Genomic DNA, 72,089 nt, shown 5'->3' with positions numbered 1-72,089 from the left:
AGGCCTGCCTTACCACCACCAAGCTTGAGGCAAGAAGTAAAGAGGCGGGACCCTCCACATCCCTGCCTAATATCCCCTGTCTACAGGAAGTACGTAGTGACAGGAAGTTGGTGGGCTCCCGGGAAATGTAGTTCTTTTATAGAGTAACAGATTTTCAGTTATACGCCTCAAGGAGCTTATATTCTCCTTGGGAGAATACAAGATTCCAATGTGTAATGAAATTTCACTTCTCTTTTTACTAGATTATAATCATATTCCCAAGACATATTTACCTCCATGGTTTAGACCAGTGGTTCTCAACCTTTCTAATGCTGTGACCCCGCATGTTGTTCCTCATGTTGTGGTGACCCCAAACCAAAAAATGATTTTAGTGGCTACTTCAAAACTGTAATTTTGCTACAGTTATGATTCGGAATGTAAATCCCTGATATGCATTATGTATTCTCATTGCTACAAATCAAACATAATTTAAACATAGTGATTAATCACAAAAACAATATTTAATTATATGTGGAGAAATATTAATCCAGCAGGAGGCAGCCTGAGTACTGGGGTGGGAGGTAAGTCCTGCCTGGGGAGGGGGTCCACAGATGCTGCCTTCTTCTTCCTGTCATCTCCTTCCAGCTCAAGCTGAGGCTTCATTTTGCTGGGGTTACTCGGCTCCGTTATCCGCTCCAGGAGTTATCTACTCCAGGACTCATTCTTAACCCCTTCGGAGCCAGTGCCTGGGTGCTCTCTCTGGGTCTCTGTTTGAGTCTGGTCTCTAGGCAACAGGGTAAATCCATCACCCCTCATAGGGGGAGGGCTGCTGATAAGTAACTAATATTAGTACAATGTGCAGACAGCAGGGTCCCCGTTCTTTCCGAGATCTTGTTGTAAAGTAGCGGGTGATTTCTCAGTGGCTAAAGCCATCGGAAATATGTATTTTCCGATGACTTTAGGAGACCCCTGTGTTTTGGTCGTTCGACTCCCATTGGGGTTGCAACCCACAGGTTGAGAACCACTGGTTTAGACGGACACTTCAGGCCTTTTTTCCATATTGGAATCCTTTAATTCTTCCTTTTCCTTCTCTTTCGTCCCCCCACTCCTGCCTGATTGATTCCACTTGGTCACCACCCCTCCCTCCTATCCCCATCTTCTCCACTCATCACCTCTACTGGGCTTGAGACCCTCCTCACCTCTTGCTTGCTGTTATTATAATTGACAATTCTATCCTCAGCCTCCATCCTGCTCTTCCTGTTGCCAAGTCTCCCCTCCCCAATCCTTCCTCCACACAGCTGCCACATTGGTATTCTAAACCAGATCTGATTATTCTAGTTCCTTATGGAACCATCTCCTCTGGCTCCTTGTTAGGGCCACGACAGGATAGGAGATCCTTGGCCTGGCATTGACAGCTGTTCATGAGCTGATTCCCAAGAACCTTTCTAGTGACACGATTTAGTACTCCTTTCCCCACTTTGGTTCCCATCAAACTGGCCTCCTTACCCCCCCCCCCATGACTTCCCAACCATCACCATCCTGAGGTTGCTCTGGTGGGTCCCCATGTCTGGAATTCAATTTAATTTAACATTTATTAAGCTCCTTCTATATTCAGGGCACTGTGCTGGGGAACCAAAGATGAGCCAAGATTTTCTGCCCTCCAGGAATATAGATGAAGAGAAGGGAGAAGGTTATAACCCAGGCTCTACATCCAGGCAGGTGGCAGGAAGACATGCTTTGGGGCTCTTCTATTTAAGTCTCCAGCTCCACCTTCTCTCCTAAAGCTGGGGCCCAGGGTCTTGGAGGGAAGCAGCCCCTCTTTCAGGGAAGAAGGGGGCTAAAGGAGAATAAACAGAATTTTGAGTATCCAGATATACTTGGTATTTGGTAATTTTCAGTTGTGTCTAACTTTTTATGACCCCATTTGGGGTTTTCTTGGCAAAGATACTAGAGTGGTTTGACATTTCCTTCTCCAGCTCAATTTACAGATGAGAAAACAGAGGCAAACAGGGTTAAATGACTTCCTCAGGGTCACAAAGCTAGCAAGTATCCAGGGTTGGATTTGAACTCACATCTTCCAGATGCCAAGCCTTGCACTCTATCCACTGGACCACCTAATGACCCACCCCTCCACAATAGGCCCAAATACCCTAAATAAGCATTTCTCAAGTTGAGTTCCTTCAAGGCCTCGCTGAGAGAGGAGATGGTTGGAGGGCTGCTGCCTAGAATGTTCCCAACTAGAAATCCTCACCTCTTCCTTTCAGGGCATTTATTCCTCTTCCAGCTTGTGTCCTTTCTGGTGTGTGATGAAATGTCCAAGAGTGTAAGATGGTAGGGAAAGAGGATTGGGTCTGGAGGCCTAGACAAGCTTCATGCAAACAGGAAGAAAGGAAGGAAACCTACACGCATTCATTGCCCATTATGTGCCAGGCACCGTGCAAATAGGATCTCATTGGTAAAGGGGAGGTGGGTGCCATTATGATTCCCATTTTATAGTTGAGAAAACAGAGGCAAACAAAGGTTAAATGACTTGTCTATGCTCCTACGGCTTGTGTCTTGGCTCAGCTCGGCCCACCACTCTACCCACTGCTTGCCTAAGTCTAGACAATGAGCTGCATTTCTGGTGGAAGAAATGGCAGAAGGGAAAGGAGAGAAGCCCCCCAAGCCCAAGGGAAAGTCTGTAGGTCAAATATTTAAGTGTTTTCTACATATTTTTAAAAAAATCCTCATCTTTAGCTCAGTGGATTGAGAGTCAGGCCTAGAGACGGGAGGTCCTAGGTTCAAATCTGCCTTCAGACACTTCCCAGCTGTGTGACCCTGGGCAAGTCACTTGACCCCCATTGCCTAGCCCTTACCACTCTTCTGCCTTGGAGCCAATACACAGTATTGACTCCAAGATGGAAGGTAAAGGTTAAAAAAAATCCTCATCTTCTGCCTTAGTATTAATTCTAAGCCAGAAGAATGTCTTAAAATAAAATTACTTTATCTACCCAGTTCTAAGAACTTCCCTGACACAAGTGGCAAGGCAAGGGCTGGGCAATTTGGATTAAGTGACTTGCCCAGGGTCACACGACTATGGGCTTTGTGCCCCCAACACTGTACTAAATACTGGAGATACAAAGAAGGGTAAAAGTCTGGATCCTACCCATAAGGAGCTTCCATCCTACTGAAGAAGAAAACGCATGAGATACAAGGTTCATAGAGGGGAGGGGACAGGTCATCTCAAAGGGAAGGCGAAGACCCTGGGGGAGAAGGAGGCCCAGCAGGGATTTGAATGGAGTCTATCCAGGGAAGGGTGAGCTGACCAGGCATGAAGGAGAGCCAGTGACAAGGTCTGGAATCAGGAATGGCAAGTAGACCAGCTTAACTGAATCATAGCATGTGGGATGGGTAGTAAAGCACAATAAAACTAGGGGGATGGGAAGGAGCCAGGTAAAGGGCTTTGAAAAAGAGAGGACTTTTCATCTTGGACGATTTGGGTCCTGGAGGTAATAGAGAATTTACCCCTGGAGTTTACTGAATAGGGGAGAGATAGGGTTCCCTTACACTTTAGGAGGGGGAAAGAGAGACAGAGAAAGAGAGACAGGGATAGAGAGAAAGGGGTAAGAGTAGGAGAAAGAGAGAGAGAGAGTGGTGGAAAGAGAAAGAGACAGAGAGACAGGGATAGAGAGAAAGGGGTTAGAGTAGGAGAGAGAGAGAGAGAGAGAGAGAGAGAGAGAGAGAGAGAGAGAGAGAGAGAGAGAGAGAGGGAGGGGGGAAAGAGAGAGACAAAGGAAGGGAGAGAGGGAGAGAGAGAGGGAAAGAGGGGGAGCAAAGGGGGAAAGAGAGGGAAAGAGGGAGAGAGAAGGAGGGAGAAGGAAAAGGAGAGAGGGAGAGGGAGAGAGAGAAAGGGAGAGAATAGAGAGGGAGAGGGGGCAAGAGAGAGACAAAGGAAGGGAGAGAGGGAGAGAGAGAGGGAAAGAGGGGGAGAGAAGGGGGAAAGAGGGAAAGAGGGAGAGAGAAGGGGGATAGAGAGAAGGAGAGGGAAAAGGAGATAGGGAAAAGGAGAGAGGGAAAAGGAGAGAGAGAGAGAGAGAGAGAGAGAGAGAGAGAGAGAGAGAGAGAGAGAGAGAGAGAGAGAGAGAGAGAGAGAGAGAGAGAGAGAGAGAGAAACACTAACCAGATGCTATTGCAACTGTCCAGGAGATAGGTGAAAAGAGCCTGCCCCAAGCTGGCAGCTGTATGATGGAGAGAGGTGGACATAAATTAGACCCCATGAAGGTAAAAATGATAAGAGAACAATAGATTAGATAGTATGAGATGGAGATTTTGCGTGACTGGGAGGATAGTGATGCTCTTGTCATTAAGAAAGTTGGTGAAAGAGGAGTGTTTTGGGGGAAGATTGATTTCTGTTTTGGCTGTATCACCAGAGGCTGGTTCATTGTCTAGTCTATGAGAAGGAAGAGTGTGTCCTGCTGATGCAGGTCTCACCTGTATTTCAGGGACCATTTTTACCACTTGAAGAGGAATCTTTCTATGGGTTACCAAGCTGGAGGGGAGAACGCTTACACAAGGCTCTGGTGGGAGCCTCCACATTTTCTCTTTCTTGACTGTTTGTGATGAAGGAAAGACAAGTCTTTGTAAGCCTCTGGGTGGGGAGAAGCCTTGGTCTCCTGACCTGTTACATGGCCCCTGCTCCCCGCCCCCAATGGCCATGGCGTAACCATGCCTGGGTGCTTTGCTTCTTGGTCTTTTCTACCTCTGAGTGAAGGAATATCGTCTGTGGCTATGGCAATGTGAGCTTCACAAGATCTGAAGAATGTCCAAGGACTCCAATGACGTAAGTCCAGGCAGGAGTTTACTCCTAGCTAAGGCACCAGGAGAACCCTAAGGAGTGAGGAGTGGAAGCCCAACTGTATACTTATCCAGTGGTTATCTACAATTAGAAATAAATTTGGTGGGAAAATTGCTTTGTAGAAACTACTTTAGGGTCCAGCCCCCCATCTTCGCTGGGGATTGAAGTGGCACAAAGGAAAGCACGCCCGCAGATATTGGGGGACATGTTTCTATTTCTCTTGAAACACCTCAGGAAATATCCCTTTGTAAAAACGAATTGATATGAAAAAATGAAGTGACAGAAGAGTTCCAATAACTGTTGAACTACATTTGAGAGAGCACACTGGGATGTATGGCTTGAGCTGACAGCATTAGAGATCTCCAGGCTCTCTGGGTAGCCCTAGAAGGCTGAGGATCTGTAGCCTTTGTGGAATTCGGGGTAGACCTGACGAGTGTGAGAGGGACTTGGGAGAAGGATTCTCAGAGCCTATCAAGGTTGCACACATATTGAGTTTGAGATATCTGTGGGACATCCAGTCCCAGATTTCTAAAAGGCAGCTAGCTTGATGTGAAACTAGACTTCAGGAGAGAGGTGAAGGCTTGATATAAAGATCTGGGAATCATCTGCAGAGAGGTGATAATTAAAACTATGTCAGCTGATGATATCCTCACCAAGTGAGAGAGTGTAGAACAGGAATTCAGGTGTGTGCGTTTTGAATCTTTGGCTGTCTAGTGAAGCCTATACATCCTTTCTTAGAAAAATATTTAAACATTTTTAAACAAATTAAATTGGATTACAAAGGAAAACAATTATATTAAAATATTTGTAGATAAGAAGAATGTGATCATGTTTGAACTAATGTGTATACATCCTTTCTTAGAAAAATATTTAAACATTTTTAAACAAATTGAATTGGATTGTAAAGGAAAACAATTATATTAAAATATTTGTAGATAAGAAGAATGTGATCATGTTTGAATTAATGCCTATACATCCTTTTTTAGAAAAATATTTAAACATTTTTAAACAAATTGAATTGGATTGTAAAGGAAAACAATTATATTAAAATATTTGTAGATAAGAAGAATGTGATCATGTTTGAATTAATGCCTATACGTCCTTTTTTAGAAAAATATTTAAACATTTTTAAACAAATTGAATTGGATTGTAAAGGAAAACAATTATATTAAAATATCTGTAGATAAGAAGAATGTGATCATGTTTGAACTAATGAACTCATTGAACTGTTTACTACAGCAGTCTTGGAGAATATAAACTATATTTCAAGAGATCTGTAATACCTCTAAGGTGATTTAAAATCATTTGTAATTTTTCTTGGTGACAAAGCCACTAGTACTACAAATATTACTGTGGTTTGTTGTCTACTTTCATAATTGGAAGAAATGCTCAATTTCAATTATAGTTTATCAAAAATAAAGATGTAAATTTTTTTCATACAAGTTCACAGATCTTTCAGAATCTATCAAGGCGTTCTTGGATCCCACGTTATAGATTCCTGGTGTAAAAGGTGAAGAGAAAAGGGCCCAAGAGAGTGTTGGAGGCTCACTCACTTCCAATATGCATCACCTGGATAAAGATCCACCAAAGAAGCCTGAGAAGAAATGATCAGATATGTAGGAGGAGAACCAGGAGAGATCTGAGTTATGAAATCTAGAGAACAGAGTGTCCAGGAGAAGAAGGTGACAAAGAGTGTTAAAGGCTTCAGAGAGGTTAAAAAGTATACAAAAGGGCATTCGATGTGACATTTAGGAGATTATTGGTAAAAGTTTTGGAGAGACTTGGTATTGACTGCATTCCCAAATAGATGTGATTTTAAAAGGGACTGGAAGCTCTCTCCTTATTCCTTATAGTGAGAAGGGCTTTTTGGCCCAATTAATCATCTCTTAGGCACAGCCACTAGTGATGAGAACTTGAGATGAATGGCTTGGATCTCCTGGTTTAGTATGTCCTTTCCCAAGGGACCTGAGTATGTGGAGCCCAAGAGTGCAGGTCTGGGATCAGATCTTCAGGCATCAGATGGGGAATTCTGTTGCATACATTTCTAGGCATTCTGTAGACCCTCATGTAGTACAGAGACTAGAAGCAATTTTTTAACTGAATCCCTGACTTTTACCCAGTCTTTTCTGGGGAAATTCTGGGGAAGCCTGCCTTCTCAATAAGAGGAGATTTCCCCTTCTCGTATCCATTGGCTCATTCCCTCCTCTCTCAACTCTGGTTCCACTATCTACGCTAATTTATTAGTGGGAATAAATACAATTTGAAGTTTAAGGGATTTACCAGAAAGGAAGAAAGTAAAAAAGTAGCCAGTGAATATACACATGAATTAGGTATGAAACAGATCATTTATTCCCACATAGAAAAGGAAATGTTAAGCAGAAAAGAATTCTAGTATGGATTACAGAATGATTAGAACAGAATTTAGTAGCTTACTGATAATTACTAGTGTAGTTGGCTTGAAACCTTGATAAACCTCACTGAAATATAACATTGGGGTCAATTAGGCTCAGTGGAGCCAGGCATAGAGAGATGGGAGGTCAGAGGTTCAAATCTGGCCTCAGACACTTCCTACCTGTGTGACCCTGGGCAAGTCACTTAAACCCCATTGCCTGGCCCTTACTCTTCTTCTGCCTTGGAACCAATGAATAATATTGGTTGTTATGACAGAACGTAAGTTTTTTTTTTTTTAAAGCATAACATTGTTTGGCAAGTTTGCTAATTATCCATTTCACATTTCACCTTTGCACTCACTGGACATCCCCTGATCACAGAAGTGACCTTTTATTGTTATTGTTTTTATTCTGAACTTAAACGGCAAATAACAATTACTTCCTTATATAAAGTAGAACAGAAAAAGAGAATTGTACATCTCTATTTTGTACAGTTTCCTATTCTCTTAAAGTATATAATGAATTTAATCTTTATCTATCAAAGCTATCTTGCTTATCTGTGCTTTTCCTCTAGTCTTTTTTCTCTAAATTAAAAAAAAAAAGGCTTCAGTGTCACATTTTCTTTTTCTTCTTCTCTTTCTACCTTTCCCATTCTACTTTTCTGCTTAAAAAAAGCAAATCTCATGATAAATATACTTAATCAAGACAAATAGATTTCCACATTGACTTATGTAGCTAATTTTGTTTTTCTTTCTGATGGTCTCCCTCCTAGAGGTGGTCTGTCTGCCTAAAGCACATGCTTTTCTTCCTGCTCCTCCACCCCTATATTATTACCACCATTGATACCACCTTTTCTGGCAGGAGATTTGGACAGTGCAATTTTCCCAGACTTTTTGATGTTGATGAGGTTAGTGAAGGGAGAAAATTCACAGGAGAGGCAAAGGAACCCAGAGGTCTCAGGATAATCCCAGCTAGGGGATAATTCCATATAAGGAGCAGCAGTAAACATTACTAGATTAAATATATATAACACTTGGAATAATTTGAATCACATTTTAGATTCTGATTCAGTTGTTTTACTCAAAATCTGCTCTCTTTCAAGACGGTTACAGAGCTGGAATTGGAATTGAAAAGATGGTCTCACATTTAGCCTCTGATTATGACCAAATCTCTATTTTTCCCATCTACAAATTGAAGGAGCTGGACTAGAGATCTCTTCCATCTCTAAGTCAATCTTTGATCCTATCAAGCTGTATGACCTGTCCAATCCTCAGTTTCCTCATCCGTACAAGTGAGATAATAATATTTCTGGAATCTTCAACTTCTCACAGGGTTACTGTGTAGTTAAAAATTGGTTAATATATATAAAGTGCTTGCCAAGCTTAAAAGTGCAGTCCAAGTGGGCAGTTATTATTAATTCAGAACCCCATTGACATGACTATTGAAATGCAAATGCTTCTTTCTTGTTCAATTTTTGAATATAAGTTTTAAAAACAATTATGTTGAATCTCATCAGAGTATGTGCCGAAATGAAAGATGAATAATGACACTTCCTTTAGAAATGTGAGAATGTCTTGTATTACCCAATCAATTATAATGGCTCCTCTGGACCCATTATGGCGTCTTGGTACTCATTTCTGTTATTAGAACAGTGAGTGGGAAGATGGGCATAATCACTTGTCACAGGAAATTATTTACCACTCCTATATGGGCAAAAGAAACACAGTCACTGATTTTACAGGGTACAGGACACCACAATCAGGGACTGGAGTAGAGTAGCCAAGCCCTGACCACTACATTCTCTTTGGAAGCTATTTTGCAAACCGAGACTGTGGAGGGTGTTGTAACAAATATATGTAGTCAAGCAAAATAAAGTTTTACTTTGGCCTCATTAAAAAAAGAAGTCAACTGTTGGAGCAGAAATGCAAATAAAAACACATGATTTATCACTTGTTTATTTGGGTATGTATTTGGGGGTTTTGGTTCTACATGATTATTTGCTTACAAAGGGAGAGAAACACAACATAGAAATATATTTGGTGTGATAATACATGTATAAACCAGAAAAAATATATTTAATTTAATTTTAAAAAAGAAGTCTTAATCTGTACTCCAAATCCCTCAATATTCTCTCTGGAGGTGAATAGAATGTTTTATTTTTCTCTTTGTTTTGATCAAGGCTCCTAAGATTTTCAAAGTTGTTCATTTTTATAATATCATTGTTATTGTATAAATTGTTCTCTTGGCTCTATTCATTTCACTCTGTATCAGTTCATACAAGTCTTCCCAGGTTTCTCTGAAATGATCAATCACTTCATCATTTCTTACAGAACAATGATATTCCATCACGTTCATTTGTTTGTTCAGTCATTCCTTAATAGATGAACACCCTCTCTCTGCCCTCAGTTTCTAATTCTTTGCCATTACAAGAGCTACTATAAATATTTCTGTTCCTATGGATCCTTTTCCTCTTTCTCTAATTTCTTTGGGGGCATAGACCTAGTAGTGGCATGACTAAGATATGCATAATATTATAGCTTTTTGAGTATAACTTTCAATTAGCTAGACCAATTTATAGTCCCACCAACCAATGTTTCTGTTTTGTCACAACCCCTCCAGCATTGGTCATTTTTTTTTTGTCAACCTGATGTTTGTAAAATGGAACATCAGGGTTGCTTTAATGCACATTTCCCTAATTATTTGTGTTTAGATTTTTTTTCCCCATATAGCTTGGATTTCTTCCTCTGAAAACTACCTATTCTTATTCTTTGACCATGTTTCAATTGGAGAATGGCTCTTATTCTTATATATCTATCTCCGTTCATAGGGGGCATGTTTGTATGAATAACTGAATAAAAATAATTCACAACAGACACTACTATATCCTGGGCCATAGACTGAATGGAAGGAAGGAAAACAGACTAAATTGCCTTTAGGAAAATTTATAATGCTTTTAATGAACCCAAGATTGTCTTTGAACCCTTGAAGGAAGTATTCACATCATCCATCTATGAGATCACCAAGGTTACAAAGTATCATTTAGGAAATCAAATTCTGTATAAATAAATTAAAATCTATAAAATTAATGGTAATAAAGCTTGGGTGTGAGATTATCCTCTCTGGGCAAGAAGTCAAAGTAGTTATCTCTAGTTTATCTCATGATTCTTTCCTGTATTTTTGAGCAATGTGATTGGATTTCCTAGTTTCAAAGTATGGCATTTTAGAGCCTTTTGGGTTTGATTTTTTTTTTATATTTTACAATTGGTCATATGGAGACAATGTATGGTTTAGATTTGTTTTTTTGTCAGTGTTGAAGTTCTGTTCATCAGTACAAATCACAACTGGTCTTAGTATATACATCCTCAGGAGGTATCTGAGGGCAATACAGAGTAAGTGACATGCTAGGTAGTACAATGGCTAGAACTCTGGGCCTGGAGTTAGGAAGATCCAAGTTCAAATCTGACCTCAGACACTTATTTGCTGTGTGATTCTGGGGAAGTCACTTCACTTTGGTGTGCCTCAGTTTCCTCCCCTGTAAAATGGGCATAATAATAGCATTTACTTGCCAGGGTTGTTGTGAAGATCCAATGAGATGTTTGTAAGTTGTAGTGACTGACATAGAGTAGGTTCTAGATAAATGTTAGCAATTTATTATTATTATCTTGGGGCAGCCAGGTGGCTTAGTGAAGAGAGTACCAGACCTGGTAGGAAGACAGATTTTTGTGAGTTCAAATCTGACCTCGGACACTTACTAGTTGGGCAAATCACTTAACCCTGTTTGCCCCAGTTTCCTTATTTGTCAAGTGAGATGAAGAAGAAAATGGCAAATGGCTCTAGTGTTTTTGGCAAGAAAAACTTGAATGGAGTCACCAAGAGTCAGAAACAACTCAATAACAACAATTATTATCTGTCCAGCATCACAATTTATAAGGGTCAAAGATGAGGTTATAATTCAGATATTCCCAAGTATAAGCCCAACATTCTATACATTACCCATAGAATCATAGAATTTGGAAGGGGCATCTAGTCCAACTTATACCCCCCAAGGAATTCCCACTGCCATATGCCTGACAATTGACCATTTGGTCTTAGCTTGAGGACCTCCAGTGAGGGAGACACCATGACTTCTGGAGTCAGCTCCTGGTGCCTTTGGGCAGCTCTGAGTGGGCTAAGCTCTTGCTGACATCCATCGCGAATTTGTCTCTATAAATTCTTCTTCCCCCTTCGACGTCTGCCCTCTGCTGCCAAATAGAACAAGTCTAATTCCTCTTCTACAGACTGGCTCTTCGAATATATAAAATGAGCTATCACATCCCTCCCCACTCTTCTATTCCAGGCTAAATTTGCCCAGCGACTTCATTTGGCATGGACTCAAGGACCTTTTCCAGCTTGGCTACCCTCTTCTGGAAGCTCTCCCAACTTGTCAATGTCCTTTCTAAAATTCAGTGCCCAGAAGTGAGCAAAATACTCCAGATAGGGGCTGAAGGGGGCAGAGGACTGTGAGACAATCACTCCCCTCTGGAACCGCTAGGTCACTCTTAATGAAGACTTAGACCATATTTGGTTCCTGGCATTTAGACCCACTGCTGACTCCCATGAAGCTACCAGTCCATGGACCTGCCACCATCTTTCCCAGATGAGCTGCTCTCTAGACATACTGAATCATTTCGAGTCTCACTGACACACCAGAGCTGACTCCTCTCATCTTCTGGGGTAGCATCCTTCTTGTCAATAGTGGCACATATTCAGCAGCTTTTCAAATCTCTTCCAACACTTGAAAGAAGTACCCAATAATAGAACTCAAAATAAGCAAGAAGGGAACAGAGATTCATTGCTGACTGAATTTCACTTTCTTCCAATTTTCCCAAAAAACTGTAATAAGGAAACATTTTAAGCCTGCATATTTATAGATAAGTATAATCACATAGAAGTTTGTGGAGCTTTTTTAAATGATAAAAAGAACGACTGAATGTAGGAGCTGCTCAAGTGAGCTTCCAAAATTTCTTCATTGCTACTTCTTGGTGGTTTAGAAAGAGGCCTGCAAGGTTGAAAAATCCTAACTGGAAAATTGGCCAATTCAGAGGAACTCATTGGTAGGAATTCCCTGAGGCCTAATGTGTGTAGTCTCAGGAGAAGTCACATATTTCTGAGATTTCCACTGGCTCCAAAAGAGCTCAGGTGCCTGAAATTGTCACCATAATATGATTAGACTCATTCATTTGGTTTATGATCCTGTGTCCAGAAGGTCCCGGGTAGAATTATAGACTTTCAGAGCTAGAAGGGGCTGCAGAAGTTGACTACTGTCTGAGTTGTTTTTTTAAACCCTCACCTTCCATCTTAGAATTGATACTGTGAATTGGTTCCAAGGCAGAAGAGCGGTAAGGGCTAGGCAATGGGTGTGTGTGTGTGTGTGTGTGTGTGTTAAGTGACTTACCCAGGGTCACCCAGCTAAGAAGTGTCTGAGTCCAGATTTGAACCCTCCCATCTCTGGGTCCAACTCTCAATCCACTGAGTCACCTAGCTGTCCTGGATGAATTGTTACTTGGCTCTTCTGCAGAACCTTATTGCTTCATGTAATATGGATTTATTTGGAGAACATTATGATGCTCGAATATTTCTCCTCTTTCTTCTCTATGTATTTAGATAGTATATAGTGTATAGCAATCTGCAATAGGAAAGTAGATTTAATTTCTTCAATTTGATTTTATTCTTTCCCTTACTTGTTTCTTTATCCCTATATGATTCTATAACCGGGGCCATTTGAACCAGCATTTATGGGTTTAAAAAAAATCAATATGTTTTAAGCTTCAAAATATTCCACTGGCAAATTGGGTTGGGAAACACCAATCTAGTCTAACGTTTTCATTTTACAGATGAGCAAACTGAGACTTGGAGAAATTAAAAGATTCACCTCAAGTCATCTGGTCGATTAATGGCAGAACCAAGTGGGAAATCCAGGTTTTTATTTTCTGATCTCCTTCAATACTGATATGGCCTGTTTGGGAGGGATAATTGTTAACACTGAAAGGCAGCACGGGATAGTACAGGACTATCAAATTCAAATAAGGAAGAGAGAACTCAGAGTTGTATGGAAGGATCCCATTGGGCCATATGTTATCTTAAAAAACCATATGTGTTGATCCATATTTCATTTGTAATTAATACATCAACACCCTCCGATAGGAGAAGAACTACATTTTAATATGGTTCAGACCTCATTCAGGAGTGTTGTGGGCAGCATGTGAACCACAGGCTCCATGTTTGACACAGTACATAGAATATTCCTGACTTTCCAGCATATTGTTCGGTTGTTTCAGTCATGTGTGACTCTTTGTGATCCCATCTCCATCTGGAGTTCTCTTGGCAAAGATACTGGAGTGCTTTGCTATTTCCTTCTTCAACTCATTTTACAAATGAGGAACTCATGAGGCAAAAGGCGAAGTGACTAGCCCAGGGTCAGCCAGCTAGTAAGTGGCTGAGGCCAGATTTGAACTCAGGTTAGAGTTTATCCACTATGCCTCCCATTTCACCATAGGTAAGTCATTTAACCTCTGAGACTCTTGGATTCCCCATCTATAAAGTGGGATAATGTTAGCTGCTATATAAATGTCAATGACAGTTATTTTCCCATACTAAAATTATTTTATGAATAGATTCATTAATAAATTTATTTCTTAATTAAGAATTAGTTTATCAGAGGAAATAGTTGCTACCCAACAATTAATTGGATTCTGAAGGAATGGAGCCAAGATTTAGAGGTAGGGTGAAGTCAAGAAAAGTCTGACAGATGGAGTCCTGTCCAGAAAAAAAAGGAATGGATTGCGTTACTCCATTGTGGATCCTTGGGCAGCTACCAGAAGAAGGGAAGTTTCTTGGGGCCAGAGACTTATCTTTATTTGTTCAAATGACTAGCACGATGCCTACAGAAGGGGGAAAGGAATTAATAATCCTTTTTTTTTTTTAAACAAATGGAGGCTTGTATGGAGGGCGTCATGGGCACACTTGAGTGTGTGGGCAAGGAGAGGTGCAGTGAGGATTGCTGTGGATCAGGGAAGGGTGCCAAAGACACCTTTGCCAACTTTTTCTTTTTCTTGGAACTGGCCTTGGGAGCAGGCTCTCCCTTTCCCCAGGTCAGCATGTCTGTGTCAGTCCTTTCTCATCTGTTCCCTTATCCATGATGGGAATCTCTTCTGATCAATGAGAAGATTCCACTGGGGGACTGGTATAGAGGTGAAAATTCTGGCTGGAATGGAAACCCAAACCAGAGTGGGCTGGCTTCCATGAGCTGGCCCAGAATCACCCAGGGTGGCAGGAGCAGAGGACCTACAGTCATGACTCATCTCTGACATTCGATGATTGGACAGATTAGAGACAAGCCAAACTGGAAGGTATTAAAAAAAAAAGAAGATCCTTGTAACTTCCTCAACTGGAAGACTGTCCAACCCTGGAATGACTTTTTGGCTTCTGGAGGGTGGGACAGCCTTTGGAGGCAGATTTCCCAATCTAACCTGTGTCGTGATCCTGGGGAAGGACTGTGTCAACAACCATCAGGACTGTTTCAGGATGGATTTATGAAGGTGATTTGTGGGACTAGTTTCAAGGAAATGATCTGTGCTTTCTGCATGAGGCTGGAGGTGAGCTGGAACAGAAAGAAGAGTATGGAATTAGATAAACCAAAGAATTGGCCTTGACACAGTGAATCTGCCTGATCCAATAATGAGGGGAAGGGAGGGAAGGAGAATTGGCAAAACAGGGCAGAGTTAATGTCAGATTGATGTCGTGGCGCCATCATGCACGTGTGCCAGGCCTGGAGTCAAGAAGACCCCTCTTGATGAGTTCAAATCTGGCCTCAGACACTTACTAGCTTGGGGGATCCTGGGCAAGTCACTTAAATCTTATCTGTAAAATGAGCTGGAGAAGAAACTGGAAAACCTCTTCAGTATCTTTGTCAAGAAAACCCCAAATGGGGTCATACAGAATTGGACATGGCTGAAAAAGACTCAACACAATATGGATTTGCCATTAGGGGACCTAGATTCAAATCCTAACTTGACCTGTATGACTGTGGGCAAGTCAATCATCTTTCTGAGGCTTAGTTTCCTCAACCTTAAAGTGTTGTGATTGGACTTCATATCCTGAAAGATCCCTTCTGTCTCTAATCCTATGATTCTTCCTTTTTAAAATCTATATTCTTTAAAAAACATCTTATTTTCCATTATTTGTTCTAAGGCAGAAGAGTGATAAGGGCTAGGCAATAGGGGTTAAGTGACTTGCCCAGAGTCACCCAGCTAGGAAGTGTCTGAGACCAAATTTGAACCCAGGACCTCCCATCTCTAGGTCTGGCTTTCAATCCCCTGAGTCACCTAGCTGCCCCCTAAATCTATAGTCTTAGGGTAAGGACTATTTCACTTTCGTATTCCATTTTACAAATGTTTATTTTACCAGGTACAAAGTACTGTGCTATCTACCTTCTGACTAAGAAGTAATGACTCAGGATGCAGAATAAGACTCCTGTTTTTGGCCATGGTCAGCGTGGGAGTTTGTTGGGTTTGCCAATACATATTTATTTCTCCTTTTCTTTTTTCAATAGAAAGGGAGATGGGTAGGAGAGAAAAGAAAGGATTGCTTATTTAAAAAAGAAAATAGGAGGTGGAGCCAAGATGGCAGAGAAGGAACACAGACCCATCTGATCCCTACCAAATTACTTTCCAAAAACCTGTGATATAACACCTTAGAATGAATTCTAGAGCAGCATAACCCAAAAAAGATGAGATAAAGTAATTTTTTAACCCAAAACAACTTAGCTGACATGAGGGATCCAGTACACTGGAGGGGAGGTGGAGAAGGAAGCTGTGGGCCAGAGCAGGTCCCACCATGGCAATGGGCTCTGGGAGAGGGCAAATGGCAAATGGGCTCTGAAGGGGCAACAAAGGTTTTGGAGCTCTCAGCCAAAGATGGTAGGGGATGGGGCGGGGTTGGACAGCTGTTTAGAAAGAGATTATGGGGTGCCTTTGCTGGTCCTGGGTGCAAGATTCTTGTTGCATTGCCCATATGCAGATTCAGGAAACAATCCTGGGGGGCACTACTGGGGGAGAAGGGATCACTAGCATATACCAGAACTTGTGACCACAGGAGAGCAGAGTATGCTAGTCACAGTTCCCAAGTGGAAAAGAGTGCTTGGGGTTATTCACGGACCAGAGCACAGGCTGGGAGAATATTAAACATGGCTCTCCTTACTTCAGACCACCTTGGAAGAACTGAAAGCAGATTGATACCCAATGTCAGCTTGGAAGACAGCTGCACAAAGAACCTAGCACTTGGAACCCAACTTTAACAATGTTATAAATTAAAAGAAAAGAAAAAGACTAGAACATGAGCAAACAACAACAACAACAAAAAGAAACTCAACATAGAAAACTATTTTGGTGATAGAGAAAACCAAAACACAAACTCAAAAAAAGACAACAAAAACAATACTGTTGCATTCAAAGCTTCTAAGAAAAATATTAATTACTCTCAAGTCCAAAAAGAATAAATAGAGGAGTTCAGAAAGGATTTTTAAAATCACATAAGAGAGGTAGAAGAAAAATTGGGAAAGGAAGTGAGAGGGATAGAGGAAAATCATGAGAAAAAGAGTCAATAGCTTGGTAAAGAAGGCACAAAAAATTCCTGAAGAAATTTATATCTTAAAAAACAGATTATGCCAATTGGTAAAAGAGGCATAAAAATTCAATGAAGAGAAAAACTTTTTAAAAAGCAGAATTGGCCAAATTAAAAAAAGATACACAAAAAATGCACTGATGAGAAGAACTTCTTAAAAGCAAGAACTGATGGTAGGGAAAAAGAGATATACAAATTCACTGAGAAAAAGAACTCTTTACAAAGTCAAATTGGCCACATGGAAAAGGAGGTTAAAAAGCTCACTCAAGAAAATCATGCTTTAAAAATTAGAACTGTGCAAGTGGAAGCTAACGATTCCATGAGACAATTAAGGAAAGTCAAAAGAATGAAAAAATAGAAGAAAATATGAAATCTCTCATTGGAAAAATAATTGACCTGGAAAATAAATCCTGGAGAAATAATCTAAGAGTTAATTGATAACCTGAAGACTATGTTAAAAAAAAAAAGAGCTTCGATATTACCTGTCAAGAAATCATCAAAGTAAATTGCACTGATATTCTAGAACCAGAGGAGGATACCTCCCAGTAACTCCCAGGAAAAGTATAACCAAATTCCAGAACTTTCTGGTCAAGGAGAAAATATTGCAAGCTGACAAAAGGAGATATCATGGAATCATAGTCAGGATAACACAAAGCATAGCAGCTGCTACATTAGAGGATTGGAGAGTGTGGAGTATGATATTCCAGAGGGCAAAGGAGCTAGACTTCAACCAAGAATCACTTCCCCAGCAAAACTGAGCATAATTCTTCAGGGGAAAAATGAATATTGGATGAAATAGAGGACTTTCAAACATTGCTGATGAAAAGACCTGAGTTGAATGGGAAATTTGACTCTCAAATACAAGACTCAAGAGAAGCATAAAAAGGTAAACAGGAAAGAGAAATCAAAAGACATTCAATAAGGTTAAATTGTTTATATCCTTGCATGGGGATATGTTTCTTGTAACTCCAAAGAACTTTGCCATTATTAGGGAAGTTAGAAAGAGCATACATAGATAGAGAGCAAGGATGTGAGTTAAATATGATGGGATGATATGAAGTTAAATTGAATTAAGGCATGAGATAGAGGAATGTATTGGGAGAAGGGGGAAGAGAAAAACAAAATGAATTAAATTATTACACATAAGAAGCTTGAAAGAGGAGGGGAAGATGGGGAAGATGAGGAGGAGAGCACATGAAACTTACTCTCATTGGAATTGGCTTAATGAGAGAAGAACATGTACAATCAATTACTTATATAAATCTATCTTACCATACAAAATAGAAGGAGAACAAGGGAATAAGAGAAGAGAGGAGGCTGATAGAAAAGAGGACAAATTGGGGGAGGTGGAAGTCAGAAACCAAACAGAGGTAAATAGTATGGAGAGTAATACACAGTAATTCTAATGGTGCAATTTTTTTTTTTCAAATCTCAACTAAAGGTCTCATTTCTCAAATGCATAGAGAAATGAGTTGCACATATAAGAATACAAATCATTTCCCAATTGCTAAATAGCCAAAGGATATGAATAGGCAGTTCTCAAACAAAGTAAGTAAAGCTCTCTTTAGTCATTCAAAAAAATGTTCTACATCATTGTTAATGAAAGAAATACAAATTAAAACAACTTTGAGGTACCACCCCATACCTCTAAGATTGGCTATTATAACAGAAAAGGAAAATGACAATCCTTGGAGGGGATGTGGGAAAATTGAGACATTAATGCCCTGGTGAAGGAATTGTGAAATGATTCAATTATTCTGGAGAGCAATTTGGACCTATGCCCAAAGGGCTATAAAAGAGCACATACCCTTTGACCCAGCAAGACTATTATTATGTTTGAATCCAAAACAAAAAGGAGAAGGACCTATATGTATAAAAATATTCAAAGCAGTTCTTTTTGTGTGGGGTAAAGAATTGGAAAGTGAGAGAATACCCACCAATTGGGGCATGGCTGAGTAAGTATAGTGTATGACTATAATGGAATATTATTATTCTGTAAGAAGTGACAAGAGGAAGAGTTCAGAAAAACTTGGAAAGACACAAACTGAAGCAAAATGAAATAAGCAAAACCAGGAGAACATTGTATACAGTGACAGGAATAATTAAATAATTTAGCTATTCTCAGCATGTAATGATCCAAAACAATCCCAGAGGACTCACGATAAAAAACTGCCATCTGCTTCCAAAGAATTGATAAAATCTGAATCTAGACCAAAGTAGACTTTTTTCCACTTTCTCCACTTTTTTAATTCAAGTATTCCCTACAAAAGGATTAATATAAAAAATGTTTTCCACAATGGCACAAGAAAAATCTATGTGAAATTGCTTATCATCTCAACAGTGGGGTGGGGAGGGAAGAAGGGAGAGAATAAGAGACTCAGTATTCCTTGAAAAACATTGGAAACTATTTTTATATGTAATTGGGGAAAAATAAAATGGAAAATTAATTTAAAGGAAAATGGTTTGATTGTGTAGCTTGTACCTCTCTCCCAAGACTTTGCACAAAGTGGGTGACTTATAAACCCAACTGAAGTTTTTGAAACTTAGAGTGATCAGTCAATAGAACCACATGAATGCTCATCCTCTCTTTTCACGGCATCCACGGTTTTGTACATTTGGGGAAGAGTCTCCCTAAAGTATCTTACAATCTTGGAGCGTTTCTTGGAACAATAAGAAGTGAAGTGATTTCCTTAGGGCCATCCAATCAGTAAATGTCAGAGGAAGAATATGAACCCAGGTCTTTTTGTCTGGGGAGGCCAGCCTTCTTTCCTCTACACCATGTTGACAATCAAACTTTAGCCTTCTTTAAATTCATAACTTTTGGATTGAGTCATTCCTTTTATCTTATTGACTCTCTCTCACTTGGATTCTTTCCATTGGGTGATTCTTTGGGTGAGACTCCTGATTAATGTTTCAGAGATGGCGGCTTGGGCTCCTGGCTTCTGGAAGAACCTGTTGAGTCTCTCTGGAATATGTCAAGTCTTAGTGAAAGGAATCTCATACTTAGTAAGGCTGAATTCCTTGGGATATCTGCATCTTCATGCACCCACCCCGTTGGGACAAATGAATCCCCTGATGTGATGAAGTGAAGTTGTCTGGTTACTTACTCCCCAGCCTCACCGAAGATTTACTTTTTTAGATTTACTTTTAAAAGGAAATGGACTGGGGGACAGTTGGGTGACTCAGTGGAGAGAGCACCAGGCTTGGAGTCAGGAGGTCCTGGGCTCAAATCTGTGTGACCCTGGGCAAGTCACTTAACTCCTATTGCCTAGCTCTTACCACTCTTCTGTCTTGAAATCATCCACAGTATTAATTCTAAGACAAGGTAAGGATTAAAAAGAAGATGCAGAGAGAGAGAGAAAGAGATGGACAGAAAGTTGAGGGAAAGAAAGGGAAGGGGAAGAGAGGGAGAAGGGAAGAAAGGCAGGGAGAGACAGAAAGAGAGGGAGGGAGATGGGGAGAAGGAAAGAGAGAGACAGAGAGACAGAATGAAGGAGTGAGATAGGGAAAAGGGAAGAGAGAGACAGAGAGGGAGGGAGAAATAGAAAGAGAGGGAGAGATATGGGAAGAAGGAAAGAGAGAGACAGAGAGACAGAATGAAGGAGAGAGATAGGGAAAAGGGAAGAGGAAGAGACAGAGAGACAGAACGAGGGAGAGAGATAGGGAAAAGGGAAGAGAGAGACAGAGAGGGAGGGAGAAATAGAAAGAGAGGGAGAGATATGGGGAGAAGGAAAGAGAGACAGAGAAGGAGAGACAGAATGAAGGAGAAAGATAGGGAAAAGGGAAGAGAGATAGGGATAGACAGAATGAGGGAGAGAGATAGGGAAAAGGGAAGGGAGAGACAGAGAGGGAGAGACTGAAAGAGAGGGAGAGATATGAGGAGAAGGAAAGAGAGAGACAGAGAGGGAGAGACAAAGAGAGAGAGAGATAGGGTGAAGGAAAGAGAACAGAGAGGTAAAGAAAAGGGGAAGAGAGAGGAAGAGGGAGAGAGAGAAGAAATGAGAATGGGGGCTACCAATTCTGAGGCCAGTGGCATGTGGCATTTCCACTCTTTAACTCATGCCTACTCAAACTGGTGGCAGGAAGAGTTGAGGTTTCAGTATTTGGAGAGAAGCAGAGCCTGCCAGGCCTCCAAAGTCTCTGGCACTTTCAAGGTCTTTCAGCCATTTATCCATTCCTAATAAGATGCTATCTGCAATAATCTAGAAGATAATAATGTAGAGAGACATGTCTCCATGCCTCAGACCTTTAAAAATGAAATACTTTGGATATTTGATGAGTGTCCATTCATTCTCTTCCATTATATGGCCTTCATCCCTTAGCCCCTGACTGGAGAGATCTCGAATGTGCTTTCTCTGTAAGCCAACAACCTCTTTCATTTCTTCGCGAGTGCAGGAACCTTTGCCCTTCTGAATCAGATCAGACACACAGGTCAAAGGAAAAGTACCCAGTGGTAATGCTAGCTTGGTAAAAACCCTTTTCAAGATGCCTCTTTTTCCTGATAGCTTGGAGAGGCCACGGAGAGAAAAGCTCAGGGTCACACACAATCAAAGGCGAGCCACGGCTGCTTTCTGAAGGATGGGCTCTTCCATTGGGTCAGGGTGCGGAGGACGCCGGTTATGCCCTGGCCTTTTGGGGCCCTCTGCGATGGATGAGTGGTGACAGTGAGGATAACCCTCACCCCTGTGGAATGGGGGAGCTGGCCTCAATTATCCAGAGCTGCCTGCAGAGCACGGGAAAAGGAGAGAGACAGGACCTTTCCTTCGGCACCTGCGGTGGCCTTGGCATCCCTGACTGGTGTCTTGCAGTCCACGCAGGGACGCGCTATTGCAGACAAGTAGAAGTTGCCTTCCTGTAATAGTCTTGCTTCTGAAAGAAGACTGTCATGTCCGAGGCTTGGCTTCTCTGGCTTCTGAGGTCCCTTTCAGCTCTAAATCTGTGATCCTGTAATCCAATGTATATCGATATTGAAGGTGATGACGATGATGACATCACTGAGCATTTATTTAGAGAGTGCTTTAAGGTTTGCAAAACATTTTACTTAAGTCCTTTCATTTGATTCTCCCCCCAAACTTTGTGATATAAGTGCTATTATCCCATTTTACAGATGAGGAAACTGAGGCTGAGAGAGCTAAGTGACTTGTCTGGGGGCATGCATCTGAGGCTGGATGTCTTCCTGCCTCAAAGTTCAGCCCTCTCCCCACTGTGCCCGCTTGTGGTCTGTTGTAGGCTGTGATTCTGTGATCATAATCTTGGGGTGATGGGTGGGAGGATCTGGAAGCAGAGGCCCCTGGAGCAGTGGTGGCTGGGAATGGCAAGAGCTCCCAGGAATGAGGCTGCTGGGAGCCATTGAAAGGCCCAGCAGTGAGCTCCCTTCCTGAGGGCTCTGAGTCACGAAGCAACCCCTTTGCTTTATCTGTTTTCTACATGCATTTTAGAGTTCAAATCCACTCTCCCCAGGGACTTTGTGTGAACGAGGGTCGCTCAATTACACAACCGAATTAGAGGGAATATTTGATACCCCCTATTTGTGCTATGTGTCCTTAGTGAATCCCTTTTCTAAAAGGCTTAGCTGGAGGGAATTGGGGGTAAGAAAGAGGGAAGAGGTTGGGAAGACTGAAGTTGTAAATCTAGGTGATCACAGAAAAGGGGAAATTTGGACGAAAGGAAGGCTTCCCTTAAGTTACTTATTTATGTATTCATCCTTTAAAATTTTAATAATCTAGCTTTGATTTTTTATTTTGGGGGGAGGAGAGAACATGTTTTGTATATATTGAGCTGGAATACTTATGGGACATCCAGGTAGAGAGGCTCACTAGCACATGGTGATACAGGACTGAAACTAAGATGAGGGATGAGACTTAGATCAAAGACCCAGAGCAGGAAGGGACCAAAGAGATGATCTCATCCAGCCCCCTTGGATGAGGGAACCATGGATCAAGGAAGTTAATCCAAAGGCCAGATCCTGGAAAGCAATGTAAGGTAAAACTAGTATAAAGAAGGCTCAGTGTGAGACCCACTTGTATCAGACAATGCTAAGAACATTCTTAGTTGAAATTAATAGGAAGTAAAGGCAAAAGGTCCTGGATTCAAATCTTGCCTCAGACACTTCCTAGCTGTGTGTGACTCCTGGGCAAGTCATTTAACCCCAATTCCCTCGTCCTTAACACTCTTTTACTTTGGAACCAATACTTAGTATGGATTCTAAGTGAGAAGGTAAGGATTTTAAAAAATAAAATTGTTATGATGAATACAACAAATAGAAACTTAACATAAATTGTGATTTCTATAAAGGTTGATTTCTTTCAGTGGTGATAGGGAGAATGCCACATTTGGACCCTAATGCCTCAGATCCCAGTTTACTATATGAAGATGCTGAAATGGCGCTTAAAAAGATGAAGTCAGGACTTGAGACTCAACTCAACACAGAATGCACTAACGAAAGCTGAGCTGGAGGCAACATGAAAGCTTTGAGAGTTTATTTTCCAAGATATTTTACCGAGGTAAAGATACCAAAAATAATCAAAACAGCCATGCCCCCAAGTAAACACACAAGTCTCTTTGAAAAATGGGACCTTGGAGATAACAGTGCTCAACGATTCTCTGATTATTAATGTCAAGCAAGGTAGGAAACGGGGAAAAGACAGATTTTTCCACTACAGGGGGATGTTCTGCCTAAGCCCAGATAGAAGAAGGATTTCCTATAGGAGTTCCTCCAAATGCTCCTGGCTCTAAATAATATTACAGCTGATGGTGTCAAGCCTGTGAATGCTGCCTCAACTGGATACACAGCCATTCCAAAAGAGATGGGTTTAGTCATCCATTGGGGAAATACTATACAGATGAAAAATATCTATTGTCTAAATGATAGCATGCAGTTGAATGGCTAATCCTGTGAAGATTTGATTTAGCTACCTCCTGATTGTAACAATGGAGATACTTGGTCTAACAGAATCAGGAATGTCTTATGAACTTTACATTGCTCCACCCTATTTAATCTAACAAGGTCAGGAATGTCTGCACCCATACTTAAGGATTAAGGATCTAGGAGGATGGCCTTTGATAGACACGTGCAGAAACAGCTGACAGACCCCTGGGCTGTCCTAAGTCAAGCTAAGCTACCATTGGTACAGATAAGACATAGGAAAGTGATGTAAAACTGTCTATATAGGGAGCGTCACTTCTTCTCTTTGCTCTCTTTCCCCGGAGAAGTGGATCTGGCTGGTGACTTCCTGTGAGTTGGCCTGGGCGCTAGTTCCATCCTGGAACTCGAGCCTGGAGGAGCTCCCTCAGACAGCTTCCTTGAGATGGTCACGTGGTGAGTGATAAGACTGACTTCCCTTTCCCTTATCTCTCAGGGGAGGGCCCCTTGGCCAAGGCCTTGAACTCCTGTCTGGCTCAGCCTGAGCCAGAGCAGTTTAAATTAACTCTTTCCTCTATCTCTCTTCTCCTTAATTCCTTCTCTCTATATTAATTAAAATCACCATAATTTCTAGCTGACTTGGGTATTTTATTATTTGGGATATCCCATGGCGACCAATAATTAAATATATTTTAAGTCACAGCTATACATTTATCCTTACAGTTTATTGGGCTTGGACATCTCTCTGGCCCAAGAGTTGCAGATGGACAGTGAATTGAACCTAGGACTTAATAGAAAGAATAATTTGGGAAATCATAGTGTCTATTATGATCCTGTATAATTAGAAATCTTGAACCCTTGGACTCCATCTCCCAGAATTCTTCCTTCATCTCTAAGTTTCTTTTCCCTTTCTGTTTATGTGCGCGCATTACGATATTGTTTTTAAGCTGTGGGGAACACCTCCCTAGATCACTTTTTCATGTTTGCCGCTGTGAGTGTTGGCTTTCTTTACTGAGGTTTTTCTTCCTTTGCTTCAAGTTTTATTATTAATAAATCTTATAAATATAATACTTGGAGTATTGGATATTAATTTTTAAAATTTACAATCACAAGTTCCTTTCTGGAACAAAACCCCATCTTTTTAACAACAGTCTTTTTGGGTTGTGGATCTTGGAACACTATAATCTTTGAAAGTCAAAGTTATGGATGATCCAAAAAGATCCAAAAGGAAACAAAGAGACTCATGCTAAATATAACAAGATAACTCTGGGGATCATGGAGGAAATGTTTAAGGAATAAGCTGATTATAGGTATTTTGAGTTGTTTCAATTTAATTCATTTGAACAAGTAGCTATTTAAGTAGACCCTAAGCTAAGTGCTGAGGACATAAAGACAGGTTTGCCCTCAAGAAACTTACATTCTAGTGGGTAAAGTGAGGGATAAGAGGTGGACAGTCTGGTGTTGCTCTTGTCCTCATGGAAAGCAAAAAGACCTGCTGAATGGATCCTCTGGGGAGGGCTCATGGGAACAAGAATCACAGTTTGCCAATGGAGGGAGCACCTGCATCAGGGTGAGTGCAGCATCTACTTGTGTGTCTAGATACATGTTAGATTCCGGGCCCCCCCCCCAGGGTAAATTCCCTGAAGGCAGATTCTCTTATTCATTTTAAATTTCTAATACTTAACTTGGCATTTCTAATGGAACAGGAGGTGCTTAATCTATATTTTGTGAATAAAGGCTTGGTAACTTGACACCAAGGACATGAATTTTGCCAGTGGCCACATCAGGATTGAATGCCAAGAATTCTGAGTTCCAAATCAGACTCTTTCCATCACACAATGAGGATTTAGGAACCCCTCAGTGGAAGAAGATAGAACAGAGACTTTCCCTAGATGTGTAAATGTTGTTGGTTAGGGCTAATTGTGGTACCTTTTTATTCATGTGAAATCTGTGGAAAGCAAGCATTAAAGAAGTCTTAAAAAGGAAATGAAGGAGTGGAGAGGATGGGCACATTGCCAAAACAGCGAACCTTCCCTTTCTGAGTCACTAGAGGGGATGTGGTATAACAATTCTTACTCAAGGCCTCTGGGTAATAGACTTCATCACCAACTCACCTCCTCAAGCAAGATGGTAGGAGTAGAAAGTTCAAAACAGAAAGATTGCCAGAAGCCACCCAACCACAATTTGCTTGTGTCTCCTTCCCATTAAGTCTGACCACCATGGCTTTAGCCATTTTTGAAGCTGCAGCTGTCATAATCACAGATATAAAACAAAAAGGGTCATTGCTGATATATTTTAGATTATTATAGCTACTGTTGTTTAGGTTAGACATATTCCTCAAGCTGTAATCCTCTTTGCTTTAGAGCAGAATGCTGGATAAAATGTACCTAGAAGGAAAAGAGAAATGCTTTGACAGCAGGGAATGATTAGTCTTTGTCTTTGTCTCCTTGGTACCTAGTTCAGTGCCTTGTATGTAGTTTTTTATTTATCCTTCATTTCAAAATGGCATCATGGGGTAATGTCTTGACTTGCACATGAATTGGATTTAAGAGAGGCAGAGTTGTAAAAAAATTGTCAGCCTCAATCTCTCTTCCAAAATTATTGGCTTCCAATGACAAGACAAAGGTTGGGACAACTGGTGATGGCTTGGGATGCAGTGGATGACCTTTGGTGTCTGGTCAAGCTCTAAGTGCTCCATAGCACTTGCTTCAGCTGCCTTCATGACTATTGACACATATTGTTTTCATCCACCCATTCCACCAGGGGAAGTCTTTGTATGCTTGGAGTAGACACTCTTCTAGCTCCTCAAAGGGTTTGAGGTCTGTCAGTTACCCTCCACCTGGTTTAACCCATCTGCCAAGATGGTTTATTAGAGTGTAGCTTTGTTGGTCATGCTAGGGCTTCTTCAAGGGAGCCACAGGTGAGAGATGAGTGACAGGTGGATACACCAAAGGTGGATGAGAAACCCTGAAAAGAACACATCAAGCCCTCACACCAGAGGTGCTAGTCTGCCCTGAATACCCCATACACCCCTTACATGTAGTAAACACTGTCAGTGCCGGTTAAAGTGGATTTTATCCATCTTGTACTCAGTCTTGAACTACAATGACTAAAATTCCAAGGCGTCTCACCTGGAAGGTCCTTGGTAGAGCATCAGTCTACTACAGCAGACTATAGATAGCAGAGTTGCACCAACCAACTCAGAACTCATTAGCTTCTGTTATGAAGAAACAGTGCGCTTATTATACACACCAAAATCTTCACGGAGGCACTTTCAGGGGTAGCAAAGAAGAGAAAATGAAGCAGATGCCCAATGTTTTGGGGAAGAGTCGAACAAAGTGTGCTGGTTGTTGTGTAATGGAATATCACTGTACTGTAAGAAAGGACAAGGGAAGAGAATTTGGAGAAGCCCAAGAAGAGAAGGCTGAACTAAAGCAAAGGTGAACAGTGAGCAGAACTAGGGAAATGGAAATTAGGATGAAAACAATATGTGGAAAAAGCCAAAAACCTGAGACTGAATAGTATGTTCTTATAATGAATAAGAGACGAGAAAATACATTTCTCTTGTTTCTTTGCAGGGGTGAGATGGACTGCCAGACTGGGTTGATATGTTGATCAATTGTGCTTCTTTCCTTTTTTTTCTTGGTTACAAGGGCAGGAAGAGTCAGAAATGAATGTGACATAAAAACAAGGGAAGTCAATAAAAAATTTTAAATTGTAAAAAATGCACCCTGAATCAATGTAAAGAATGCTCATCTTGGAGAAAAGAAGACTGGGGAGCATCTCTGACCGTAGTTGTAGGACCCTTGGACAAAGTCCTTTTTAACCTCTCTGGGACTCAGTTTCCTCATTTAAAAAATAGGGATAAGGATGGCACTTCCTTCATAGGGTTGTTGTAAGGAGCAAATGAGGTGATGTAAGTCAAGGGTTTCCAGAGCCTTCAAGCCTTATATAAATGTAAGTGATTGCTATCAGTTCCCTTTGTGAGCTGTCTAGGAATTAATGCAATGCAAAAGATCCCAAGGCAAAAAAGGAGAGGAGGCACTTTGTGGAGACCTAACTTGGAATGTTCAGATGTGCAGAGATAGTACAAGTGACAAGGAGAAGAGAGGGAGGATTCATTGGGGGAAGATCTAGAAGACCCTTGACTTCAAGCCTTGACTCACTTGATCATTTTCTGGATGACTTCAGGCATAGTTTCCTATGGCTGAGTTTCTTTTTTCCTGAAAACGGAGAGGTCTAGACTAAAGCACAAAGCCAACTGGTCCTCCTCTGATACAGAAGCGTCATGGCTTTCTGTTGTTTCTAGAATAAAATCTAAAAATCTATCACTGGGCATGAACCCTTCACAGTCTAGCTGTCCCCATTTCCCCAGGCCATTGGCACGTTATTCCCTATCCATTTCTCTGTGCTCCAAGCAAACTGGCATCCACATCCCCTGTAGGCTTGGGCAGGAGCCAATTTTCATACTTAAAATGCTCTTCCTCTTCTCTTCCGATTCTTGGAACTCCAGAAGCCCTCAAGGGCCACCCAGACAGCAGGCACTTCCTCCAGTGGCCAGTACGTCTTTGATCACCTCCTGTGTATCATTCATATGTATTAGTCTGTGTACATGCTGTACTTTCCCTTCTAGAATGTAAACTCCTGGAGGACAGAGACTTTCTTTTTTGTGTAGCCTTCCCGGATTCCAGTTCAATATAGTAGGTGCTCATTAAATCATGTCGACTTGATTCTCCTAACAAAGAAAAACAGTTAAGCAAAATCATCAAACAGTGCCCACAACAGAGTGCGACTGTGGCCAGTCAAAGTGACCCGTCTCTCTGCCCAGGGAAGGAGCTGGACTTGATTATTGTTTTCAGGGACCAACACCGGCCATTTCATTTAGGGATGAACTCTGCTGCCTTTTAGCATCCTTTTCATTCCCGTTATTGCAGAGAATGTGTTTATGGACCCGCGTTCTGCTTCCTGCTCTGCATCGCGCCCACCAAGTCTTCTGCTGTTTCTGAGCTCCCCGCATCCATCATTCCTCACCAGGACCTGTCAGTTAATCAGCGAGCAAATATTAAGAGATGACGAGGGGCCAGGCACTGTGCTAAGCTCTGGGGAAAGGCGAGAGACCATCCCTGGCCTCTGGAGCTGGTCCTCCAGAGTCCAGTGGGGGAGACGGTGTTCCACCTGCCCACGGTTCATTCTGCTGTTCTGAGATTAAGGACACCCACTTAGTCTCCCATTCTTTGCCATTACAGAAAGCCTGGCTATGAACAGTCTGGAACATTTGGGACCTTTTTTCTGTCCTTGACTTTCTCAGACATATGTTTATCAGAAGCAACTTTCAGTTCTTCCAAACGATTATTTTGTCTTTTTTCTTTTTGGTTTGGTCTGACAAACTCCAAAGGCTTATTTAGTATAGTAGAAAAATGAACTGATTTATTTCCCATAAATCTGCAATGAACTGTGGGGCTCACAGAGAGAGTAGGAAGGGAAAAAAAAGGAAGCCAGCGGAATGGTGGCTTTCAGCCAGCAGTTACCATAAATACCTGGCAATACACCCCCACAGATCATCAGATTCAGAAGAGGGAGGGGAACCCCAGGCCTGATGGAGTGGTTGGTGATTAGATAATCAAATCCAGCTCTTCTCCTTCCCTTCTCTTTTCCAGTAAGTGTGAATGTGAAACTGGTTCCTTTGTGAGGAAGGAGGGGCAGGAGATTTCCAGCCACTCTCTTCTTTTGGCCTAACCTTCATTCAGCCCATCCCTCTATTTCCTAGGCTTGGCTAAACCTCTGGTTCATGAATCACCTCATGACTGCTCCTTCCTCCAGGAAACTGTTGTTTTTTTCCTCCTCCTAAAAATGATCTCTCTCCCTTTCTCTCTCTGTCCCTCTCCTCCCACTTTCTCTCCTTTCTCTCCTTTTTCTCTCTCTCCCTCTCCCTCTTCCCCCATTCTCTTTTTCCCTCTCTCTCTCTCTCATTCTCTCTCTTTCCCTCTCTCTCTGTCTCTCATCCTCTCTCCCTCCCCCTCTCATTCTCTCTCTCATTCTCTCTCTTTCCCTCTCTCTCTCTCATTCTCTCTTTCCCTCTCTCTCTCTCATTCTCTCTCTTTCCCTCTCTCTGTCTCTCTCCCTCTTTCCTTCCCTCCCTTATTCTCTTCCTCTGTCTCTCATTCTCTCTCTGTCATTCTTTCTCCCTCTCTCTATCTCTCTCTCCCTCCTCTCTTTCTCTCTTTCCCCCTTCTCTGTCTCTCTCTAATTCTCTCTCCCCCTCTCTGTCTATTTCTCTCTCTGTCTTTCTCTCCTCCCATTCCTCTCTCCCTCCCCCTTTCCCTTTTCTGGAAAAAAATTAATTTGGAAATAATGAGGCAGGTGATTTTGAGACTGCAATATAAACTAAATATATATGAGCTTCACTCTGACAACTCCTGCCAGATGTGGAATTTCAAAATACTCAGTTTATAATGACCTCCATCGAGCCTCCTGATGGCCTCCCCGTCCGTCCTGCCTGTTCTCTTGAAACATGTACCCCTACAGCTCATTTACACAAATAGATTCTCATTTCAAACCCAATTCCTGGCCTTGTTGGAGTGACTTGGCTGGCCTCCCTGGCTCTCCCTGGCTCTGTGGCTCTTGGAGCATCCTTCCTCCTCAGATAGCCCTAGAGCACTCTCAGCTCACCTTTGCTCCCTGCCTTATTATATTAGATCCCTTTGTCTACGTGTCCACATGCAATTCCTCTGAGTGGGACTATAGCTTGTTTCTGTCTCGGTATCTCTGGAGTACAGAAGGTCACCCAGCACACAATGGTGTTCAGTAATTATTTGTTGAATTTATTATTGAGAGCTCTTTGGGAAAATGGGAGAAGATGGATGTTGGGTCATTTCTCTCAAAAGTGTACCCTGGACAAAACACACATTCAAATGCATTTTCCCCTTCTATTATAAGCACCCAAAGAACTGTATCTGTTTTTCTGAATTCAAATATGGCTTCAGATTTTTATCTACCATCCACTCTGATACTCACTAGCTGTGGGACCGTGGGCACATCCTCATCTCCTCATCCCCATGACTAGGTCATGGGACCCTGTTGTCTGAGGAATCATCTCACCTCTCCTTGCTTTTGTCTTGGTGGCCCCTATTGCCTGGAATGTACTCCTTTCTTCCTATTATGTCTTAGAAGAATTGTTTCTTTAAAAATTTTTTACCGCGTTTCTTAAAAAAATTTTTTTTAAGGATTCAAAAGGATTTTTAGGAATTAAAAAAAAATCTATTTACCTTGTTTCCTTAAAAATTTAGGCCCCAAATACCAATAATATGGAACTAGGTCTTGATCAATGACACATGCAAAACCCAGTGGAATTGCATGTCAGCTATGGGAGGAAGGTGGGAGGAGGGGAGAGAAAAAACATGAATCTTGTAACCATGGAAAAATATTCTAAATTAATTAATTAAATAAAAATTTCCAAAACTTGCAAAAAAATTTCAGGCCAAAAGTCACTTTCTACATGTAGCTTTTCTCAATCCCATCAACCACCAGTGCCCTTTCCCATTTCTTTTTTTAATTTTGCATCTAAATACATAAATATTTACACATACATATGACTGTATATGCACTCTCTCACCTGTGCCCTAATCAGGGTAGGGACTTTTTCATTTTTGTTTTTGTGTCTCCAATACCTAACAAAATGATTGGTACATAGTAGGTGTCCATTAAATGTTTGCTGAATGGACCAATAGAATGTAAGCTCCTTGAGGGCAGTAATAACTACTGAGTAATAGGAGCTTGATACATTCTTTCTGATTGGTTGATTTCAGATTTTTAAAAAACTATTTTAAAAATTCTGTTCTTCTAACTCACCTAAAAATGTAGCTATAAATGATTTCCATTATGCTTTCCTTGTGGGACATCCCCCCTCATGATGTAAGAATAGCAACATATTTAGATGCTATTTGCTTTGGTACTGGTTTCCCATTGTGGAGATTTCTTGATGGAATAGGTCTTCTTGATCATCATTGGTGACACCTAGAATTTTCTGGAAAAAGTCCAAACATGGCTCTCCCCTCCCCCCAGAAAAGGGTCCTGAGAGGCATGTACCCATTTGAGAGGTTTTGAGAAACTCATTAGCAATTTCTTGGTAATTTTCTGCCTTGTAGTTTCCCAAGAAATTTTTGGTTGCTTCCTAAAATAATTTCTTGTAGCACCTTCTACTTTATTCAACTGTCCTTCAAAATGCTCCTTTCTCATCACTTCCTTATTTTGAGAACCCCAAAATATTTCTTCTCTGAATTTAGGCTCATTAATTCATAGAAATCTGCCAGAGAAAGGAAACTGATGCCCTTTTTCATCAAGTCAAGTTGAAGGTACAAAAGTCATAAGGAAACTTTTTAGGACCAAGCTGTGGTTGTTTTACCACATTTTTCTTTCCTGGAATCAATTCTTTCCTTAAAGGCCAGTGTTTTTTTTTTTGGTTGTTTTGTTTTGTTTTAGGGGCTTCCCCCCTTTACTGTTCCATTCACCAATAAAGCAGCAGTATTTGTTGAGGCCAAATGATAATGATTAAAAGATCAGTCACTTTTAGATTCCTATAGACAGGCCAAGAAATGCTTTCTTCCTTAAGGTTTCTCAAGAGAAGTTTCAAGTGGATACAGTGCCAGGCCTGGAAAAGGGAAGTCCTGGCTCAAATTCCTATTTCTGTGACCCTGGGCAAGTCACTTAGCCTCCATTGCTGTAAGGAGTCTAACACACAGGAAAAGGGTTAAAAAAAATTTTTTTAAAGAAGTTTCATGTTTTCAACCTATTTTTGTGACCTCTTGCAGGAAATTTCTTTCTTTTAGTCTAGAATATAATGTTTTCTTTTTTCTTGGCTAAGTTAAGATTTTGACTGACTGAATGGATGAATGAATGAATGGATGAATGAATGAATGAATGAAAAACGTATTTACGAGGTACAAAGCACTGTGAATATAACCCGTTAGGTCTGCTTGAGCTCTTTATTAGATGAGAATGCGAGGATAGAAGCTGGGAATCGCCTTGCTGGTCTTCAGCCTCTTCACTCATAACTGGAACCATCAGGTTCAATGTCTTCATCCAAAGGCCATGTTTCTGGTAGTTTCAGGACAGGCTCTTCTCTGTTTTTCTCTATCAGGTCTTGTAGCTGGTGGGAGATTTGGATAATAGACAGGCGTTCAGCATATTTAGATTTGGAGACAATACCTGATAACTTTGGGAGGCAAAAATAGCAGTCAGTTGAATGGTGTTTTTGTTATTTCCAAATGACAGGAATTGCAAATGGCGCCAGGTGAAATCAGCCAGTTAGTAGTTTAACTCAAGTAATATACCACAGGTGAGAGGCCCAGCCTTTATCCTGTTCACCTATTTTTACAAGCAAAATAGTCCCTGGACAAGGAGTACTGGACAAAGAGTAAGGAAGATCTGAGGTCAAATCTTGGCCCCCAAACTTACTAGCTGTGTGACTCTGAGCCAGTTACTTCACCAGAGTCTGCCTCAGCTTCCACATATGTAAAATGGAGATATTAATAGCTCCCAGCTCCTGGGGTTGTTGCAAGGATAAAATGAGATAATATTTGTAAAGTGCTTTGTGATCAATAAATACTAGCTATTATTATTGTCAAAATAGATCCTTTGCTTAACTGGAGGATTTATGTTTCATCTCTTGAAGTCTAATGGCAAGGCAAAAGTTAGGAAGCCTGGTGATGGCTGGGTTGCAATGGATGGCCAGACTCTCAGCTCTTTCCACAGTGCCCGCTTCATCCACCTTCATGGGGGCTAGAAGACTGCCTTCCCATCAGGAAAACCTGGTTTCAAGTCTTGCCTCTGACCCCCAAGGCCTGTGTGACCCTGGGCAAAGCTGTCATTTCTCAGGGCTCCAGGCACACCTCCTAAGGCTGTGAGTCACAGAGCTGCCAACCTGCGCTGGTAAAGGGAAGGGAAGTTCTCTCCACCATTGGTCCAGTCCCTATCCTAGCAACATCTACAAAGTACACAATTAAATTAGAAGCCATAATTAGGTTTACCAGATGACACTTGGCACACACTACATATTGAGGGTTTCAGAGCCTGACTGAAGATGCATGAGCATGCCATAGCGTGCCCTGGCACAGAGGACTTCTCCCTCATAGGGGGCTTCTCTCTCCCCTCTCCAGCTTCCTCCCCATCTCTCATACCTCATGATGGCTTCCTATGGCATCATTTGTATAACAATTCAGGTGTCTTGAGAAATTCCCCACAGCTAGGAAGGGTCTGAAGTCAGATTGAACCCAGGACCTGTCCGTGCCAGACTTGGCTTACCATTGTATAAATGGAGATTTTGAACTCTAGACTTCAATTCCCAGAATTCCTCAGTATTTCCCAGAATTCCTTGGTATTTCCCAGAATTCCCTATAATCTCTCCCATGTTAGCGAGATCACATTATTGGTATTTAACTGGCAGTAACACCTCCTACACGCTCTCTTCCTTGGCAATGATGCAGCAAGTATGGTGGTGAGCTAAGTGCGGGGATTGTAAATGGGCTAATCAGCCATGGGCACGCAGTTTTCATTTTGTACCCTCTTTATTCCTTGACATCTAATGATCCTTAATAAATCTCCTACACTATAATATTTTTATTATTAGAGATATAATTTAATTTTTACCCCATCCACAGTGCAACCTTCATCACTGCTTTTGGAAAGGGCATCAGGCCACGCTTGCCCTGTGGCCGCAGCTCTACTCTCTAAGTGACTCCCCAGACCTAAACTCCCTTCTTAGGACCTTCATGTCTCCCCCCCTTTGGAAAGCAGAGGAAATCAGATTGCTCTGTCCAAAGCACGCCAGCTTTCCAAAGGTCCCCTCCATCGTCTCCCCCAGTTAGAACGTAATCTCCCTGAGGACAGACCCTGACTCACTCTTGTATTTGTATGCTCAGCATTTAGCCTTGTGTGTAGACAAACTGGACCCAGAGTTTCCTTGGTAGAGGGAACTTCCAGAGAAGGAAACTCCCTTTACCAATGCACTCAGTGTCCATCCTTTAATCAATGGCCAGTCCTTTCTCAATCATTTACAGTCTGGAGACTTATTTAGCCCACTGAGAAAGAGTTAGGTGACTTGCCCAGGGTCATACAGAAACTTTGTTTTAGTTGCCTGACTTGAATGCAGGTCTTTCTCGATTTGAGGCCAGTTCTCCATTCTCTATTCCCAGGGGGGGCCTTCCTTGCAGAAAATAAGCATCTAAAAGAAATGATTTTTTATTCATCTATCCAAAAATACGCTGAGAAATTTCCACACGACAAAATGTGTTGTTGAACCCCAGGCTCAGCGGCATCCCAGGTGAAGCTGTCTGGGTTTTCATTTTATCATTTGGGTGTAATGGAAGAGGGGAGCTTGGGGGACTGATGAGGATTTGGTTGTCTCCCCTCCAGCTGAAGATCCCCGGGCACCAAGCGGATGGGGACAAAACGAGGATCTAGCCTCCTGTTTCCTTTGCCACCAGACAGGCAGCCGACTCTTTGGCTAAACAAATGCCCCTTTGAGTTGGGGAAAGTGAAAAATACCATTTTCAAGGCCAATTTCACAATTTCATCTTCTGTGAAGAGCAAAATCAAGGCGAATCCGAAAGCTTACGGGCAGCTGAAGGACTTTCACGTCTTCCTTCCCTTTGAGAAAAGAGGAAATCAGATGGCTTTGTTCAAAGCAACAACCAACAGCAGCTTAAAAAAAAATCTGAGCACATCTGGCCCCAATCTCTGTCCGCCCCTGGACCAAGCAATCCCCTGCCATCACCATGGAAGTCGTCTGTTCTCCCTGGCTGCCTCCTTGGGTCACCAAGTCCTGCCGAAGCAGGAGGCCTCCTCTCGCCCTTGCCAAAAGCCCTGGGAATGGCCAGAAGGCCATCTGGTGGGACTTTCCCTGAGCCCTGGGGAACCCCCAGAAAACCCAGGGCCAGCCCAGATGTGCGCCAAGAGTACTTTCTGGGAGCGGCAGAGCCCTTCCCTGCTGCTCTGAGCCAGTCTGGCTGGCCACTGGGAAGGGGACATCTCAGCTTGGGAGTGGAGGGGCCAAAGGGAAGAGGAGAAGGGAAGGGGGCTCCCCGGGCCCCCCACTCTGGCTTCTCTCTCCACCCAAGCTCTGACGCAGGGAGAAGCAGGGTGGGAGACGGTATTGCCACAACAGTGGATCAAGGAGGGGTTTGGGGATTTTTTTTCCCCTGGGACAGAGGCGTCCGTCCACTTTCCCTCGCTGGAGGTCCCATGGACATGCACACACTTCCTCCTCCGCCTGCTTCCTGAGCTGGGTGACGTCAGGGGCTTCCCCACTTACCCTGGTGACCCGGACCCCAACGGGAACTTTCTCTGGCTGCTGTACTTCCCCCTTCAGGAACACAGGATTCCCACCCAACGGAGCCTGCCCTTAGTTAGGCAGAGCTCCAGCCGTGCTTTTATTTTACGGATGAAGGAATGGAGACTCGGGACTTGTCCACAGTCACATAAGGAGAGAGTGGCCGAGGTAGCATCTGAACTCAGGTCCTCTGATGCCAGAACCAGGACTTTTCTCCTGCAGGACACGGCCTTCCTTAGAGATGTATGTTTATATATATTTAAATATTTATGTAATTATATATACATATATATAAACAAGTGTATGTATCCACGCAAATATATTATATGTAATTAGCTATATGTAGGTTACATATAATTAATATGCACACAATATCATATATATCATTAATATATTCAATAGGCACAAACACATGCAAAGGGAGCTGGGTGGTACAGTGGATAAAGCACTGGACCAGAGAGACAAGTTCAAATCTGACCTCATACACTTATTAGCTGTGTGGCCCTGGGCAAGTCACTTAACACTTTGCCTCAGTTTCCTTATCTGTCAAATGAACTGGAGAAGGAAATGGTAAACCACTCTAGTATCCCTGCCAAGAAAACCTCCAATGGGTCATGATCAGTCAGACAAGAGAGAATAACAACAAACATATTATATTATGGGTAATATATTATTAGATGTTGTTATGTATCCACATGATCTCAAATATATAATATAGATTGAATGTTATTAGATATCATTATGTAATAATATCATGTGATATATTGTTGCACAACATATTCTGAATATTACATTATTACGATATATTCTGTATATTATTACACAATATATATATAGACTGCATTATTATGCAATATATTCTGTCTACTATATCATTGCACAACATATTCTGTATATTACATTATTACATAATATATTCTTTTTTTCCCCAGAGGACCCCCCAGCTTCTCACCAGGCACTTTGCAAATACACCCACAAGACCAAGGTACGCATTGGGGATTGCATCATCACCTGCTGGGCTTCACACAGGCTTAAGAAGAATAACTTCTCTTTTATGCACACTTCAAAAAAAATCAGTCCTGGGGGAGCTAGATGGCTCAGTGGATTGAGAGTCAGGCTTAAAGACAGGAGGTCCTGGGTTCAAATTTGACCTCAGACATTTCTTAGCTGTGTGACCCTAGTAGGCAAGCCACTTCACCCCCATTGCCTAAAGCCCCCTCCACTTTTCTGCCTTGGAACCTATACTTAGTATTGATGCTAAGGGGGAAGGTAAGGAGTTAAAAATAAATAAGTAAAAGATCAACCACACTGTGTTTGTGTGTGTGAGAGAGAGAGAGACAGAGAGGATGGAGGGAGGGAGAGATGGAGGAGGGGGGAGAGACAGAGAGAGAAAGAGAAAGAGAGAGAGAGAGAGAGAGAGAGAGAGAGAGAGAGAGAGAGAGAGAGAGAGAGAGAGAGAGAGAGAGAGAGAGAGAGAGAGAGAGAGAGAGAGAGAGAGGGAGGGAGGGAGAGATGGAGAAAGGGGGGAGAGAGAGACAGAGAGAGAGAGAAAGACAGAGACAGAGACAGAGAGGGAGAGAGACACACACAGAGAAAGACAGAGAGACAGAGAGACAGAGAGAGAGAAAAAGACAGAGAGAGACAGAGAGGGAGAGACACACACACACAGAGGCTGAGAGAGACAGAGAGAGAGAGACAGAGAGGCTGAGAGAGACAGAGAGAGAGAGAGAGAGAGAGAGAGAGAGACAGAGAGACAGAGAGACAGAGATACAGAGAGGCTGAGAGAGACAGAGATACAGAGACAGATATGGAATCTTCCTCAAGATCACACTATGTCAAAGCTCTAAGAGACCACATTGATCCTCTGGTCCAAGGGGACTCCTTCTCAGAATTGTGTTTTTAAAGGCTTAGCCAGGGATGTCCTGGAGCCCAGCTCATGAGAGTCTGTTGTTAAATTTTCAGAGTGAGCATTTAATAGGTTCATACTACAAATTGAGGTTTGATTTATTGTTTGATTGTTCAGACTTAAGGAAGTGATGGATGTTCGTGATGCAGAGTGAACTTCAATGGTGCGTCCAGGGTACATTTTTTCCAGAGGGCATTTATCAGTATGCCTCTGTGTTTAGGGGGGCCTTGAGTCAATAGCTTCTGCTTTAGAGGTCCTTGAATGTCCTTCTGCTGGTACAATTGAAAGGAAAGCAGGTTACAAAGAATAAAACATGGAGGATTACAAAGGACTTGCAGTCATCAAATGATGTTTCAAAAAAGTTCATAGATCCTGGGTTAAGAATGGAAGGTTCAGTCCAATACTTTCATTTTCACAATAGATTAAAGTAAGTCTCCCAGAGAGAGGAAATGCTTTCGCTTCTAGGGACAAACATTTGCCCTCCTGAGGGCTCATTTTTTCCTAGTTGTCAAATGATGGTTTTGTGCCAGCTCTCTGGTCTCTGCTAGCTTGGAGTTCCATGATGCGGCCACTAGAGTCCTTTAGGTTTCGGCGCCCACTGCTAGGGCGTGTGCCAACATGCCAAGCATGCTTACAAAGAAGCTTCTATTCACCAAGGCTCCAGGTAGCCAATGGTTCTAAACTCCTAGGTCCAGCAAAGGGCAGTGTAGCAGCTACTTTTGGTTTCTATGATATCTAAATGAAGCTTAAAACTTTCTCCAACGTTGAGTCCCACACGTATGCCAGTTTCATAGGTGAGCCCCTGGAGTCCTGAGGCACTCTTGTCCCCTCTTATCATTGGGTACCCTCTGGGTTGATCACAGAACCTGAGAACCATTCGGGAGCACTTCTGGAAGTTCTGGCTTGAGTAACAGGCTACCATTTTGATTGTACAATCTTGGTGACATTGAGGGACCTCTAAAGCAAGGGTCAGCAACTCCCCAATTCCACCCATGGGTTAGGCAATGCCTGTGGGTGCCACTGGGTGCCAGTAGTGTTATATACTGGGATCCCACCCCTCGACTTCTGAATGAGGAACCCTTGGAGGAGATGACTGCCCAGGACTTCAGATCATGAATTTGGAAATTAAAAACTGCATTAGCCCACCACCTCCTCTTGCAGCCAGGGAAAGGGAAGCCTGAGAAGATCACGGAGAAGAATCAGTGTATCTAATAGGACCCCCCTACATTTTTCTCAATGACTCCTCAGAATTCCTCAGTATCATCACCTCCTTCCCTCCTATCTCAGACAGATCAGGTCTTGGAGAAGTCCTTCCAAATGCTTTTCTTGAGCCCCTCTCTATGAACATGGATATTATCCTGTCACAAAAGACCCCGAGCCTTTGTCCTCCTCCCCTTTTGTACCCTCTAGGATCTACCTTAAGCAACCATCCCTTCTTTCTCCTACATCTTTAATCCTTCTCTCTCCATTGGCCACTTATTGCCTCTTTATCCTCTTCAAAGGATGAAAATGTCTTGGTTGTCCCTTCTTTTCCATCCTTGTGTCCTTCTCCCATGCCCATTCACTACTAACCCCATAGGACAAGTTGTCTTCACTCAACGTCTGTCGTGCTTTGGTGTTATGCTCTCTGTTTTTAAATATTAAATAGACTTTGGGAGTCAATCCGCTCTTGCCCCTGGCATGAGAGTTTGGGTGTTGGGCGTGAGACCAACCACACTTAAGACCTGCAGACCAGAGAGGCCAAACTGGGAATTCCAGGCGGCTAATGGAAACAAGGAGGCTTTCTTACCCATCAAACCTCGGAGGGATTTAGTCATTCCTTTTCTCATTACACCACCAGCCTTGGAGGTTACTGACTGAATGACAGCGTGGGGGGCCCATTAGGAAGGAGGATTTTACTTCAGTGGGAGGCAGGGAACAAGCTGGGTAAGATGCCATTCTCTTTGACCAACAAGCAGTACTATTAAGGAGTAACCTCAGGATCTCAGTAAATGTCTCGGGGCAGCCAAGCTTGCCTAAGAGGCTTCCAAGTGGCAGCCCCATGATTAGGATGCAGAGGTAAAGCCTGGTGTCATTCCAAGCATTTTTCTCCTATCTTCCATGGCAAAGGTCATGGCCCCTGGGCAGGTGGTAGCCTAAAGCTACTCCTTAATTACAGGAGCCCTGGGTGGACTTCATTGTGCTGGGTCTGATTCTAAAAGACTTTGGCCAGAATTTGGCAGCTGGGATGTCACACTAATTGCTCCAGTCAGCTTTCCTGAGGTTCTTCTTGAAAGGAATAATAATGGTCTAATCTCATGTCTAGATTTTTCATAAAAGGCTTTATAACTTCCCTTTTGTCAGGTTGTCATGAGTCCCTGGTCTAATCCCTATTTGAGCTTCTGACTACAGGACAGAAGTCCTTCAAATCCATTCAATTTGACAAACATTTATTAAACACCATGGGTGTGCCAAGGCATCATCCTATGTGCAGGGATTGCAGAGGAATTTACATTCCCCTAGGAGTTAGGGGACACTGACAACATGGCGGCTGGTGTAATAGAGTGGGGCGAGATTGGCATTAGGTCCTGTCTTGGACCATTGTCTGTTGACACTGAGGAGTAGCCTGAATTCTTAATCCTTTAGAGAACTCCCAAAGAGTCCAAGTTGAGAAGTAGATACCCATCTGCTTTGGGAGAGGGAGTTTCTTGGAATTCCCAATAACCATGAAACCACAGGTCCAGGTAAGAAATAAAAACTAGAATATACAACTGTAATTTCAAGATAAAGCACTAAAAGATGGGGGGGGGGGAGGGGGGAGATGAGAAAAGGTCTCAAGAAGAAGGTCCTCCTTGAGAGAAGAAAGAGTGGAGTTGAGGAGAAGAGAGAGCTTGGTCCTTGTGCCCAGGCACCCAGACTGACAATGCAGCAGAATCATTGGATTTCTTGGTTCAATGGACCAGTTGAATCAATGGATCAGCTACGGCTGGGTCCTGGCTGTTGGTTGATCAATATTGCACCAGACCAAGAGGCTCTCCACCTCTTCTCTTAAATCAGGCTCATCTTTGCTGTTACCAAAATCAATGTGATTGCTAATTTACATCCATATGGCATTTGATAGCCAAGGAAATCCTTTCTTCACAAAAACCCAGGGCAGTTAATGAACCAGTAGTTAGACTTGTATGTTAGACATATTAATAATTTCTATTTATATAGCCCTTAGAGTTAAATTATACTATGAGTCTTCCAATTAATGAGGTCAAGACTATAGGAGCCGGACTTTAGAAGACATTTGCCTTGTATGCAGAGACTGCATTGATTTTTATGACATCTGTAGGGGGCTAGGAAAGGTGCCCGATCAGCAAATCATTAAGATAGCTCCATCATAGGAAATTAGATAGGGACTCTGGTTTATTGTTCACAGCAAGGCTTGCATCCATGGCTGTTCCCCATTCAGCAGAGTAGACTTACCACACTAGTTTCTAAATTTGGATTTGTAGAGGCAGAAATTATTTTAAAAATAAAATTAAAATTAAAAATTAAAAAATATTTTTTCTAATTGTAAAAACAATTTTTAACATTCATTTTTTTAAATGTTGAGCTTTAAAATTACTTCTTCCTTCCTTTCCACCTCATCCCTGAGATAGTAAGCAATTTGACATAGGCTATACATGTATTGTTATGCAAAACACATTTCCATAATAGTCATGTTGTAAAAGAAAACATATGCCATCCCCCCCCCACAAAAATAAAGACAATAAAAAGCAGTAGGCTTCAATCTGCATTCAGACTCCATCAGTTCTTTCTTTGAAATTGGATAGTCTTTTTCATCATAGTTCCTTCACAATTATCTGGATCTTTGTATTGTTGACTGTTGTTAAATCATTCCCAGATGATCATCGTACTTATACTGCTGTTATTGTATACAATGTTCTTCTGGTTCTGCTCACTTCATTTTTGCATCAATTCATGTAAGTCTTCTCACATTTTTCTGAAAGCATTTTGCTCATCATTTCTTATAGCTTAACTTTCTTCCATTACAATCATATGGCACAACTTGTTCAGCCACACCTGAACTGATGAGAATCAGTTCTTTGCTACACAACATTTTTGTGTGTGTATAAATCATTTTCCTTTTCCTTTTTAATTGTCTTCAGGACACAGTTCTAGTAGTGGTATTGCTGAGTCAAAGGGTATGCATAGTTTCATGACACTTTGGGTATACTTCCATATTACTCTCCAAAATGGTTGGACCATCCACAACTCCACTAACTGTGCATTATTGTTCCAATCTTCCCATATCCCCTCCAACATTTGTCATTTTCCTTTTCTGTCATGTTAGCTAGTCTGATAGGTGTGAGATAGCTGTTTTAATTTACATTTCTCTAATCAATAGCAAATTAGAGAATTTTTTCATGTGGCTTTTGAAAGCTTTTTTTTTTTAAATCTGGAAATTGCTTGTTTATATCCTTTGACCATTCATCAATTGGGGAATGGCATATAAATTTGATTTAGTTCTTTATATATTTGAGAAATGAGAATAAATTTGTGTAAAAAATTTCTACCTAGTTTTCCCTTAATTTTGTTTTTTTGGGATATCATCCCATCCTAGTTAACTCACATCCATGCCCCCTGTTGACATATAATACTTGTAACTCCCTTAATAATATAAAGTTTTTAGGACAATATAAAGTATTGTATACCCATATAGGAATATAAACAGTTTAATCTGTTTATGGTTTATTTCTATTTATTATTTATTTATTATTATTATTATTTAATCTGTTTATTATTAATCTTTAATCTGAATCCCTTATGATTTCTCTTTCCTGTTCACCTTTTTATTCTTCTTTTGAGTCTTGTATTTGAAAATCAAATTTTTTGTTCAGCTCTGAACTTTTCTAAGAATGCTCAAAAGTCCTCTATTTCATTAAATATCCTTTTTTTTTTACTCTGTAATTTTATACTCAGTTTTGTTGGATAAGTGATTCTTGTTTATAATCCTAGCTTTTTTGCTCTTTGTAATGTCATAATTCCAAACCCTCTGATCTTTTAATGTAAAGCTGATAAATTCTTTGTTGTCTTGATCATGGCTCCATGATATTTGAATTGTTCTCTCTGGGAGCTTGTACTATTTTTTTTTTTATGACCTGGGAGCTCTGGAATTTGTCTATAACAGTCCTGAGAGTTTTCATTTTTGAATCTTCTTCAGGCAGTGATTGGTAGACTCTTTCAATTTATATTTTACCTTCTTGTTCTAAGATATAAGGACAGTTTTTCTTAGAAATTTCTTGAAATATGATTGTCTATGTTCTTTTTTTGATTGTGGCTTTCAGATAATTCAATAATTCTTAAATTATCTCTCCTCAATCTAATTTCTAGGTCAATTGTTTTTCCAATGAGATATTTCATGCTTTCTTCTTTTTCATTTTTTATTTGATTTTATTGTTTATTGATTTCTTATGGAATCATTAGCTTTTGCTTACCCAATTTTAATTATTCAGAAATTATTTTCTTCAGTGATATTTTGTATCTCCTTTTCCATTTGGCCAATTTTACTTTTTAAAAAGTTCTTTTCTCCAGTGAGTTTTTGTACTTCTTTTCTCATTTTTTGTGTTTCTTTTATCTAGCTATTGACTTATTTCATGATTCCCTAGCATCCCTCTCATTTGTTTTTCCAATTTTCCCCTTTATCTCTCCTATTTATTTTTATTTTATTTTATTTTAAATATTTATTTTTATTTATTCTTTATTTTATTTTATTTTATTTTAAATTTCTTTTTGAGCTCTCCTAGGAATCCTTTTTGGGTTGATCCCAATTCACATTTTTCTTTGAGGCTTCTCTTCTAGTCCCTTTGACATTATTGTCCTCATCTGAATTTGTTTTGATTTTCTCTGTTATCATTCTATTGTCAGGTTCATTTTTTGTTGTTTATTTATATTTTTCAGTATATTTCTTGACTTTTAATTTATGTTAAAGATGGGCTCTGCTCCAGAGTTGGAGGTGGTTTCAGGTTTTTCATGAATTTTGGAGATATATAAGTTTTCAGTTCTTTTAAGGTGGTACGATCTAAAAAGAGATGTGGTTACTTCTCTCTTGGCCTGGGTTTGACTTATAAATGACCAGAAGCACTTTTTTTTTTGCCCTGGCACTGTGACCAGGGTCTCTGCTCCTGTTAGTGCCCCTCCTTGTCCCACAACTGTGACCCAGGACTGTGTATTGGCAATGAAAGAGAGTTCTGTGCCTAGGACCACTCAAGTGTCTCCTGTAATCTCCTTCTGACCAGTTTCTTGGGCCCCTTGTCATCAGTGGGCTGAGAGCTCAAGAAGCTGTGATGACCAATTTTGTTGCTGGCTTGCTGGGGTGAGACCTGAACTGGTTAGTACCCCACTCTCCCAACAGTGAGACAGACTTTTCCTGTTCACGTTCTGAGTTGTATTGAGCTGGAAGCTTATTTTGCTTTGTCCTTTTGATGGTTCTATCATTCAGAATTTATTTTGGGGCATTTTTAAAAAGTTTACAGGAATTTGGGAGGCCTCAGGTAGATCACTGCCCATACTGCCATGTTGGCTAACTCTCTGGAGGTGGAAATTAAGGTAGAAAACAGGAAATTTCTAAAATAGTTCCTCCTACCAACACTGTTCTACATCCATTATGTAGGTTGTCTCTGGGACCATGTGTGTTTTCCCACATCCTGTGCTTTGATACTTTCTAACTTATATAAATTTAGGGGTTCTGGCCATTGTATCACCTGAGGAAATCTGCTTTTAATTTTCTATCTCCTGGTGATTTGTTTTTAAGAAAATGTTTATACTAAAAAGAAATTAGCTACAGGATTCATTCTCTCAGCCCAGTTTGAACAATGACTGTTTTCCTCCAAGGATTCATTTGGGCTGAATTTTCAAAAACAATGCAATAGGGACCATTAAATGATCATTTTGAATAAAACCACGATGTTAATAACTGCAAACAAAAGCACATGAGCCTGCCTTTCTGATCTTTATTATCTGTAATAATGAATGGTTGAACTACCATGGGATAATTGGAAGAGGTCCTGGTCCTGGAATTAGGCCAACATGGGTTCAAATCTCACCTCTGATGCCTGCTAACTATAAAATAATAACTAATGTTTGGATAGCACTTATTATGTACCAAGTAGCATGCCAAGCATTTTACAAATATCATCTCATTTGATTCTCAGATGACCCTGGGAGGTAGATGCTATTATTATTCCCATTTTACAGATGAGGAAACTAAGATAGAGATTAAGTGACTTGCCTAGGGTGACACAGTTAGCAAATGCCTGAAGCTGGATTTGAACTAAAATCTTCTATAGGTCTGTAGCTCTATCTATAACTCCATAGCCTAAGTCAATCAACCTCTTTATTTCAGTTCCCTTATTTATAAAATGGGGGTAATAATCACTGTTTTCCAGAGTTAATAGGTGATCATGTACTCAGTCATTTAAATCCTCTTAACCTCAGTTCCTTCTTTTTCAAAATGAACATCATACTGATCTCACAGGTTTGTGAAGATGCTCAAAGGAAATAATAGATGTAAAATTCTTTGCAAACTTTAAAGTACTGGGTAAATTTTAGCTATTAATATTAAATATTATTTCACTATTCCTTGGTGGTAGCTTGGAGGAAGTTGGTGGCTATGTTTCATTTTTTAGGCTACAGCAGGCCATTTATTATCTAAAAAAAAAAAAAGAAGATTCTTTATAGAAATATTTAATTTTTTTATTATTTTATCTCCTTCCCTTCCTGCCTTCCTAGGTAGTTAGGTGCTGAAGGAGATAGAGAAGTAGGCTTGAAATCAGGAAGATCCGAGTTCAAATATGGCTTCAGACACTAGCTCTGTGATCTTGGGCAAGTAAGTCTCTTTTCCTCTTTTTACTTCTGTTTCCTCTTCTGTAAGATGGGGATCATAATGGCACCTACCTCCTAGATTGTTGTGAGGATCAAATGAGATAATCTTTCTATATAATTGGAGCATAATAAATACTTATTCCCTTTTTTTCTTCCCCCAGACCAGGCATTCTGCTGTTATGCTTTTCAAGAATACAAGGTCCTCTCTGGGCTGTACAGAAGGATCATCAAAGAATTTGTGGTACATTTAAGAAAAATATATTCATATATTTTCTTTTTAAATTGCCTGAATTTTCACATATATTCCTCCTTTCTCATCCCAGAGAACATTTCATCTCTTGCAATGAAGTAAAAAAGAGAGGCGAAAGCAGTGAAGCAAAAGTGATCCAAAATTAGCTGAATTTAGTAATATGTGCAATATTCCATGCCCACAGTCCCTATTTCCATTGTGAACTTTAAAAACTACTCCACCCTACTTAGACTGTACTTTGGGGGAAGATAAAGTTGTAATCTCCTGATTGAACAATGAAAGTACTTAGTTCTCATCTTATAGATGAGAAGCTAGAACTTTAAGCTAAGTCTATTTTTAGATCTAATACAAAAAGGTGTTAAGTAACTATAAAGGTTAAATTAATCACAAAAAGGTCATGTAACTCACAAAAGGTGAACTTAAAAAGAAGTGTTAAGTAACTCTAAAGATATAATCAAATCAAAGAAGGCGAGAACTAAAAGTATAGGCAGTCCTGGAGAAAAAGTCTTTAATGTGATTGGTAGATGTGAAAATTTAGAGGAGGAGACTGAAAGGTCTATATATATTTGAGATTTTTTGTCCCTCAAGGACACACACACACATACACACACTCTCTCTCTCTGATTGGCAGTGGAAGAGTTAGCAGAGAGCTGCGCGCTGAGCCTTTCGGCATTTTAGTGTGGCTACAAGCTATTGTCTGGTTTGGTGGTGAGTTTCTGGCTGAATTTTCCTCCTTTACTTTCCAGCTTTTTCCTCTCAGAAGCCTCTAATCTTCTTCAGAGACCTAGAGGTGGGGAGTTTAAAACTTCCCCTGGCATAGGCCAGGTAGGAAAAATCCTGTATCTTCTTTCCTCCTTCTCCTTAAATTCCTTCCCTCTATTAATTAATTAATATTAATTAAATTGTCATAAATTTCCAGACTGACATGGGAATTTTATTTGGTGACTATTTAAATCTAGATTTAAAGTCACAACCCTAAAATTATCTGATACCATGAAGAAGGGAGGGAGGCACAGACAAGTTGGGGAATATTTCTTTGACTTCTCTTTGCAAGGTGAAAGGTAGATAGAGACCTGGCTTGGTTTCTTTTTCCCTGACTAAGGATTTTGCTTCTGAAATATCAATACAATTATGCATTTCAAGACTACTTGTTACAACAGGCAACTTCGATCAATACCTGAAGAATCCAAGGACCATTTGTTATGGCTTTGCCATAAGAGGCCATATACAGGTCTTAACAATTAAGAGGATGCTTACAAATGTCATTCACAGTTTATAAATCTATATACTTGACAGTTCAGGGTTAAGGTCCATTCTATGATACAGGTAAACTCTGTGACCCTGGACAGGTCCCATAACTTCCAAGTACCCAAGAGAATTCTTTAAGGGAGTAGTTCACAAACTCATTAAAAAAATATTTTGGTAACTCAGTTTATTATTTGATTAATTAACCCATTCTCTATTCTTTCTAACTCTAGTTAATTAACCAATTTGTAATTGATTTTCTTTGCAATCCTCTGTACTTTATCTTATACATTTAAAAACATTATTCTGAGAAAGGGTGCCATTAGACTGCCAAAGGGTTCCATGCTACACAAAAGGTGAAGGAACCCTGCCAAGAGACTATAACTTTCAAGGGAACTTGTTTGCATTGAGAGAGAGGAGATTCCACACTGGGAGTTCCATTCATTGATAAAATCACAGGTCTGTGATTTCCTCCTAAAACAAAAACAAAGGCCAAAAGCACAAGACGTGTTCTGTAGCTACTGAAAACAACTGCTTCTGGGGCCACTCAAGGGAGAGTTTCTGAGCTGATGAAACATGGAGAAGGTTAAAAGTTTCTGTTCAGAGTTTCCTGTTTCCATCTGGGGGGGACTAGAAGGCTTTGAGGTCTGTTCCAGTGCTAAGATGCTGGGGCTCTGGGATTCCCAATGCTGCCATCTCTCAACTCTCCAGAGCCTGGTTATCCAGGTGGGGCCATTAGAACCTCATTCGGATTTCCTTTCCCACCTCCCCCTCTTTTGGACATGTCATTGCTCATTAGCACTTCTCCCAGATGGGAAACCCAAGGAAGGGAAGTGTAATTCATGCCATTAAAATAGAAAAAAGACCATGTCAGCAGCTTTTCAGGGAGAAGGGGGAAAGGAGGGGCTAATAGGAGTTATGTGGATTATTTGAGGGTTCAGGTCCATATTTGCCCATTGGGCCAGGATTAAGAGCATGTGTTAATAAAGAGAGTTTCTCTGCTTCTTGGAGGGATTAAGGATTCTCAGTCACACAGCCAGAACCTCAAAGAAGGGGGGATTGTGGCAGAGCAGAGAGGGATGCTCTGCCTGGAGCAGATCTGAATTTGAATCCTGCTTCCAACACTTAGTGCCTGTGTCCTGGGGCAAGTCACAACATCTCTGCAATTTTGTTCCAGCATTTGTAAACTGAAGGGGTTGTGCTAGGTGGACTCTGAGGTGCTCTCCAGTCTGTGGACCAGTTTCCTTATCTAAGAGAGTGGACTGTAGAGGTGTGAAACTCAAGTAGAAAAGGGGCCACTCATTTGTACATCATGATCCTTTGGGGCACCATTTTGACATGCTGCTGTTCAACTGAGTCTAACTAACTCTTCCTGACCCCATTTGGGATTCTCTTGGCAGAGATGCTGGGGTGATTTGCCATTTACTTCTCCAGCTCTTTTTTACAGATGAGGAAACTAAGACAACAGGGTTAAATGACTTGCCCAGGGTCACCAAACTCTTTGTTTTGACTGGAGAAGACCCAGGGCCCCAGCCTCAGCCCCATCTAGCTGCCCTTTTAGGCTTGATAACAGGAAACACATTCTTCTACCCAAAGCTTGCAATTAGAGGGAATAAAAAAGGAACTTGAACCTCTCAACCTTGACCATAATACCATGAGTCATCCTCCACCCTCACCCCCTTCCAGCCCAAGGAAAGGGGGCATCCCTTGAAGAGACTGATTAGAGTCTTACGTTGTCTGAGGTAGAGGCTCTGCATTGCTGCTTTTATCCTAGGGGAAAATGAGGGATTATTTCTTCATCAAAGATCCTGCCTCTGAGGCCTATTTTTTTCTGCCCTTTTTTTCTCACATGGACTGTACCCTTTTCCTACGTTTTCTTAGGTTGGTGGCTCTGCTGCGTGTGCTCCAGATCAGATCGCTTTTAGCATCCCCACCCCCTCTGTCCCTATAGCAACAAGATCCTTCCTCCTCTGGGCCCCAGTTCCACCTGCTTTTGACTTCTGGTGAAAACTACAGTCTTGGGAAGCACTTCCTACCAGCTTGGCTGGTGGGCACCATGGCTCTGTTCCTAGGGAATGCCATTATTTCTCCTCGCCCTCTTCCTCTTCTTCTAAGTGGTCTTCCTTCAGCAATCCTATGCTCTGAGTCAAATCTTGAACCCTGGTCTCTTCTGCCATTTTTCCTTTCTAAAGATCTCTTCACTGTGTGCCTGGGTTCCCATTAGCCCCCCTGCACCCCCCAGCCAGGAGTTATCTTTTCTGTCTCACAGTCCCCTCTCCAGGCTCTTATCAAGAGGGTGCAGGGTCCAGCATCTCTGGATTTGCCATTCTCTAGCTGTGTGACCTTGAATGTCATACCCTCTCCGGACCTCGGGTTACTCATCTGTAGAATGGGGGAGTACTCATACTTTCACTCACCTACCTCAAGGGTTGTGCAGATGAAAGGAGTTACTATAAATAGAGTACTTTGGGCTTGTTAAACCCTATGTAAAAAGAAATAGTTATTAATGTGTGAGAGCAGCAAGGAAGAGGAGTTGATCTAGGGCTGGCCTTGGAGTCTGGAAAGCCTGAATTCAAGTCCTATCTCTGACTCACCCTTTTTATGTGGCCTCTGGGGAAGTCCCTTAATCTCTTCTACAGGGAAACGCCTTCTATTTTCAAAGCTCTTTTCTTCTCAGAGCCTTTATTCTGATTTTAGTGATACATTTTCTCTGAGTGGGATCCCCTCCCTCACACAGCACATGGCTCTTCCTTTTCAGAACTGGTCACATTCTCCCTCATTTTTATACAAATTTGTGACTACATCTGGTCCCCCGTGCCCCCTGCTAGAAAAATGTGGGGGTACTGTGGGGAGGCTGGGGAGGACTGGCCCCAAGCGTGGGCTTTTCCTCCAGGATTCAGGTCTGACTCTTGGGCGGATGTCTTCCATCTCTATCAAACCCTTCCCCAGCCTCCCTCTACTTCCCCCCACCCCAATCTGCCTTTTATAGTCACAGTACAGAGAGGGAAGTGCTGGACCAATGACATGATCCCCATTCAGGAGACTTAATCTGTCATCTTCAACCAGGAGAGAGAGAAAAAAACTAGGCTGACTCTTTAACATTTGTACCTTTGGACCCACCATTGATCAGGATCCTGAACAGGATGATGAGGTCTTCGAAGGGCTTTATAAACTCCCTATAAATGTGTATGTTATTTTCATCCTCTAATAGCACCCAGCACAGTGGGGTCTCATACAATATTAGAATATGGCAGATTCATCATTTTCCAGATATTTACTGAGCATCCACTAAATAAATATCGGTCACAGCGCTAGCCTGTGTAACTTTGGGCAAATTATTTTGTTAGAGTTTCTGTGCCTCAATTCTCTCCATTTATAAGAAGAAGGGGTTGGTTGGATCAAAGATTGAGAGATGGAATGAATGTTAAAGGTCATCTCCCAGAGTTGGGTTGGTATAACATTTAACAATGGACTCTTCAGGAAAAACAAACTACTGCTCAAAACTTTTTTTAGATGAATTTGCATTATTAAAATTTCCTCCATCCCCTGGAGTCTAGACAAGCTCCAAGATAGTAAAGGAGACCTGATTTGTAGCCTGTGCTGATTTTTTGAGTTGTAAATGTTCACACTAAAAACTGGTCTAAGGCAATTAGCTAAGCTGGCTCTAGCACAACCCTGAATCCAACTGTTGCATTTGTCAAAGGTGAAAAATGAGGGAAAGGGGTAAAACAGTCTACCTAAAGTCACACAATGGTAAGGTAATCTACAATGGCTCTCCATTGCGTACCACAGCAAGTCTAAATTCTGCTTGGTTTTCAAGGCCTTTTCAAGACCTTCCCTAAGTTGGTCTCTCCTTTCCTCCCTATTCAAACATATTTCTCGTAACTCTTTACCATCTCTTGGATGCACCACGTTAATTCCTTACTGGGTTTTTGCTCAAGCACATCTCAGGACACCCTCTGTCCACCTCTCCAAATCCCCTCTATTCCATCTCCTCCATGAAGCTTTCCCAAAATTCTCTGGCCTCTAGTCATAGGATCATAGATGAAGAGCTAGAAAAGAGCCTCTAGACCAATGAATCCAATCTCATTTTTTTTGAGATATGGAAATTGAGATCCAGATCAAGGTTGTTAGAGCTAGTATTTGAGGCAGGATTTGAACTCAGATCTTCTTGATTACAAGTCCAGGATTCTATCCATTGTTCTCCTTGTTTTCTGTAAACTTCTAGTGACCTTTAGTTTCTTCCACTTTCTTTAGCATTTAGCTATAGATCATCATTCTTCAACCAAATTAATGTGAGTTAAAGGGACATATTTCTTGCCTCCTAAGACTTTACAGTCTAATACAGTTGTTTGAAATCATTCAATGCAAGGGTATAGAGAGAGTGGAGCATTGAAAAAGTACCTTAAATCACTAACGTCAGTCAGGTCTGACAACTAAGTCAAGCCAATGAAAAACATTTAACTTTATGTACAAAGAGTGGACCCATATCTGAGGTGGTTAATGAAAGGGTCAAAGGAATCAAAATGGAATTTTAAAGCTGAAATAGACTAGAAAGTCTCTAAACATCCTACTTTATTTCAAAGATAGGAGACAACATCCTTATGTGTCCTCCTCTGGTCCCATGTCTAGTGACTGTCTTACTCAGGGTTTTTGGAACTTGAAGGAAATTCAGAAATCGAGAAGCTTAACATCCATGAGGAAAAGGCTATAGAAGCCAGTTCTCCAATCTCTGAATCCATTGCTTGTTTTTAGGGTTTATTGATGCCTTAAATAGATCCTTGTCATCATCTCCATTCCCAGAGCACTCCCTTGCAATAGACAACTTAAAAAAAAAAACCCAGGTAGTTCAGTGGATTGAAAGCCAGACCTAGAGACAGGAGGTCCTAGGTTCAAATTTGACATCAGTCATGTCCCAGCTGTGTGACCCTGGGAAAGTCACTTAACCCTCATTGCCTAGCCCTTACCACTCTTCTGCCTTGGAACCAATGCACAGTATTGACTCCAAGACAGAAGGTAAGGGTTTAAAAAAAAATCCAGCAGCCACAATAAAACAAAACACATAAATCATATTCTTCATTGTATGCAGCATTCTACATCCATAGCCCACCGCCTCTCTGTTAAAAGAAGTGACTATATTTCATCATCAGTCCTTTGGAATAAAGGCTGGTCATGAGGGTCATTTGAACTCTGAAGACTATTAGTATTATTTTCTTTGATATTATTGAGTTTTTTAATTTAGAATATTTTTCCATGGCTACAAGACTCCTGTTCTTTCCCTCCCTTCTTTCCTCTCCCCTCCCAGAGCTGACAAGCAATTCCACTGGGTTATACATATGCCATTGTTCCAAACCGATTCCCGTGTTATTCACATTTGTAATAGTGTTCTAAAGCCCAAATCCCAGGCATACATCCATCGAAGCACATAACTGATCTTTGATATTCTTGTAAACGTCCATATAGCTCTTCACGTCTGGCTTTCTTTGCTCTGAAGCCAAGTCCATAACACGTTTTCCAGATGATTTTCTCTGTTCTTCTGGATTTCATGGCAGCTCTCAGAATCACTGAAATCCGAAGCGTGGCTGGGTATCATCTTGGCTCATGAGGTCTTAGAGCAGAGGTGTCAAACACCGGCAAGTCCAGAGTTCTGGCCAAAAGAGATGAAACTGTAATTGGGAAATATTTAACAAAATAAAATAAAATAGAAAGCAGATAATGATAATATGTGGTTTTCTAAGTTAACATAGTTAATAAGTTATAAGTTAATAACCCTTCTGGGATGCTTACATATGGCCTTTTGTCTCTCAGTTGTGCCCAGTTCTTCATGATCCTATTTGGGGGTTTTCTTGGCAAAGATAATGAAGTGATTTGCCATTCTCTTCTCCAGCTCATTTTAATGATGAGGAAACTCATGAGGCAAACAGGGTTAAGTGACTTGCTCAGGGTCCCACAGCTAGTGTGTCTAAGGCTAGATTTGAACTCAGGAAGATTCCAGGTCTGGCACTCTATCTACTGTGCCCACCAGATGCCCTCCATAGGCTCTAGAGGTTCCCATTTCTATTTAGACACCATTGTTTTAGAAGATAAACTACAAAGGGCAACTTAGTTGCCATATAGTGGGGTATTTGTTGGTTGGCTATACATAGTGAATATCTTCGCATCTTTGCTCTAAGAAATTTTCCGAATGTGTCCTCTGCCCCCTCCTCCCTTCCCCCTCCAGCGATAACTCTGCTACTGGTCTGAGTTTCAACATGTTTATCTAGAGGCACTTGCTGTTCTCCAGAATACAGCACTTTCTGTCATTCAGTTCAATCCAAAGAATATTTACAAAGGATCTACTAAGTGTTAGGCATTGAGGAAAGGAAAAAAAAATAAAGTAATCCCTTCTTTGAAGGAGCTTCTTTAGCAATTGTACCTCAGTGGTCCTTTTGGGGGCTCCCTGGTAGATTTATCTTAGCTTGTATGTACATAATAGTTCACAGATTGTCTGTCCCATTAGATTGTGAAATCCATAAGAGTAGGGGCTGTCCTTTATCTCTCTTGTATTTCCAGCCCTTAACACAGTGCCTGATGCAGAGTGGACACTCAATAAATATTTACTGATTGACTGACTGAAGAACAGAAAGAGGATAAAATCCAAGAACCAGCCCAGTCCTGGGGCAAGGGTTGTAACACTTTGAGGAAGAAGAGGAGGCTTCTAGCTTTCAGGCAGAGGGAGCAGATGGCCAGCTCTCAGGTATGATAAGCCAGCCAGCATTTACTAAGCACCTACTATGTGCTATATACCCTGTAGATAAGTAAATGCACCTTACTTTGAGGAGGGAGAGAGGATGATTTTTTAAAAAGCTTTCTATAAAACAAGGCATTTAAACTGAGTCTTTGAAGGAAGCTGGAATTCCAGGAGGCAGAGGTGGAGGAGGGAATATGCTCCAAGCCTTGGGGCAAGCTATGCAAAGGCATGGAGATGGGAGATTCAGATAACAGCTAATAGTCCAGTCTAGTCTAGTGGTAGTCTCTCGGTGACCGAGAATGACTATTGTCTTTGTGCAGTTTCATCTATTGATGTACCCTCCTGTGGCTTTGGAGTCCAAAGGCTGAGGCGCACAGTTTGTGGCACACGGGGCATGGGACTCTAGTTGTTACGGGAGGTGCGGTTGTGGCTCATCTTCAAAGGTGGTGGCGGCCTGGTGAATGGGGGTTCTCCAGCTGCTTCTGTCAGAGGCAGCGAGTTCTAGTTGCTTTGGTGTCATGCCAGCCCACTTCAAGTTGGACTTTAGCTGATCCTTGAATCTTCTCTTTGGTCGGCCTTGTTTCCTGAGTCCAGCTGACAGTTCACCATATAATGCCTGTCTTGGTATTCGCGGTGGGTCCATGCGGATGACGTGTCCAGACCATCGTAGCTGGGCTTTGAGGACCAGGACTTCGATGCTGGTGGACTTGGCTCTGTCGAGGACTTCCTGGTGGATGATTCGGTCCTGCCATAGGATCCTCATGACTGACCGGAGGGAGCGTTGGTGGAATTGCTCCAGCTGTTTCAAGTCCTTCCGGTACAGTGTCCATGTCTCACACCGTACAGGAGCGAGCTGAGGACCCTGCGTTGTACACTTTGAGCTTCGTCGCAGTGCTTACACCGCTGTGTTGGAGGACTTTGGAGCGCAGCCGCCCGAGTGCCTGGCTGGCCTTTTGGATCCTGGCATTGATCTCGTGGTCGAGGGACCCGTCGTTGGCGATGGTGCTGCCCAGGTACTTGAAAGTGTTGACATTAGAAAGCTGCGTGCCGTCGATTGTAATGCACGGCTGGTTCGTTGGCCTCCCTGGTGCAAGTTGGAACAGCACTTCTGTTTTGCTGAGGCTGATAGTCAGGCCAAACAGTTTTGTTGCGGTGGAGAACCTGTCCACAATGGTTTGGAGATGATTTTCTAGGTGGGCCATGAGAGTACAGTCATCTGCAAAGAGAGCTTCCAGGATGAGTCTCTCTGTTGTCTTTGTTTTTGCAGTCAGGTGGCGAAGGTCCAATAGTGAGCCATCCAGTCGGTATTTGATGTAGATGCCCAGGTCTAGATCCATCACAGCATGTCGTAATACTTGGGTGAAAAATAGGTTGAATAGTACCGGAGCGAGGACACAGCTTTGTTTCACGCCATTGGAGATGTTGAAGCGATCAGAAGTCTCTCCACCAGATAGGACTTCCCCTGTCATGTCGACATGAAAGAGTTTTGCTGGGCAACTGAGCTTGCTGAGGATCACCCACAATGCGTCCCTGTTCACTGTGTCGAACACCTTCGTCAGGTCTATGAAGACAATGTAGGGATTCAGGTTCTGCTCAAGGCATTTTTCCTGAATTTGCCTCACCGTGAAGACCATGTTGATGGTGCTGCCATCTGGTCAGAAACCACATTGTGATTCAGACAGGTTCTGCTCTGAAACAGATGACAGGAGTCTGTTGGGTATAACACCGGCCAGGATCTTTCCAGCAGTGGAGAGTAGAGAGATGCCTCTGTAGTTGTCACAGGCTGCTCGTGAGCTAATAGTCCAGTTTGTCTAGAACATGGGGTTTGTGAAGGTGAATAATATGAAATTCATTTAGATAACTCATGTATAACACAGTGGAATTATTTGTCAACTCCAGGAGGAAGGAGGGAAGAGGGGAGGGAGAGAACTTGAATTATGTAATCATGGAAAAATAGAAAGGAAGGAAGGAAGGAAGGAAGGAAGGGAGGGAGGGAGGGAGGAAGGAAGGGAGGAAGGAAGGAAGGAAGGAAGGAAGGAAGGGAGGAAGTGAGAAAGAAAGGAAGGAAGGAAAGGAAGGAAGGAAATAAGAAAGAAAGGGGAAAAGAAAGAAAGAAAGAAGGAAGGAAGGAAAGAAGGGAGGGAGGGAGGGAGAAAAGGAAGGAAGGAAGGAAGAAAGAAAAAGAAAGAAGGAAGGAAGGAAGAAAGAGAAAAGGAAAGAAAAAGAAAGGAAGGAAGAAAGGAAAAGAAAGAAATGTGAAATCCATCTAGAAAGGGATGTAGGAGTTAGTTTGTGGAGGTATCTGGAGGCTGGATTAAGAAAACTGTTCAGCATGAGATTTCTTTCTCCTAATGATTTTTAGGACATGATGGGGATGGTAAGACTTGTTCATGCAAAACATAGCTCTGCCTGTCTCTGTGTCCAGCTAATTTTGCTGCCAAATTATTTTGCTCAATCAGGTGAGTTGGAAGGATTCATTGCACACTTTGAAATGAACAACTTTCATTGACTATGCATGAGACAAGACTAATAAGTGATTGGGGGGTGCTAGACAACCAGAGCTAATGGCCTGGGTGCTGGCCGAACACCATGGTCTTAACAATAAGGGATTTACTGGAAATTGGATGCCCTCAATGTGCTAGGTGCTAGTTATAGGAAGTATGGTGTCCTCCCTAATTACTAGGAGATGAGACAACTTGGATTAGTTTTCTCATTCTACAATATGTCCTGAGCATTATTGATGCTGGTGCCAGAAGTAAGAATGTTAGGCTTAGGTTATTGGTCTGAATTCCAGTTCCCAGTGAAGGGCAACACTTGTTTATTCAGCTGTGATGGGGGAACTTGAAGCCAGCTTCTCATGCAGTTAAATGCACTAATTACATGGCATATCTCAACTTGATTGCCTCGGTACTCCTCGGTAATCAGAAAACTTTGAAGTCAAATGAATGGCTAAATGGTGCAGTAGTCTGGAGTCAGGAAGACCTCATTTCAAATCCCGCCTCCATTTCCTGACTGTTTGATCCTGGGCATGTCACTTAGCCCTGTTAGTCTCATCTGTAAAATGAGCCAGAGAAGGAAACAGTAAACCACTCTAGGATCTTTGCCAAGACAATTTCAAATGGGGTCATGTAGAGGCGAACATGACTAAAATAACTGAACAACAAGATGCTATATAGAGTGGGGTGGTTGGGTGGCGTGATGGAAATAGAATAAAAATTGAGTAGGGTCTGGATTAAGAGGACAAATGCAAAAATCACAGATAGATAACTTGGTTCACAACTATTCATTGTCATTAATGTTGGGAAGAAATGCCATAAAATGGAATGTGTTGAATGGATCAAAATGGTTTGGGGTTTAGTAACAGCACGGTACCCCTACATATAGTACTTAAGTCACTTATTAGCAGTCTTTGATTGTAGGAAGAAATAGAATGGCAAGTGGGCTAAGAGCCAAGAATATTTAGGAGGGATCTTGGAGATCATCTTGTCTAACTTCTCCATTTCACAATCCAGGAAATTGAGGCCAAGATAGACAAAGTGACTTAATGTGGAGGCTACAAGTGAATTGAAACTGTGGACTCATATGGACCAGTCTCCAATTTACAGGTTTCTCAAAGAATTAATAACTTCTTGGTTTATTTTGTTATGACTCAGGGTTTCCCATGAGAGCATCTGAATTTGGTTCATTTATAACCTCTATTTAAGTGTCTTCAGTTCCTTTGAAAACATTAATTCTAAAAAGGGACAAAACATATATATTAAAAGCAATAAGGAAAATAGAAAGAACTCATACTTGAGCTCACAGATAGTCTAGAAAAGTTCCTTTTCCTTTGACTTCCCTAGAGACTTTGATTCCTCTAAGTTTAAAAAACTGTCCTGGATGGACCTTCTCAGAGGGAAAGAATTTGGGTTTTCTAGAGAACAATCAACTTTCTCCTCTGGTGGACCTGCCTTTCCCCAGGACATATATAATCCTCTAAACCTACTGAGTGGGATCCCCCTGTTTGGGCCAAAGAACTTGGTGGTACTAGGAAATCAAGGAACCCGCCCTTATTGGGATCTCCATTCTCTTCAAGGGATCTCTATAGTCATTTTAGACTTAGATGCATTCTGGGATTAAGCTCTTCCATCTAGGAAAAGAATTTGGATGTCCATCATCTTTTTGCCTCAGTCCTTTCAGCTTGTGATGTGACTCACTCCTTTGTTCATGATGGCATCTGATGAGAGACCATGTTGAAAGGGGAGAGGCCATTGTAATGTTAGAAATTCGAGTCTATTTTTTACACCATGGAGGAGACCATATGGCCAATGAGAAAGAGGCTTTAGTCCTTGGCCTCTTTTCTGTTCAAGGTGAAGGGAGTGGGGCTTCTGCAATCTACTGAGTTTTGAAAGGTGGAGAGGACACCTCAGTTTTCTGACATTCCAGAGTCTGGAAGGAGCTTGGGTATCCTAATATTCTAAGCCAAGTTTTGCAGATAGTCCAGCATCTATGATTCATGGAGTAAGGAGTGACCTTCTGGACCCATGCCAGTAGAAGTTGAAGGAGGACTCATCCAGCATACTCTCCTCTACTTTGGTCTTTGGAAAGACAAAGCTCCTCAGTCCTACCAAGTTCACAGCTTTTCCTTTTACAGCCTGGTTTCCAGACATCATGGGTTAGGATGACTCCCCTAGAAGTAGACTTTCAAACTCTCCACTCAGAGATTTGCATTACCCGGACAAGCCACTGAGTTCCATACACGAACCATATTTTGCTTATATTTTCTCTCCTTTCATAGACCCCCATTGAAAAACCCAACCCAAACCCAACCCTTGTAACATATATTTAGTCAAGAAAAAACAAATTTCTACATTGCCCATGTCCAAAAATACATGCCTCATTTTGCATCTCGAGTCTACCACATCTCTGCCAGAAGGTGGGTAGCATAGTTCCTCACTAATCTTCTCAGTTGTTTGTCTTGACAAAGTTGTTATTGGGTCAACTGTTCTCCTGACTCTACTTACTTCAGTGTGTAGCCCTCCGTACAAATCTTTTCGAATTAGTTCATACAAGTTTCCCCCAAACAATCTCTTATGCCATTTCTTACAGCACACTGCATTCATAAAGCATCACTCGCTCAGTCATTTCTCAACCAAAGGGCACCCTCTTAGTGTCTGGCTCTTTGCCATTATAAATATTATAAACAGAGCTACTATGAATGGTTTTGTCCATGTGGGTCCTTTTCCTCTTTCTCTGTTCTCTGTGGGACATGCCTGGGTCTAGGAGTGGTATCACTTACTCAGCATCTTTGGCCTCTCCCAAAGGTCATCAGCTTCCCTTTCCTTGGGAGATGTGTCACAGCCTTTGTTATGGACAGATTGAACCGTCTCTATACTAATTAAGGCACTTCCAGCTCTCTAGACTCTTCTAGAGTCTTCTCTAGGTATCACACCAAAGGCCTCCTCAGATTTGTAGACCTCCTAAAGGTCTATTGATTTGTCTTTTTAAACAAATAGTTCATTTCATTCACTCCTATTCCACTTGGGATGACTGAATTCCACTGACCACTTTCCCCTTATCTTCTCTTTGGGGAGAACATTGGAATTGTGATGATAATAACGGAGAGGAGAGGTTATTTATGGCTAAGAATATTAACTTACTCATTAGGCTAGCACTATAACCAGAGATTGATAGGCCAGTGGCCCTTTTGAAGACCAAAGACCCTGATGGACCTCAAGGCAGATCTATGAATTTTAGGAGCTCATTACTCAACTCCTCTCTTAAACATCTCAAGACATCTCTCATTAGGAAATGAATAGCTATTTAGGAGGTGATCCTTCAAACTATTCCCTCCTCCCCGACTATAGGAGATGAATCTCACATAATGAGGAAGAGAATCTTGTCTCTTCTTTCTAGGAAGCAAATTCCATTAAAAGGGAGACATTCATTGGGATTTCTAAGGACAAAAAAGCAAATAGCAGAAGCCTGGATATAATTCTCTGACCCAGAATCCAGACACAGAAATACCCAGAAACTCTCACTGATTCTAATATAGAAATTGATGTAGTATATAAAAAAGCTATTACAAGGCCCCAAATAATCCATCCTGCTTTCTTTGTCTAATCGAATTCTGGGCAAAGTTCATTGGCCATCCACAGCATATTTCATAGGGAGAGCCACTTTCTGATGGTGGTTAATGTGAAAGGATTAGTGAGCATGGCCTTTAGCACTGGGACATTTTTGTCTCTTGGGGAGACAAATGTTTGAGGGAGGTTCCTTCTACATTGGGCCTGTGATCTGAGGTTCAGTGGTAACAACATCTGGGGAAGTCTCAAGAACTATGGTGGGTAAGATGATGCCACCAGGACTCCAGGGTGCCCAGCGAGCTTCTTTGGAGAAGACTCAAGTTGGGGCTGCTGAAGAAGCACCACTAGGTCTATTCTAAGGGTGCAAAAGGTGTAGGAGCAAGACTATTGGGAGTTGTCTTGGAGAACCCACACATTTTTCTTCTTCAATTACTCTTTTGAGCTATGGTAGATGTATTTTAATTCCGTTACGTGGGTACACTCACTCCATCAGCTTCCTGAGCTTTTGTGGAAATGAGAGCATCCATCACAGCAGTTACCTTTCCCAAAACTCATGAGACATCAGCAAACAATGGTGGTTACTCTTGGCTGGTTTCTCTGAAAGGCTCCCCATTAAGCAAAGTGAGAAGAATTTTCAACTGGGAAGCAGGAGACCCAAGCTTAAGATCTACCTCCACCCATACTCCCTGTGGAAGTCAGAATTAGGGTGAGAATCTGGACCTGTGTTAGCCTTGGTTTCCTCATCTATAAAATGGGTAGAATGAACCTGATTTTTAAAGTCCTTTCTAGCACTATATTCTGGGTTCCATTAAATAAATTTGTCCAGTGAGAGTTAGGGGAGAGGATCAAAGAATAAGGGTGTAAAGAAAGGGTTGTTAAAGACTGTGTGGCATTGTAGATTAGAAGTCAACCCCAGAAACAGGAAGACTTCACTTGTTTTGTGATTTAACTTCTCTTTGCCTCAGTTTACTCATTTGTAAAATTGAGGGTAATAAACACATCTATCTCATAAGGATGTTTCCAGGATCCAGTGAGGTGCCATATGTAAATTGCTTTGTAAACTTTGTTTTTGATCATTTTTGTCATTTTTCAGATGAATCTGACCTTTCAAGACCCCATTTGAGGTTTTATTGCTAAAGATGCTGGAGTGTTTGCCACTTCCTTCTCCAGCTCTTTATAGATAAGGAAAATGAGGCAAACAGGATGAAGTGATTGTTCAGGGTCATCCAGCTAGGTAATATCTGAGCCCGGATTTCAACTCTACCCACTGGATATAGTCGGCACTGTTAACGGCTCAATATTCCTTTCCCTTCCACTCTAAAATGGTCAAGTTAGAGGTGGTGGCATAGTGGATAGAGTTTTGGACCTGCATTCAAGAACCCCTGAGTTCCAACCTAGACCCAGACACTTAATAGCTGTGGGACCTTGGGAAAGCCAATTCATCGCTGCCAGCCTCAGTTTCTTCTCATGTAAAATGGGAATAACAATAGCACCTGTACCCTAGAGTTGTCAAGAGAATCCTCTATGATCCTGGTCATTCTCAAGGGAACAGGATCCATAGGAGTCCTTTCCCTCAATCAAGACCTGAAATCTCCATCCAGTGTATTTTGATGTGGTGGTAAAACCTTTGAGTCTGAAGTTGGATGGCCCTGGATTTCCATCCTTGCAGGGCCAATTATTATCTATGTGGCCATGAGCTACTCATTTAACTGCTTTCCACCTCCATTTCTTCACCTGTAGAATTAGAAGACTGCATGAGATGACCCCTGAGGTCTATTCTAGCCTCCAGCCTTTGGTCCTAGGATGATCTTTGTGCCAAGAAAGAAAGAAATTAATCACTGAGCATTTTATTAAGTAGGTACTTAACTATGTGCCAGGCAAGGAGCTAGGCATCATGGAGATCTTTCCCAATGGTAATAACCAGGCCCTGAAGGGCTCACACTAATTTTGAGTGTTACCATTGGATGAAAGTGTTAATTAGAGCCTCGAAATATTTCACATTTCTATCTCCTTTGTGGGGGGCAGAAATAGATTCCACTGTACCCACCTCTCCTAGGGAGTTTAGAGGGCGAAGAAAAGAAAGGGGCAGAGGGCAAATAAGAAGGAAGAGGAGAATGGCATTCTGGGATCCAGCCAGGATCTTGAACGAGTGGAGGAGGCCAAGAATAGGAATTCTCCCTTGCCATGCTGTAAAAAAAAGACATTTCATTTTTAATTAAAACCATCTAGGGTTGGGAAAGGGAAAAGAGAGTGGGTGTGGGTGTGGGTATGGGAGGGTGGGTATCAGTGGGTAGGGATGGTCCCTATGTGGCCTCCAGCTAAAACATATAAAAAACTCAGAACATTAGGCCACTCCAGAGCTCAGGATTAGGCTCTAGAGATGCTGAATGGCAGGAAATTCATCTACTAAAAGACGGAAAGCCAATTATAGGATATCAGCTGGCTAAAAGAGTTGGAGATCTGGAAGACGTGTCCTTAGTTCAAGAACAGAACAGAGACTGAAGAGGCTCTGTGGCATGGCAGGGGAGGGATAGCTGGGTTTTAGCAAAATGTTTGAAAAATGTTTCATGATTCTTGTACAGAATCAATTAATTAAAATGTATTTTTAAAAGTACCTTCTATGTGGCAGGTACAGAGCTAGGCAAAAGGGATCCAGAGAGAAAAAAAATAGAAAAGATCACTGTTCTATTGGTATTTACCTTCCATTGGTAGGGATACAGCATTTACATAATTAAGTATAAATAAAAAACAGGGAGGGAAGGGGATAAAGCAGAGTTCCAAAAAATTGCATTAGAAATGGTTGAAGAGGGAGAAAAATTATTAGAGAGAAAGATCAGGGAAAATGTCAAAGAGGAGATAATAGCAGCTAACATTTCTATTGTATTTTAAGGCCTTTAAATTGCTTCACACCTTGGGTCATCTTTACATCCCTGTGAAGTAGGGGCTATTATTATCTTCATTTTTTTTTAAACCCTTACCTTTAGTCAATACTGTGTATTGGCTCCAAGGCAGAAGAGTGATAAGGGCTAGGCAATGGGGGTCAAGTGACTTGCCCAGGGTCACACAACTGGGAAGTGTCTGAGGTCAGATTTGAACCTAGGACCTCCTGTCTCTAGGCCTGGCTCTCAATACACTGAGCTACCCAGCTGCCCCCTATTATCTTCATTTTATATATATAAGGAAACTGAGGAGGAAACAGGTTAGGTAAACGCCCAGAATATCACAGCTCGTCAGGCTTTGAACTCAGTTCCCCATTATATCACCCAACTGGTTCAATAAAGTCTCCAACTTGTTGTGAGAAGATGACATCTGGGGACAATTAGGTGGCTCAGTAGCTAGAGAGCTAGGCTTAGAGATGGGAAGTTCTGGGTTCAAATGTGGTCTTAGATACTTCCTAGCTGGGTGACCTTGGGCAAGTCACTTCACCCCCATTATCTAGCTTGTGTTGCTTTTCTGCCCTGGAACCAATACATATTGATTCTAAGACTGAAAGTAGGTTGTTGGTTTGTTTTTTTTTTTAACCCTTCTCTTTAGTCTTAGAATCAACACTGTGTATTGGTTCCAAGACTGAAGAGCAGTAAGGGCTACCCAGTGGGGGTGAAGTGACTTGCCCAGGGTCCCATAGTTGGGAAGTGTCTGATGCCAGGAAAGGAAAAGTTTTAAAAAAGAAAAGAAAAGAAAAGAAAAGAAAAGAAAAGAAAAGAAAAGAAAAGAAAAGGAAAGGAAAGGAAAGGAAAGGAAAGGAAAGGAAAGGAAAGGAAAGGAAAGGAAAGGAAAGGAAAGGAAAGAAAAGGAAAGAAAAGGAAAGAAAAAGATAGCATCTGAATTGAGCCTGGAAGGATAAAGATTTTAAAAGCCCAAGATAAAGAGGAAGCCCATTCTAGACATATTTCATATATATTACCTCACTGATATTACATAGGTCTGAAAAAACATCAGAATGAATGATCATTGAATGATTAGATAATGGACTAACAGGGACCTGAGAAGTCATTACCAACAACTTTACAAATGAGGAAATGAAGGTCCAGAGAGATGAAGCATCTTGCCCAGCATCCTACAGAGACTTTGAGAAGCCAAGTGTAGTTAAGCCAAGATTCAAACTCAAGCCCTTTGACTAAAAGAAGAATCTGAAAAATTTTGGCCATCGAGGTTGACTTCAATTCCTGGGAAACATCGTAGAACAGATCATGAAAGAGAGATGGCTGGTGAACATCTGGAAAGGGAAAGAGTGATTTTAAAGAGCCAGCTTGGCTTCATTAACAGTAAGTTGTGCCATTTTCTTTTTGGACAGGGTTACTAACTGGTAGATGAGGGGAACTCTGTGGATTTAATTTATCTAGCTTTCGGCAAAGCATTTGATAAAGGATCTGCTCCTTTTCTTGTAGAGGAGATAGAAAAATCTGTTCTACATGATAATACAATTAGAAGGTTCAGGTTTGGTTTGGGGATGCCTCTGATTGGGGAGGTAAAGGAAGCGAATAAGTGGGTGACAGGCACATCACAATTATTATTTCATTTGGTCCTCATAAACAATCTTGGGAGGTGGGTGCTCTTATTCTGCCCATTAGACAATCAAAGACACAGAGGCAGACAAAGGTTTAGTAGAGACGTGTCAAATACCTGGGGCCAGTTTTGAACTTGGACCTTCCTGATTCCAGACCTCGTACCCTTTCCACTGGGCTATGTGGCAGCTTCAGTTGGTCTGGCCAGAGCATAAAGTACAAGAAATAGAATAAGAGGAAATGAAGCTAGAAAGGTGCCGAGAAGCAGAGCTATCGTTTCAATCTTAATATTAAACCTTTCTTCCTTTTTAGAATCCAAAGTTAGTCTTGGGGTGCCAAAGAAAGAGGTCCAGGCTAGTGTAAAACTTTCATGCAGGGTCAGGTGTCTAGGAAGTATCTGAAGTCAGATTTGAACTCAGGTCTTCCTGACTCCAGGCTCATCTCATTATCTATCCATGGTGTTATCCAGCTGTCCCAGCTTTAAAGGTCTTAAAACTAAAATGAGAGGCTTAGAGTTCATTGTAGAAGCATTTCTCTTTTACTGTAAAAACCACTGAAGTTTTTTGAGCCGCAGAGTAATCTGGGAAAAGCTCTGATTTAGGGAGATTTCAATTTTCAGTTGTGTTTGGGACAGATTGGAGGGGGCAAGGAAGCAGAAGAGAGCTGGATATCCCAGAGCAGGTGTTACATACATGCTAGTTAATATCCTGGCTTTGTTATTTTAAATTAATAGCAATATCAGAAAAGGAAGAAAAAAAGAGATTTCTCTCTTCTGGGATGTTCATGCAATATTATGTTTTTATTTGTCATTACTATAATTACTTTGATATTATTTTAGGTGTTTTCATTCTTTTAAAGTGTCTTGGGAGTCTAAAAGATGTCACAGATTATTTATTTCACTTGAGTCAGAGCAGCCTAATCAGAAGTAGCTGCACATTAATGCATTTCTCATTCGAAGTTTCTTTTTTATGTTCTGTAAACAAGTAAAATTGATGCCTTAAAGGCAATTGAAACCTCCCAGGTCATGAATTTCCAGCATCGGTGAATGCTCTTCATGAGATTATTAAGTATGCGAGAAAAGAAGGAAAAACATATTAGTAATAAGTTGAAAGTATTAAATAGTAGTGTAACAGGTTTTAGCATAGCATTATTATAGGGTTTAGAGTCAGGGAACCTGGGAGCTTAAGTAGAAGCCTCTCATTTGATGAAGGAGGAATCTGAGATTCGCAAAAGGGAAGTGAGTTGTCTGAGGTCATAGAGCCAGGAAATGGAAGACCTAGGCCTAAAATACCAGGACTCTGAGTTCGAATCCACTGTTGAATTTTTTTCCCCATTACATCATGCTACTTATCCAGTCCCACCTAACAAGCATTTATCAATTCTCAGGATATTTGAAGATGGTTTTTTGGAGTTGGGTGAAAGGTAGACACCAAAGGTAGATGAGCAACCTTGAAAGAAAGCCCTGAAAGAGATGCTCCTTGGATAGCTAGGTGGCACCATGGTGCCCAGAACACTGGCCCTCCCACCAGAGGTACTGGCCCTCCTTGAGCAGTGGGTAGCCACCATACATCAAACTTGTTGGTCAGTTGGAGGAATATCTATTTCACATGTGTGAAGACTTCTTCAAGTAGAAGGGGTGGATGAAAATAATTTTTTCCAGTGGTCATAAAGGTGGCTGAAATACCACTGCTGGGTTTGTACACCAAAGATATATTAAGGAAAAAGACCTGTACAAGAATATTCATAGCTGCGCTCTTTGTGGTGGCCAAAAATTGGAAAATGAGGGGATGCCCTTCAATTGGGGAATGGCTGAACAAATTGTGGTATCTGTTGGTGATGGAATACTAGTGTGCTCAAAGGAATAATGAACTGGAGGGATTCCATGTGAACTGGAATGACCTCCAGGAAATGATGCAGAGCGAGAGGAGCAGAACCAGGAGAAAATTGTATACAGAGACTGATACACTGTGGTACAATCGAATGTAATGGACTTCTCTACTAGCAGCAATGCAATGATCCAAGACAATTCTGAGGGATTTATGAGAAAGATGCTCTCCACATCCAGAGAAAGAACTGTGGGAGCAGAAATGCAGAAGAAAAACAACTGCTTGATCACATGGGTCGATGGGGATATGATTGGGGATGTAGACTCTAAAGGATCACTCTAGTACAAATATCAATAATATGGAAATAGATCTTGATCAATGACACATGTAAAACCCAGCGGAATTGCAAGTTGGCTACGGGAGGCAGGTAGGAGGAGGGGAGAGAAAGAGCATGAATCATGTAACCATGGAAAAATTTTCTTAATCAATAAAATTAAATAAAAAAAATAAAGGTGGCTGAAGCAAGTGCTGTGGCACTTACAGCTTGGTTAGATGTGGAAGATGCCAAGGTCATCATCAACAGCTCCTAAGGCCATTTCCACTCATTCTGACTTTTGTCCTGCCGATGACTCTGGAAGAGAGAATGAGGCTGATTACTTTGTGTAACCCTTCCTCACTTAAACGCAATTTCCTGGAAAGTCAAGACGCCACCCTCTGATGTTACTATGCCTTTTAGAAAGTGAAAAAACTGAAAATGAAATGAATGGGAAAAAAAGAAAATTTAAAAAAAGCTACATTTGAAGGTCCTGAGGATTCTAAACTAAAAACAAAAATCTGGGTCTTGCCCTCAGAGTGCTTACATTCTACTGGGGAAATCCTACACATATAGCATGGTACCTGGCTCATAATAAGCATTTAATCATTGCTCATTGACTTGAAATAATGGACATTGATAAGAATATACATGAAAATTTGATGAGTAGGAAGGGAGCACCAACATCCATGAGATCAATATTTCCTGTGGAAGGACATGTTTCAATATAGTTTTGAAGAAAGAGAAGGATCCTAAGAGAAAGAAATGAAGAGGAGGTTCATGGAGGTTGGGGTTGTAGCTGGTGCAAAAGTATGTGTAGGTAGGAAATGGAGTACCATATTTCATCAAACAGAACTAAAGGGCCAGAGTCTCCTGGAGCTTGAAATCTCTAGTACCTGCATGAAATTTCAATACATCAAATTCCTACCCAATTTCTCATCACTGGGAAGATGTTCCTTCCTGTTACTTGGAGGCAACAATGTTATGGGGATGGTTTGTAAAAACTGTAAAGGAAGGTATTCCTTCCTTTCTTCTACCCAGCAAATTCCCTAGATAAATGTGATTCATGGTCATTATCACTTGCTGAGAATTTTTAAGAAAAATAACCTGTAGCCACTATTCTTGGAGAGCCTGCCAAGTTCTAATTCAGCTGGCTCCCTCCCTTACTAAAAGTAATTAACAATCTTCTTTCCCTAAGGAAAAGTGATATCACCGGGAGTTCTTGAAAGCAAGAGAACAAAAGATTGTTTGACTTGACAGGGCACAGGGAAAGTTGGGCTACTGGAAATAAGACATTTGTGTTGATTCCTTTGCTGCTGAAGTCATTTAGCCCATCTAAGTTATTGAGGAACTAAGATACAGTTTAATTTCTAAAAAGGAGTGTCAAAAATTAGGGAGCCTAGGAAGATAATACAAAGAAAAATAAGGTTCTAGACTCAGTTCTGTCATTTCCAGCTAGTACTTTGTACAAATATCTTCATCTTGAAATTTCAGTTTCCTCATCTTTGGGAGAGGTTAATAGTAGGATGTTATAGGAAAATAATATCCTATTCCACAGTGTTATTATGAAGATCAAATGAAAGGGGCAGCTGGGTGGCTCAGTGAATTGAGATCCAGGCCTAGAGACAAGAGAGCCTAGGTTCAAATTTGGTCTCAGACACTTCCTAAGCTGTGTGACCCTGGACAAGTCACTTCACCCCCATTGTCTAGCCCTTACAACTCTTCTGCCTTGGAACCAATACACAGTATTGATTCTAAGACAGAAGGCGAGGGTTTGAAAATAAATAAATAAGTGAATAAATAAAATTAAAAAAAATAAAGATCAAGTGAGATAATATTTGTAAAATGCTTTATAAATCTTAAAATGATATCTAATTATTGTCTATTGTTATCACAAATTCATCTTTGGTAGACTTAAACATGTAGAAAAAAAGACCTGCAATGCATAACAGAAAATATTTCCATTTACTCAATGTCCTTTACATTGAGAATGGGATAATGTAGGATTAAGATGGACATAGCATCTGAATATCATAGAATGGGCACTTGCTTCTGTTTAGACCTCAGCAAACCATTCACTTTATTCCAAATCCCAAATAAAATGTTAAGTTTATAGTATGATTCTATGTAGCAGTGGGTCCATGAACCTAGTTTGATCTGTTTATGTTCTATTTATATGCTATATTTTGTTGAAGTTCATTAAAATCATCAAAGCGATGCCCATTCGAAAGTATTTTATTTCAGGTTGGAAGGACTTGCCTAGAGAACAAGAGGTGTGTGATGGTTCCTTAGAGAATTATTCCAAGCTTGCTCTAGATTAGCCAATGCTTTTTAAGGCTGTTGAAGAGATAAATCAACAGAATGATGGAAACCACCTCCCAAAGCAATACTGTTAAACCAGTCTACTGTGAAGTTACCAAAACCCAGTGGCTGCAATGATTTATGAATGACTGGTGCAACCCTGAATATTTTGGAAAATAAGAGCAGATGGAGTTGCCAATCAGTGACAAATACCAAAGTGTGCCACCCGTAAGTCTAAGACTTTTTGCCATCTTAGTGTCTTTCTTTTCAGCTTCCCCTTTCTTTAAAGAGTCACAGGTAATGGCTATTCCACAGTGGTGGAAAGAGCCAAGAGACCTGGGAAAATCTCAACCTGTGACATTGGGTAAACCCTTTCTCCTCTCTGGGCCTGTTTCCTCATCTATAAAATGAACTCTAGAGCACCCTACCCCAAGATTTAAATGCTTTTAGTTCTAAGAATTATGTAATTCTAGAACTTGAAGAACCTTCAATGGTCATCTAATCAAATCCAGATCTGAAAAAGAGAACCCTCTTTTACAACATCCCAGGCAAGTGGTCCTTCAGCCTTTGCCTAACGCCATCATTGAAGAGAAGGCACTTCCTCTCACAGCAGACCTTTTAACTTGGGCTGACTTTACTAGTTAGGAAAATTTTCCCAACATCAAGGGAAATGTGCCACTTGGTTAGCAAATTGCAAACCTGTAAACTGATAATTAAACCTAATTGCAAAGTTTCCTAGTTTCCCCGGGACCAGTTATTACAGTTCTCAGTGTGAGTCCCCCATACATTAAGGTGCTTCATACAGAGGAGCCTCTAAATCAGGACTGTCTTCCTGTAGATCTGTTCTCTGGCCAAAGGAAGATCAGATGGACAGTCTACCTCTGCTAGAAGAAGGACCTGAAGTAGCTGATCTAGTGGGAGGATGTCAGTAGTGTCATCTTCCTCTGTGGGTGGAATGTATGTTATTATTAACCTAAAGAGTAGGGAAGACAGAGGATACCACTGTTAACATAACCAGGTGAAGCCATTGCTATGGGTACAGTCTAAATTTGAGGTCTGAATCCCAACTATTCAATGGATCCACCAATAATCTTTTAGTAAGCACTCATTCTGTGCCAGGTGCTGTCCACTGTGCTAGGTGCTAGGCATAAACGGATAATAAAAAAGGAAACTGTCTGCCCCCAGAAAGCTCCCATTCTAACAAATATGTACACATATGTTGAAAGTATAAGAGATTTGTGAGTATGAAAGGCTATGACCAGTGTGTGTGTGTGTGTGTGTGTGTGTGTGTGTGTGTGTGTGTGTTAGCAAGCTGCTTTAGGCAGGAGTGTGAAGGCTGAATTGGAGAGAAGCAAGGATGGAGGCTGCAGGACCAGTGAAGCCATGATTAATTTCCTCTAAGCAAGAGTTAATGAAGGTTGGAGCTAGGATGGTGACAGTTCAGTTCAATTCCAAGAAACATTTAACGCCTACTCTGTTTATGAACTCAGTTGCTGGATGTATCCCCCTATGTCTGTGGATGAGGTGACATTTATATTTTTAAACTCCTACCCCTCCAACCTCAACCACCCCACCCCCAATTGCCTTTAGGAATAGGGGCTAGATCAGTGATTTCACTGGTATTGAGAATTCCCAAGGAAGGAAACTCTTTTTACCAATGAAAGTCAGCACTTTCTACCAGTTTAATGATATTAATACTAATAATGATAATAGCTAACATTTTATGCCAGGGACTGTGCTATAAGGGCTTTCTAGTTATTACCTCATTTAGTTCTCATAGGAAGCCTGGGAGGTAGGTACTATTATTATTATCCCCCTTTTTATGGATGAGGAAATAAGGCAAATAGAGGTTAAGTAACTTGGCATATATAGCCTAGATTTGAACTCAAGCTTTACTGGCTCAAGATCTAGCAGAGAGAGAGAGAGAGAGAGAGAGAGAGAGAGAGAGAGAGAGAGAGAGAGAGAGAGAGAGAGAGAGAGAGAGAGAGAGAGAGAGAGGGAGGGAGAGAGGGAGGGAGGGAGAGAGGTTAAGTGACTTTCTCGGGTCACATACCCAGTATAATAATAACATTTATATAGGTTTTAAGGTCTGCAAAGAGCTTAGCAAATGTTATCTCATTTTATCCTCACAACAATCCTGGGATGTAGGTGCTATTATGATCCCTATTTTCCAGATGTGAAAACTGAGGCAGAGTCCAAGGTCAGAAAGATCTTGCCAATGCCAGGTCCAGGGTTCTATCCATTGTATCACCTCATTGCCTTTTTTTTTAACCTTTACCTTCTGGCCCTCTTTCCATTATATTTGTATAATTCACATCTACTGCCTTGCCATGTGCTCCTTGGATTACTGTGTCTTTAAAAATAAGAAAAGAAAAACATGAAGGAAGAGGCGAGTTTGATTCTGGGATCGTCCCTTTACTGTCAGAATCTCCTCTATCTCTTCCTTCCCCCTCCCCAGCTAGTAATTACTTGGCAATCAAGTCCTTTATTTATATACACAGTTAAAATAATAGCATTGTTTTTCTATGGGTTGGTTCTGTAATTTGAGTGGAGGGAGGCCCCAAGAGTATAATTCTTGGAATCATTTTGGCATTTCTAGATAGTGAAGAAACACTACTGAGCTAGAAAGGCTCCAGGAGCATGATGGTTGGGAGTCTTAACCATTGATTGAGGAAGATAGAGATTCAAGTGCTACTCTTTCCGTGCTAGTTGTATGATCATGGAACAGTGCATTGTGCTCCCCAGTGCTCTCTCTTCTGCCATTATTACTATTATTAAACTGGTAGAAAGTACCAACCTTCATGGGTAAAGAGAGTTTCCTTCCTTGGGAATTCCCAATACCAATAAAATCCCAGGTCTAGTCCCTATTCCTAAAGGTAATCCAAAGAGGTGGAGGGTACCTTTATCTCCTTTCAAGACTCAGCAGGAGGGTACCTCCAAATGAAGCCTTCCCTGATCCCCTAGATTCGTATTCTTCCCCCCCCCCCCCATTCCAAACTGTGAATCGATGAGCATTTTTTAAACCTTGGGCAGTGGGGCAGCATTGT

Source organism: Monodelphis domestica, chromosome 5 (assembly GCF_027887165.1).
Source record: "Monodelphis domestica isolate mMonDom1 chromosome 5, mMonDom1.pri, whole genome shotgun sequence".
NCBI classification, from domain to species: domain Eukaryota; kingdom Metazoa; phylum Chordata; class Mammalia; order Didelphimorphia; family Didelphidae; genus Monodelphis; species Monodelphis domestica.
This window is presented reverse-complemented; position numbering follows the sequence as displayed.